The following is a 72,089-nucleotide window of genomic DNA, read 5'->3' on the forward strand; positions in this document are numbered from 1 at the left end:
GGTCTCTTGCTCTCAAGTGGCATCCTTTGGAGTCCTCCTGTTGTGAAAGCCGACAAAAGGTTCTTCTGGTTCCCCACCAAGTGAGCTTGCTAATATATGATGCTAGTCAGTTTATTCTAAATAGTACCCAATTTTCATCCTTAATGAATTACTTTGGCCCTCTGTGTATCAATTTTCACCATATTTCTTTTTTATCCCAGGATCCTCTTGGGATACATAAAAATTCAGTATTTCAGGGTAGTATCTTCAGCTTGCACATGTCCAATCTGGAACAGCCCTTGTGACTGCAGAACAGGTTGAGTCAAAAGGGCCATGACATTTTGGTTTCATGACTATATGGACATCCGGAGCCCTAGTGCATTGGAAGGGGTCCAGCCGAGAAGTGTTTGTGTGGAGGCTGGGCCAGAGCCACACATGTGGTTTGTTAACAAGCCACACATGTTCTCTTCCACTATTAAGAGGCCTTGTCTCGAGCTGCCCTGGACTTGTCCATGGGTGGTGTCAGCAGTCAGACTGCATCTCTGACTGTAGTGTGACTCCTGGTGCTGTAGTTGCAGGGACCCCAGTCCATCTGCTGGCATCAATTGGCAGGGTATACTTTCTCTGCTGCCAGATCTAAAGATCAAGCGCTGGAACTGTGTGTCCTCTGGTGTGTGTGGTTATCTTCCCTTCTTCTTGGTGGCAGTAGTCACTGTGGATTGGCTCAGCTCCATGCCAGGGCTGTGTGAAGGGTGTATTGGGAAAGGAGAAACATTAAAGGGATTCCTGATGAGTGGAAGGGATTTGATGGGGCCAGTCTTTAGGAGAATGTGGGTCAGGGTGCTCAGTGCTAACAAGACATGTGGAGAGTGGTTCCAGCTTATTCCTGCCAGTGTTCTAGTACCTAGGCCTAGGAGGGAAAGAGAAATGGTGCTAGCCAGCTCCTTTGTTCTTGGAGAAGTCTCCTTAAGATCTCTTCCCCTCCAGTACATGTTCTGAGATTAGTAAATAAATCTTATATACCACAGGGACTTTTCAAACTGCTACTTGTCTCTCTAGGCCAGGTTGTTTGTTAGGCTGGCTTTTTAAGGGTGGTGACACAGTTTCCTGTTGCCCTCTCGTTCTCAAAGAGTGAATCCCACTGATTTTTAAAGTACTTGGAATTAAGCTACATTGATTGTAAAAATTTGAGAAGTTAAGCCCCACTCATTTTGAAAGTCAAATGTTATGGAGACTCATCTTCCCAGTGCAAGTTCTCCATTCCTGGGGGGGCTGGTGTGGAGACTCCTTTTGCTTCTTTGTGCTTGTGGTGCTCTCCACCCCTGCCACGTATGTGGATATTTTTGCTAATGGTTTGGCTCCCAACCATGTTATTACCCTTACTACCCTTTATGATGTGGCCTCCTTTCTGTGATTAACTGTAGAAAGCATGTTCCATCAGTCTCCATGTAGTTTTCAGAGTTAGTTTCACAGATGTAGGTGTTACCTCAGTGTGTCCATAGGATGAGATGAAATCAGGATTTTCCTTCTCCACTATCTTCCCAGCAACCCTTGTTACTTTTTACAAATTTACTGCCGCATCCCAAAATCTGTTTAGAGTCCCTTATTAATTGAGGCTCACAAGTTAAGTTTTCTTATTCTGTAAATTCCTCACCAATTTATTGTTTCCCTGCCAAAAAGTATAAAAACTGCCTTGCTTGGCCATTTCTTTATTTTGAGTCAAAATTTCTTTATTTTGTATCTGGGTGCACATAATAAACCTTTGGATATTTTATCCTGCTAATCTGTCTCATGTCAGTTTAATACTTAGTCCAGCTGGAAGACCTTAATAAATAGAGACATTTTTCTTCTCTTCAAAGGCCTAAGTCTTCTCACCCTGCCACCAGGGAAGAGTGGTTTTGGCCCTACTATGCCTCAGCAGAGGAGGTTTCAGCACAGCCTTGACACATAAGCAGAGTCAGACAAATGTGGATTTATACAGGACTGGTTGCATAAACCTGTTAACCTCCATACGCAGTCATCTGGAGGATTGATGGAGTCCTCTTGGACTGGCTGGATCCTTTGTCCCATTCTAACGGGCAGCAGTAGACAGTAGGGTTTTAGACAGTACAGCCCTTGGCCTCTGACTATGCTGGCAGGTGTCCATAGTCCTCCAGCTCAGACTAACATGGGTACTGTCAAGCCCCATGACCAGTTACTTAGCTGACCATACCACTGGGCAATTTAACAGCTACCTGGGAAGCATAGACAGTCCCTTGGGATGTTTCAATTCCCAACATCTGTGATTGAGATAGGTGCTTCTTTTCTCATAGCCTTTTAGCCTGCCAAGAGAAGTCATAACCCTCTAAACATTAAATCTGACCCTGGCCATGGCAATCATACAGAATACTGTGGCCCTCTAATCCTTTGGCCTTCCAGTTGTAATAAACCTTTGACATTTATGCTTGTTAAGAATCAAACATACAGAGTGACTGCATCTTTGGGGTGCCTGGGTAGCTCAGTTGGTTAATCATCTGACTTCAGCTCAGGTCATGATCTCACAGTTTGTGGGTTTGAGCCCTGTGTTGGGCTCTGTGCTGACAACTCAGAGCCTGGAGCCTGCTTCAGGTTCTATGTCTCCCTCTCTTTCTCTGCTCCTCCCCTGCTTGTATTGTCTCTTAAAAATAAACATTTTAAAAAAAGTCAGTCTTTTAGAGTGACTACATCTCCAAATAGGAAGTTTCTCACTGAGACTTCATGGTCTTGGAGAGCCATAAGCCCAGCCTTAGTGGTCTAAGAAACCCAGATAACTGTGGATTCTATGGTATGGAATAATCCTTGAGCCTCATCCTGTTTCATTGAGTAATATTTTCATCACCACCTTAGCTTTTCATCTCTCTTCTTGTAAAGGAGAAAGAAGAGACTGAAACATGAATTAATTTGTTCTTTAGTAATGGGTGTCCAGAGGCCAGATATTTCTCCTGGGCTCCTTTTCCCAGGGAAATAAATGAGATTTCTTTGCCTCCCAGCCTCTAAGATTCGAGAACCTGATGCCAAAGGCAGGAGAAGCCTTGACCACCAACAGCAAAGTTACTTTTTCAGAAATTAAAAATAGCTTCTTGCCATCATGGCAAGAGTACTGGATGGAGGGCTGCCATGCCACCAAGAGTACTGGATGGAGGGCTGCATCCCCTGACCTGATGTGAACCCCTTCCTTCCTTGGGTTTCAGATTCCACAGCTGGGTGGTCAGCCATCAGTGATGTGGAATCTGCTGCTTTCCCAACCTGGCATCTATTCTCATGCCCAAGTCCAGCACTTCAGCTTTCCTTTGGGAAATATATCTCATTTGCATCCCATCCCAACAGTTCCAGAGGACAGACCCCACATTCTACCTACCTTTAAGATGAATGTATGATCTAGCCAAGTCTTGCCAACTCCATCCTTAGGATGCTCTAATGGTTCCAAGGATGAGAATGTGACCCAAGCCAGGCCAAAGAAATATAAAGCCATGACTTTTCATGGAACTTGAGTGAAGGAGAAACCCTTCCCAGTAGAATTGCATTGAGTGGGTTTCAGCCTGGAGTTGTTGGAGGCCCCAGATGCAGTGAGAGATATTATGCCTAAGAATGGGGCCACCTCAAAAGCACTTAGCAAGACGGAGGGTGGAGAGAATCCAGGTCACATTGTGAGATTGTGAGCCCCTGGACTTGTCAGATCCAAACCCACTCTTAAACTTGCCACTTGGAAGCATTAATTTACTTCCACCATTTCAAAATTATTTAAGTAAGAATTTATTTATTTATTTATTTATTTATGACACAGAATCCATAATCCCTGAGATTTCTTGCATGGTGTCCTCACTGGGTGGGACATAGCTGGGGGAGACAGTAGGTATGGTCAAGTCTTGGTGGAGCTGAGGATCAACACTGTCCGTGTCTATTCCCTGTCCCTGGAGAGGGAAACACCAGCACAATGAGAGGAGAAGCATCAGGGAAAGAGATCCCTTGGCAGCTAGTTAACCTCTTTATATTTTCCTTATTTTAGGACCTGTTTAGTTAAGGTGTATTTTTACTAAGAAATCACCCAACTCCTTTAGGTTTCTAGTGTGATGCAGTGGGTTTCTCTTACTTGACTTGGAATTTCTCTTCTCTGTTTTTCTTCAGAATTGTCACAGCTAATGAACAAATATTGATACATTATTTTTTAAAGTTTATTTGGAGAGAGAGAGAATGAGCATGCACAAGCGTGAGTGGGGGAGAGGCAGAGAAGGAGAGAGAGAATTCTTAGCAGGCTCTGCACTGTCAGCACAGAGCCAGACATGGGGCTGGGACTTCCAAACCGTGAGATTATGATCTGAGCTGAAATCAGGAGGACACTTAACTTACTGAATCACCCAGGCACCCTGATACATTATTTTTAACTAAGTCCATATTTTATTCAGGTTTACTTCATTCTACCTTTTCCAACTCCAGTATCCCATGCAGGGCATCATGTTACATTTAGTCATGTCTCCTTAGGCTTTGGCTTTGACAGTTTGTCAGACTTGCCTCCTTTCAATGACCTTGGTAGTTTTCAGGAGGACTGGTCAGATATTTGTAGAAAGTCCTGAGTTGGGCTTTGCTTGGTGTTTTCCTCATTTATATTGGGATTTGGGAATTTGAGGAAGCAGATCATGGAGGTAATGTGCTCTCTCATCACTTTTTTTTAAGGGAACATGTTCTGGAGACCCCTTACCACTGCTAGTGTTAACTTTGGTCTCCTGGTTATCATAGTGTTTGTCGGGTTTCCCCACAGTAAAGTTACTTTTTCCCCATGTCCATACAGTGTATCTTTAGGATGAAGACATATGCAGACCAACACTTTAGGAGAGGGGAGTTAGCTCCATTTCCTTGATGGGTAGCTGAGTGTTTACATCAATTATTTGGAATTCTTCTGCATTGGAGAGGGGTATTTAACCCCATTCATAAAAAAATTAATAATTTACTTTTTACCAGTGTAAATATCTGGGTAGTTATTTCAATCTTTTGGTTATAGTCCAACACTCTTGTATTTGGTTGCTCAGTTCTTTCCTGCTTTGACTATTGAAAGCATTATCCATTGACTCTTATTTTCCTTTGACATATTTGCATCTCTGTGGATTTTTTCCCCCTTGGTTCTGCCTTATTTTCTGATACTTCAAGATCATCCTGGCTTTTTATTTACTGTCTCAGTCCTAGTGTCAACAAGTTCTTCAAAGAACCCTGGCTCCTCGTATTAGAGAATGGTATTAAAATCTTACATGTGTGAACTAAATGTGTTTAATAGACTGTGCAAGCAAGTATATGCATGTATTCCAACTATGTATATATACCTAATTGTCAAGATTTCTGTGGGGGCTTTAAGATGGCAGCATAGGAGGATGCTGGGCTCACCACGTCCTGTTGATCACTTAGATTCCACCCACATCTGCCTAAATAAATAACCCAGAAAACTTCCAGAAGGCTAGCAGAATGGACTCTCTGGAGCCAAGCATAGACAAAAGGTCTACGGAAGAGGGTAGGAAGGGTGGAGAGGTGGTGTGCACTACATGGATTGGTGGGAAGGAGGTGGGGTGATGGAGGGGCAGCTGGCCCGGCAAGGCAGAGCCCCCAAGACTGACTTGCAAAAGCAGAGGGGCAGGACTGCATGAGTTCTGACAGCCAGCAGGACTTATCTGGAATGTTATAAGTCAACAGCTCTGCTCGGAGAGTGGGAGGGCGAGTGGACACCGGGAGGGAGAGGTGTTGAGCCCCAGAAGACAGAGGTCAGCTTGGAGGCCAGCAGCATCTCCCTCTCCCATCCCCCAGTCAAAATCCCAAAGGGAACCAGTTTCCATCACCAAAATTGCTTCCACCGCACAAACACCCAACGTTGTGTTTTTGTGGATCCATCCCTCCAATGGGCCTGCCTCCCTCCCAGTGCTTCAGAGCCCCTCCTGCAGGGGACCACCATCAGCAAAGCAAGCTGAGCCTGCCCCTCCCGCCCCTGTGCACCTTGCAGATCCACCCCAGGTAATACACCAGATCCCATCCAGGCTACACCACAAGCCTGGCAGTGTGCAAGTAGCCCAGACAGGGGCCACACCACGCCACAGTGAGTCCTGTCCTGGGAGAGGGGAAGATAAGGTACACACCAGTCTGACTGTGGCCCCAGCAGTGGGCTAGGGGCAGACATCAGGTCTGACTGCACCCCACCCACCAACACAAGTTACTCCAGACAGCACAGGGGAAGTACCCTGCAGTTCCGTGGCACTCCAGGGACTATCCAAAATGATGAAATGGAAGAATCCTCCTCAAAAGAAACTCCAGGAAGTAGCGACAGCTAACGAATTGATCAAAAACGATTTAAGCCATATAATGGAACAAGAATTTAAAATAGTGGTCATAAAATTAATAGCAGGGCTTGAAGAAAGAATACAGGACAGCAGAGAATCTATTGCTACAGAGATCAAGAGAATAAGAAACAGTCATGAGGAGTTAAAAAATGCTGTAAATAAGGTGCAAAATAAAATGGAGGTGACCACAGCTCAGATTGAAGAGACAGAGGAAAGAATAGGTGAATTAGAAGATAAAATGATGAAAAAGAGGAAGCTGAGAAAAAGAGAGATAAAAAATCCAGGAGTATGAGGGGAGAATTAGAAAACTAAGTGATGCAATCAAAGAGAACACTATCGGTATCATAGGAATTCCACAAGAAGAGAGAGAGAAAGGGGCTGAAGGTGTACTTGAACAAATCATAGCTGAGAGCTTCCCTGATCAGGGGAAGGAAAAAGGCAGTGAAATCCAAGAGAAACAGAGAACTCCCTTCAGAAGTAACTTGAATTGATCTTCTGCATGGCATATCATAGTGAAACTGGCAAAATACAAGGATAAAGAGAAAATTCTGAAAGCCGCTAGGGATAAACAGGCTCTAACTTACGAAGGTAGACACATAAGAATAGTAGCAGACTTTTCTACTGAAACTTGGCAGGCCAGAAAGGAATGGCAGGAAATCTTCAATGTGATGAACTGAAAAATTATGCAGCCAAGAATCCTTTATCCAGCAAGTCTGTCATTCAGAATACAAGGAGAAATAAAGGTTTTCCCAAACAAACAAAAACTGCAGGAATTCATCACCACTAAGCCAGTCCTACAAGAGATCCTAAGGGAGATTCTGTGAGTGAAATGTTGCAAGGACCACAAAGTACCAGAGACACCACTACAAGCATGAAACCTACAGACATCACAATGACTCTAAACCCATATCTTTCTATACTAACACTGAATGTAAATGGACTAAATGCGCCAACCGAAAGACATAGGGTATCAGAATAGATTAAAAAAAAAAAAAAGACCCATCTATTTGCTGTCTACAAGAGACTCATTTTAGACCTGAGGACACCTTCAGATTGAAAGTGAGGGGATGGAGAACCATCTATCATGCTACTGGAAGCCAAAAGAAAGCTGGAGTAGCCATACTTATATCAGACAAACTAGACTTTATTTTTTTTAATATTTATTTTTTTCAACGTTTATTTATTTTTGGGACAGAGAGAGACAGAGCATGAACGGGGGAGGGGCAGAGAGAGAGGGAGACACAGAATCGGAAACAGGCTCCAGGCTCTGAGCCATCAGCCCAGACAGAGCCTGATGCGGGGCTCGAACTCCCGGACCGCGAGATCGTGACCTGGCTGAAGTCGGACGCTTAACCGACTGCGCCACCCAGGCGCCCCCAGACAAACTAGACTTTAAATTAAAGGCTGTAACAAGAGATGAAGAAGGATATTTCATAATAATTACAGGGTCTATCCATCAGGAAGAGCTAGCAATTATAAATGTCTATGTGTCGAATATGGGAGCCCACAAATATATAAAACAATCACAAACATAAGCAACCTTATTGATAAGAATGTGGTAATTGCAGGGGACTTTAATACTCCACTTACAACAATGGATAGATCATCTAGACACAGGATCAATAAAGAAACAAGGGCCCTGAATAATACATTGGATCAGATGGACTTGACAGATATATTTAGAACTCTGCATCCCAAAGCAACAGAATATACTTTCTTCTCGAGTGCACATGGAACATTCTCCAAGATAAATCACATACTGGGTCACAAAATAGCCCTTCATAAGGATAAAAGAATTGGATCATACCATGCATACTTCCAGACCACAATGCTATGAAGCTTGAAATCAACCCCAGAAAAAAGTCTGGAAAACCTCCAAAAGCATGGAGGTTAAAGAACACCCTACTAAAGAATTAATGGGTCAACCAGGCAATTAGAGAAGAAATTAAAAAATATATGGAAACAAATGAAAATGAAAATACAACAATCCAAATGCTTTGGGTTGCAGCAAAGGCAGTCCTGAGAGGAAAATACGTTGCAATCCAGGCCTATTTCAAGAAACAAGAAAAATCTGGAATACACAGTCTAATAGCATACCTAAAGGAAATATAAGCAGAGCAGCAAAGACACCTCCAACCTAGCAGAAGAGAAATAATAAAGATCAGGGCAGAAATAATACAGAATCCAAAAAACAGTAGAACAGATCAATGAAACCAAGAGTTGGTTTTTTGAAAAAATAAACAAAATTGATGAACCGCTAGCCAGGCTTCTCAAAAAGAAAGGGAGATGACTGAAATAGATAAAATCACGAATGAAAATGGAATGATTACAACCAGTCCCTCAGAAATACAAGCAATTGTCAGGGAATACTATGAAAAATTATATGCCAACAAACTGGACAACCTGGAAGAAATGGACAAATTCCTAAACACCCACACGCGTCCAAAACTCAAACAGGAAGAGAGAGAAATTTTGAACAGACCCAAAACCAGTGAAGAAATCGAATCAGTTATCAAAAATCTCCCAACAAATAAGAGTCCAGGACCAGATGGCTTCCCTGGGGAATTCTACCAAGCCATTTAAAACAGAGATAATACCTATCCTTTTCAAGCTGTTCCAAAAAATAGAAAGGGAAGGAAAACTTCCAGACTCATTCTATGAAGCCAGCATTACTTTGATTCCCAAACCAGATAGAGACCCAGCAAAAAAGAACTACAGGCCAATATCCTTGATGAATATGGATGCAAAAATTCCCAATAAGATACTAGCAAATCGAACGCAAGAGCATATAAAAAGAATTATTCACCACGACCATGTGGGATTCATTCCTGGGCTGCAGGGCTAGTTCAACATTCGCAAATCAATCAATGTGATACATGACATTAATACAAGAAAAGATAAGAACCATATGATCCTGTCAATAGATGCAGAAAAAGCATTTGACAAAATTCAGCATCCTTTCTTAATAAAAGCCATCGAGAAAGTCAGTATCGAAGAAACATACCTAAACATCATAAAAGCCACGTATGAAAAGTGAAAGTCTGCAAAAAGTGAAAGTTTGACTTCATCTTTGTCAAGTTTGATGCCTTTGATTTCCTTTTGTTGTCTGCTGATGCTAGGACTTCCAACACTACGTTAAACAACAGTAGTGAGAGTGAATATCCCTGGCATGTTCCTGATCTCAGAGGGAATACTCTCAGTGTTTCCCCATTGAGGATATTAGCTGTGGGCTTTTTATAAATGGTTTTTATGATGTCGAAGTATGTTCCTCCTATCCCGACTTTCTTGAGGATTTTAATCAAGAAAGGATGCTGTATTTTGTCAAATGCTTTTTCTGCATCTATTGACAGGATCATATGGTTCTTATCTTTTCTTGTATTAATGTGATGTATCACATTGATTGATTTGCAAATGTTGAACTAGCCCTGCAGCCCAGGAATGAATCCCACTTGATCGTGGTGAATAATTCTTTTTATGTGCTCTTGCGTTCGATTTGCTACTATCTTATTGAGAATTCTTGCATCCATATTCATCAGGGATATTGGCCTGCAGTTCTCTTTTTTTGGTGGGTCTCTGTCTGGTTTGGGAATCTAATGCTGGCTTCATAGAATGAGTCTGGAAGTTTTCCTTCCCTTTCTATTTTTTGGAACAGCTTGAGAAGGCTAGGTATTATCTCTGCCTTCAAATGTCTGGTAGGATTCCTCAAAGAAGCTGTCTGGTCCTGGACTCTTATTTGTTGGGAGATTTTTGATAACTGATTCAATTTCTTCACTGGTTATGGGTCTGTTCAAGTTTTCTATTTCTGCCCATTTGAGTTTTGGACGCGTGTGGGTGTTTAGGAATTTGTCCATTACTTCCAAGTTGTCCAGTTCATTGACATATAATTTTTCATAGTATTCCCTGACAATTGCTTGTATTTCTGAGGGACTGGTTGTAATCATTCCATTTTCATTCGTGATTTTATCTATTTGGTTCATCTCTCTTTTCCTTTTGAGAAGCCTGGCTAGAGGTTTATTAATTTTGTTTAATTTTTTTTTCAAAGAACCAACTCTTTCATTGATCTGCTCTACTGTGTTTTTTTTTTTGATTGTGTATTATTTCTGCCCTGATCTTTATTATTTCTCTTCTTCTGTTGAGTTTTGTGATGTATTTGATGTTCTGCTTCTATTTCCTTTAGGTGTGCTGTTAGATTTTGTATTTTTCTTGGGATTTTTCTTGTTTCTTGAGATAGGCTTGGATTGCAATGTGTTTTCCTCAGGACTGCCTTTGCTGCATCCCAAAGCATTTGGATTGTTGTATTTTCATTTTCTTTTGTTTCCATATATTTTTAAATTCCTTCTGTAATTACCTGATTTACGATTCATTCTTTAGTAAGATGTTCTTTCAACTCCATGCTTTTGGAGGTTTTCCAGACTTTTTCCTGTGGTTGATTTCAACTTTAATAGCATTATTATCTGAAAGTGTGCTTGATATGTTCTCATTTCTTTTGTATTTATTAAGGGCTATTTTGTGACCCAGTATATGATCTATCTTGGAGAATATTCCATGTGAACTCAAGAAGAAAGTATATTGTGTTGCTTTGGGATGCTGAGATCTAAATATATCTGTCAAGTCTATCTGGTCCAATGTATCATTCAGGGCCATTGTTTCTTGACTGATTCTCTGTCTAGATGATATATACATTACTTTAAGTGGATTACTAAAGTCCCTTGCAATTACCATATTCTTATCAATAAGGTTGCTTATGTTTGTGATTGTTTTATACATTTGCATGCTACCAAATTCAGTGCATAGACATTTATAATTGTTAGCACTTCCTGATGGATAGAACCTATATTTATTATGAAATATCCTTCTTCATCTCTTTTTACAGTCTTTAATTTAAAGTCTAGTTTGTCTGATATAATTATGGCTACTCCAGCTATCTTTTGACTTCCAGTAGCATGATAGATAGTTCTCCATCCCTTCAATTTCAATCTGAAGCTGTCCTCGGGTCTAAAATGAGTCTCTTGTAGACAGCATATGGATGGGTCTAGTTTTTCATCTATTCTCATACCCTATATCTTTTGATTCGAGCATTTAGTCCATTTACATTCAGTGTTATTATTGAAAGATATGGATGGGTATTGAGGAGGGCACCTGTTGGGATGACCACTAGGTGTTGTATGGAAACCAATTCGACAATAAATTTCATATTAAAAAAATACAAATCAATGATAATTATTTAAAACAAAAGAGAAAGATATGGGTTTAGAATCATTGTGATATCTGTAGGGTTTCATGCTTGTAGTGATGTCTCTGGTACTTTGTGGTCCTTGCAACATTTCACTCACAGAATCCCCCTTAGGATCTTTTGTAGGGCTGGTTTAGTGGTGATGAATTCCTGCAGTTTTTGTTTGTTTGGGAAAACCTTCATCTCTCCTTCTATTCTGAATGCCAGACTAGGATAAAGGATTGCTGGATAAAGGATTCTTGGCTGCATAATTTTTCTGTTCATCACATTGAAGATTTCCTGCCACTCCTTTCTGGCCTGCCAAGTGTCAGTCAGTAGATAGGTCTGCTACTACAGTTATGTGTCTATCTTTGTATGTTAGGACCCATTTATCCCTAGCTGTTTTCAGAATTCTCTTTATCTTTGTATTTTGCCAGTTTCATTATGATATGTCTTGTAGAAGATCGATTCATGTTACGTCTGAAGGGAGGTCTCTGTTCCTCTTGGATTTCACTGCCTTTTTCCTTCCCCTGATCAGGGAAGCTCTCAGCTATGATTTGTTCAAGTACACCTTCAGCCCCTTTCTCTCTCTCTTCTTGTGGAATTCCTATGATACCGATAGTGTTCTCTTTGATTGCATCACTTAGTTTTCTAATTCTCCCCTCATACTCCTGGATTCTTTTTAATCTCTCTTTTTCTCAGCTTCCTCTTTTTTCATAATTTTGTCTTCTAATTCACCTATTCTCCCCTCTACCCCTTCAATCCACGTTGTGGCCACCTCCACTTTATTTTGCACGTCACTTATAGCATTTTAAAATTCATCGTCACTATTTTTTAGTCCCTTGATCTCTGTAGCAATAGATTCTCTGCTGTCCTGTATGCTTTTTTCAAGCCCAGCGATTAATTTTATGAGTATTATTCTAAATTCATATTCAGTTATATTGCTTAAATTGGTTTTGATAAATTCCTTAGCTGTCGCTACTTCCTGGAGTTTCTTTTGAGGATAATTCTTTTGTTTTGTCATTTTGGCTAGTTTTTTTTTTTTGTTGTTCCTTATGCATTTTAAAAGCTTGTGTGTTCTCTGCACCTGTGAGCACTGCAATATTAAATGGAAGGTCACACACTGTCCAGGGTCTGGCCCTTCAGGAGGTGTGTTTTTTTTTTTTTTTGGAGATTTTTACTTGCTCTCTGTTGTGATGTTGGTTATTTTATTTCCCTACTCTAGTGATATTTTCACCCTCCACCAGGTGCGCTTTGATTTGTTACTTGGAGTAGCCCTGAAAAGGAAAACAGATAGACAAACCGGAGACAAAAACATGCAAGCAAACAAATAACAGAAACAAAGAAAGCTAAAAAACTGAAAACTAAAACAAAAAACCCACAAACACCAACTACAAGTAAAGAACATGGTGGAGGCAGTCCTGATGGGAGAGCACAGACAAGGAGAAGTGACAGGAGCAGGGATGAAGAAAACATAAACATTGACTAGGCAGAGAAACTAAAAGGCTTAATCTAGAGGGAGAGAAAGGAAAATAAAGAAGGATGCAGGGAAAAAAAACCAAAATAAAGTTACCTAGACAGAGAAACTATATGGCTTGATTATTCCAGAGAGAGAGGAAGGAATGTAAAGAAGGAGGTGTAGAACATGTATCAAGATAATGTATTAAATATATCCATTTAGACAAACCATAAACAAGACTAACCAGCCTAGAGGAGGGAAGATATAAGGAGGAGAGATGGGGGGAGAATATATCTATATATCCAGAGGTGACCTAGAGTTAATCCAGGCAGTGCTGCAGCACTGGTCTGGGGGAGCTGTCCACAGTGTCTGTCCAGCTCCATTAGATACTCAGTTACCTAGTGTGAAGGGGTGTCATTTGGTGTAGTCTGGACCCACCTCCACTATGGGCCCTGGGACTGATCCCTGAGGCCCCACCTTGGTGGTGGTGGTGGAGGGGGAATGGTGATCCCCCACTGTCTTCCTCACGGAGTTAGACCCAGTGGACTGTGTCATTCTCTCTGTGCCGTGGGTGCAGACAGGATGGTCCTTCTCACTCTGCCAACTCCCCTGACTCTGTGCTTGGCTAGGATTCAAAGTCCCACTCTGTACACTCTGGCACTGGGGAAGCACCTCTTAGTGCAGCCCGATATGTGGTCCCGGCTGTCTTTGTCTGTGCTGGCACACCTCAGGGAGGACTGCCTTCTCCTACTGCAGACTGCACTGCCAACCTCGCTGCTGAGACCTGGGGGTGGTGGGTGCAGGCAGCAGGCGGGCTTTGTCTATTCCCGCAGCACTCCAGGGAGGGGGATGCTTTCTCCAACTGTGTACTGCACCTTAGGCCAAGCCACTGAGCCCAGGGGTGGCAGACACAGGCTTTGTACTATCGCACAGCCCTCCAGGGAGAGGACCACTTTCTCCCACTGTGGACTGCATGCACCCTGACCTACTACCACACCCAGGGCTGGCTCCCCTCCTCCCCAGGTGCAAGAACAGGGAGCCGGCCCCAGTCTGAAGAAAGCCCTGCAGTTAGAGATAGGATCCCTCTCAGTCTAAGTCTGAGGTCTTTCTCCTGCCCAGATATGGTCCTACACTTCCCAAGCTGCTCTTTCTCTTCCCTTTGTCTCTCCGCAGAAGGGGGTCCCTACCTTCCATACTCACATGGACTTTTTTTATCTCCCCCAGTTTGCAATCACCCACCTATCTTTTCTCCGGTTTTCCCATTTTCTTCTTGGTAGATTCAGTCTCTTCATACCAGACTCTGGAGTTAAAGTCCTTTGGCTTCAGCACCTCTGTTTGAGAGAGGTGGGAAGTATGGATCCCCCTACTTCTCTGCCATGTTGGCCCAAAGACTCATTTCAGATCAGAGGACATGTGCAGATTGAAAGTGAGAGGATAGAGAACATATATCATGGTAACAGACATCAAAAGAAAGCTGGAGTACCCATACTTATATCAGACAAACTAGATTTTAAGACAACGCTTGTAACAAGACATTAATGAAGGCATCATATTATAATTAAGGGGTCTATCCATCACAAAGAGCTAACAGTTGTAAATATTTATGCCTCCAAAGTGGAGCACCCAAATATATAATTCAATCAATCACAGACATAAGCAAACTTACTGATAATAATACTGTTATTGTGACTTTAGTACTCCAGTTACAACAATGGACAGATCATCTAGGCAGAAAATCAATAAGGAAAAAATGACACGTTGGACAAGATGGACTTAAAAGATATACTCAGAACTTTATATCCTAAAGTAGCAGAACGCACATTCTTCTTGATTGTACGTGGAACATTCTCCAAAATAGATCACATACTGAGTCACAAAACAGCCCTCACCAGGTACAAAAAGATTGAGATAATACCATGCATATTTTCAGATCACAACACTATGAACCTTGAAACCAACCACAAGAAAAAATTTGGAAAACCGAAAGTACATGGAGGTTAAAGAACATCCTACTAAAGAATGAATGGATCAACCAAGAAATTAAAGAAGATATTTTTTAAAATGTAAGCAAATGAAAACGAAAACAGGACAGTCCAAATCCTTTGGGATGCAGCAAAGGTAGTCCTAAAAGGAAAATACATTGCAATTCAGGCCTATCTCAAGAAGGAAGAAAGGTCCCAAATATACAACCTAACCTTACACATAAAGGAGCTAGAAAAACAGCAGCAAATAGAACCCAACACCAGCAGATAAGGGGAAATAGTAAAGATTAGAGCAGAAATAAACACTATAGAATAAAAAAAAAAAACCAGTAGAACAGATCAATGAAACTAAGATCTGTTGTGGTTTTTTTTAAGAAGAAACAAAATTGATAAATCCCTAGCCAGGATTCTCAAAAAGAAAAAAGAGAAGACCCCAATAGATAAAATCATGAATGAAAGAGGAGAGATCACAACTAACACCACAGAAATGCAAACAATTATTAGACAACACCATGAAAAATTATATGCCAGCAAACTGACAATTTGGAGGAAATGGAAAAGTTCCTAGACACCCACATACTACAAAAACCCAAATGGGAAGAAAAGAACATTTGAACAGACCCATAACCAATGAAGATGTTGAATCAGTTATCAAAAATCTCCAAACAAATAAGAATCCTGGGCCCAATGGATTCCCAGGGGAATTCTCCCAGGCATTTAAAAAGAGTTAATCCTATTGTTTTCAAACTGTTCCAAAAAATAGAAATGGAATGAAAGCTTCCAAATGCATTCTATAAAGCTAGCATTACCTTGATTCCAAAAACAAAGACCCCACTAAAAAGGGGAATTATAGCCCAATATCCATGATGAACCTGGATACAAAAATTATCAACAAGATACTAGAAAATTGATTTCAACAGTATATTAAATGAATTATTCACCATGATCAACTAGGATTCATTCTTGGGCTGCAGGGCTGGTTCAATATTTGCAAATCAATCAACGTGATACACCACACTAATAGAAGGAAGGATAAGTCATATGATCCTGACAATAGATGCAGAAAAAGCACTTGACAAAATATGGCATTCTTCATTGATAAAAATCCGCAAAGTAGGGATAGAAGGAATATACCTGAAGATAGTAAAGGCCATATATGAAAGGCCCACAACTAATATCATCGTCAATGGGGAAAAACTGAGAGCTTTCCCCCTGAGATCAGGAACATGACAGAGATGTCCACTCTCATCATTGTTGTTCAACATAGTGTTGGAAGTTCTAGCCTAAGCAATCAGGCAACATAATGAAATAGAAGGCATCCAATTGACAAAGAATAAGTCAAACTTTCGCTCTTCACAGATATGATACTGTACATGGATGACCCAAAATATGCCACACACACACACACACACAACCTGTTAGAGCTGGTACATGAATTCAGCAAAGACACAGTGTATGAAATCAATGTACAGAAATGGGTTGCATTTGTATATACCAAAAATGAAACAATAGAAGGGTATATTAAGGAATCAATCCCATTTACAATTTCCAAAAAACCATAAGATATCTAGGAATCAATGTAATGGAAGAGGTAAAAGATCTGTATGCTGAAAAGTATAGAAGGTTTATGTAAGAAATTGAAGACAGAAGAAATGAAAAAAAAAATTCCATGCTCATGGGTTGTAAGAACAAATATTGTTAAAATGTCACAACTACCCAAAGCAATTTACACATTCAATACAATCCCTATCAAAATAGCATCAGCAATCCTCACAAGCTAGAAAAATCCTAAAATTTGTGTGAACCCCAAATGCCCCCTGAATAGCTGAAGTAATGTTAAAAAAGAAAACCAAAGCTGGAAGCATCAAAATCCTGGACTTTAACTTGTATTACAAAGCTGTAATCATAAGACAGTATCATACTGACACAAAACAGGCACATAGATCAATAGAATAGAATAGAGAACCCATAAATGGACCCACAGTATATGGCCAACTAATTTGCAACAAAGCAGGAAAGAGCATCCAATGGAAAAAAGACGGTATCTTTATAAAGTGGTGCTGGGAGAACTGGACATCAAAATGCAGAAGAATGAACCCAAACCACTTCCAATTTACACAAAAATAAATTCAAAGTGCATGTGAGACATTAAACCATCAAAATTGTACAGGAGAAAACAGGCAGCAACCTCTTTGACCTCAGTTGCAGCAACTTCTTACTTGACATGTCTCCAAAGGCAAGAGAAACAAAACAAAAAGTAACTATTGGGACCTCATCAAGCAAGATAGAAAGCTTCTGCACAGCAAAGTAAATAATCAACAAAACTAAAAGGCAAATGAGGGATGGGAGAAAGATATTTTCAAATGAAATATAAGATAAACGATTAGTATCCAAAATCTATAAAACACCTACCAAACTCAACACCCAAAAAACAAATAATCCGGTGAAGAAATGGGCAGAAAACATGAATAGACACTTTTCCAAAAGGCATCCAGATGGCAAACAGACACATGAATAGATGCTCAACATCATTCCTCATCAGGGAAATACAAATCAAAACCACAATGAGATACAACCTCACACGTGTCATAATGGCAAAAATTGACGACTCAGGAAACAACATATTTGGCAAAGATGTGGAGAATGGGGAACCCTATTGCACTGTTGGTGGGAATGAAAACTGGTGCAGTCACTCTGTAAAACAGTATGAAGATTCTTCAAAAAATTAAAAATAGAACTACCCTACAACTCAGCAATTTCACTATTAGGAAGTTATCCAAAGGATACAGGAGTGCTGATTTGAAAGGGCACAGGCACCCTGATGTTTATAGCAAAGCCATGAACAATATTCAAATTATGGAAAAAATCCAAATGTCCATGAACTCATCAACTGATGAATGGATTAAGAAGATGTACTAATGTTGGGGCGCCTGGGTGGCACAGTCGGTTAAGCGTCCGACTTCAGCCAGGTCACGATCACACGGTCCAGGAGTTCGAGCCCCGCGTCAGGCTCTGGGCTGATGGCTCAGAGCCTGGAGCCTGTTTCCGATTCCGTGTCTCCCTCTCTCTCTGCCCCTCCCCCGTTCATGCTCTGTCTCTCTCTGTCCCAAAAATAAACATTGAAAAAAAAAATTAAAAAAAAAAAAGATGTACTAGTGTAAGATGGGCGCCTGGGTGGGGCAGTTGGTGAAACTCCCACTTTTGGCTCAGATCATGATCTCATGGTTTGTAAGTTGGAGCTCCACATCGGGCTCTGTCCTGACAATTCAGAGCCTGGGGTCTGCTTCATGTTCTGTGTCTCCCTCTCTCTCTGCCCTTCCCCCACTCACACTCTGTCTCTCAAAAATAAACATTAAAACAAAAAGATGTGGGACACACACACACACACACATACAGACACACACAATAGAATTCTACTTGGCAATAAAAAAGAATGAAATATTGTCATTTGCAACAATATAGATGGAAATGGAGGGTATTATGTTAAGCAAAATAAGTCAGTCAGAGAAAGACAGATATTATATGATTTCACTCATATGTGGAATTTGAGAAACTTAACAGATGAACATAGGGGAAGGGAACGAAAAATAAGATAAAAACAGAGAGGTAGGCAAACCATAAGAGACTCTTAAATACAAAGAACAAACTGAGGGTTAAGGGTGACAGTGGGTTTGAAGGTGAGCTAAATCAGTGATGGGCATTAAGGCAGGCACTTTTCAGGATGAGCACTGGGTATCAAATGTAAGAGATGATTCACTGGGTTTTACTCCTGAAACCAAGACTACACTGTATGTTAACTAATGTAAAAAAAAAAGCTGCATCAGGAAATGCAGGAATGCTAGACATCCTAGCTCTTAGCATAGATGTTTATGGGACCATGTTCAGCAGCTGTGGCCATAAAAGTACATCACACATCTTTTCCCCAAATACGAAACAAGCAGGGGAGGGGATTCAGAGGTCATTGAAAAGGATCCCTGGACGATTTAAATCTAGGTAAAGTGTTAACATGGAGCGCCTAGAGGAAGAATGATAATGGAAAGTCCTGCCTGCCCTTAGTCAATTTGCAAATTACCTTCTCCTGTCCTTATCCTTTCCACATGTAGGGTTTGACCTCTTTACATGTTTTTTGCTAATGCAACTCCAGAGTTTGAACTAGAAAACTTAAAGTTTCAAATATTTGGTAAAAAAAACCCTCCAAAACAGAAAACAACACCTCCATAAAAGAAGCAGGAAACAAACCTTTTCCTTTAAAGTGTAGAAAGCAGCCACTGTCCTGGGGCAGGTAGTAGTCCTGGAAATTGTTACACTTAAGGACATCCAATTTCAATGGTTGCTGCCATTCCTGTGAAAGTAACTACAACCTCTAAATCTCAGTAATTCTGAGGGGCTGTCTCTTCTTTTTACCCAAATTCATTATACTGAAATTAAGCTGTTCTCTGAGTAAGAGGAATTTGGGAGGAGGGCTGGCTCTTCTCCTTCCTCCCACATACAATAGCTGATGACTCTGTAAGATTTCTTAGTTCAAGAAAGACTATGAGAGTCTGTACACCATTTAAATTGCTGTAAGAAGTAATAGAACCAAACCAAACTCCTGGGCTATAAAAGAAGGCTTTAATATAATATTCAAATCTAGCTTTTACTATTTAAGATAAATATTGCCACTCCAATAAATAGGTAAATAGATGGGAGGAAGAAGTGTCAAGGAGATGGGGTTCATCACAGCAAGTGTCCAGCCTGCTGAGGAAAGGTTGCACTATCACTGGACATTCACTCAGTCCTGAGCTTGATTGTGGCCAATTCTTCTTGTTCTTGAGTTTCACTGGTCAGCTAGGATTGGGGCTCCAGCTGGCAGGACAGGATGTAGCTAAAGAGAGAATGACACCTGTGAGTCGACCAGGAGCTACAATTCAGGTGTCTCTCCCAGGGTTTTCCCAGTAGCTGGAGTCTGGTGTTCCAGTGATCATAAGGAAACAAGGCTTGAGGCTGCCCAGGGAGCCATGGATGCAGGATCCCTAGAGTGGCCACCAGAAAGAGTCCACGCCTTTGCCCAGCTCCTCATGGGCCTCACCTCTCATCCTCACTGAGTCGCTCCACAGCCTGGAACCAGGCTCTAAACTCCTCCTTCGGTTCTAGAGTGTAGTTATCTGCAGCCACCTGGAGGAGCATGATCTCTTTCATTACTTTGTATTCCTAGGCCAAGAGAAGAACAGGATGCACACAGAGCCTGGGTGGGTTGAGCAGTGGGATAGGGGACCAGTCCTAGGTCTTTGCACATGTGGCAGCCTTCCTTCCCTGAAAATTCATCCAGTCTCAACCTGTTCTCAGAGGTGAGTATAAATAGCCCCTCCTCCTGCAGGAAGTTATCCCTGATGCCACTCCCCTGACTTCACTTACCAGATGGATGGGTCTTACACTTTTTCATTATCAAACTATTCCAGTAAATGTGTGATGGAGGGGATGCAGCCAAGAAATATTCTTCCCAGGGGCATCTCTGGTATCCACTCCCCTACACTTCCCTAATAGGAAGTGCCACAAGTGCTCACCTTAGTTTTCTTCTTATGGTTGATCTCATCTCCCTAGAAAGCAAATAGCCAAAGTCCATCAGAAAGAGCCCCTTGGTATTGCTTGTTCCTTAAACCCATCCTTTCTCATGTTGTTCTCGTGCCAGGACACATTAGAAGACTGTCCATACACAGATAACAGGACTGGGATATAAGCCACGCTCTGGGGTCCAGAGAAAGGACGACATGGGGTAGACAGTCAAGCACCTTATGGCACAACCCTCTCTGATGACAGAAGGGGAGGCTGAAGCCTCTGGGGGGAGGGGGCTGTTAGGCTATGTAAGTGCTTGCCGATGTGGAGGTGCCTGACTTTGCTCTCCCCCCATAAGCAGCCTGAGAGGGAGAGGCTGAGGTCAACTCAGACAAACTTCATGCAGCTTTGCATTCAGACAGTCTTGGGCACCACGACCAGTGTCATAAGTGCAAACTCCCTTCACTCATCATTGAGATGAGAAACTCTAGCTCACAGGGGTAGCTGTGAAGCTCTCATGAGGGGAGGTTTGCCAAGTCCTGAGGTCTCAGGACTCATTACAGGGGTTCTCCACTCCCAAACCTCAGGATTCTGGGCCCTCCTACACAATCTAGAGGTTCACTCACCTTCAGATAGTCCTCCATTGCAGTGTCCAGCATCACCATGTCAGTGAGGAAAGTGCCAAGGAAGGGGACAACACCCTGTGTCATTGGGGTAGGGGTGGGATGAGTCCCTGCTCTCAGGTGCACACAGGGACCCTCCCTTGAAAATGCTTTAGCCTCCTGGTCCACCCCAGGTTCTCACATGGAGCAACCTAGGGTCCCTAGCAGCCGCCTCTCAATTCCCCCTTACCCTCACCCTCCAAGGATATCAGACTTCTCCTAATCACCACCAGGGCCTGCTTTTAGAAAATCAAATTGTATGTAGTCCTAGGCCCCTCCCCACTCACAAATCCATTCTGCATCCAGCTGGATAGACCCTCCTCCTAGTCACTTTAAAATAAGAGTTTTGGAAGCTGTGGCAACAAGAGGAGGAGCTGGAGTAGAAAGGTCCACCTGTCTTGATATGGAGGCCTCCAGCTGTCAGAGAGGAGCCCTTCTCCTCTCACCCTGGAGGCTCTATTCCCCAGGAACACTCACCTTCTTCTGCAGCCTTTTCTGGGCTCTCTGGAGGCTCATCATCAGGGTGGCCCATTTAGATGGCCGCTCCTGCAGGGTCAAGGACAAGTTCATTGAGACCATAATATCCTCAGTCCACTCCCCCCGCCCCCACCATCTTTGACTTGAGACCCTGGACATCTGACCCAAGTCAGCTGGTACCAATGCTACATTATCCTTAAGCATGCTGTGAGTGATTCTAGCACAATCTCAGCTCCAACATTCACTCCATGTGTGACCTTGAACTTGCAGCCTGGCCTTCCTGAGCTTGTTTTCTCATTGAGAAAAGTGAGAACACCACTTATGTCACATGGTCTTCTGAGGACTCAGTGTCCTATTACTATCATTATTGTTTCCCTCCATCCATCCCAACCCCACTACTGAGCAGAGGGCTGTCCTCTGGGCTCTCAAGCTGTATACAGGTCCCCATCTGGACTAGCTGTTAATATGGAGAGACAGGGTGTCTATAGCATCTGGTTGAACAGCACCTACTTGCTCCACGCCCAATGGAATCTTCACCCCAAACTGTAACCATATTCATACCAAAGGCTTCACCTCCCCAAGGAATGCTTCATGTCATTCCCCTACACAGCAGTCTTTCTTCATCCACTCAGGACCCTGTTCCCTCAGGCCCCACCCTCTCTCTTCCCAAACCTCCTCCTCCCATGATACCTTCAGAAGCAGTTCCCTTCTCTGTGGGTTATCTTCAGTGCACAGCTTTTTAAATTTTTGAAAGCTCTTCCTGAATAGAGGAAAAAATGGCAGAAAAAATTATAGGAATAATGTGGCTTGAATGTAAGTCCCTCTTATTTGAGTACTCCAAAAAGTCAAACTGCCAGTATTAGGGTTTTCTCTGGATTCCTCTGAGAACTAAGGTGTTTGTAGGACATGGAGGGAGCTCTCACGTGGGTCATCCAGTGCCACCATTTCCATATTAATTGAGCAACTCCGTTTCAGTCAGTTGTGGTTTCAATTGGGCAGAGAGTTTTGTGGCTGTAAAGTAAGCACTTGATAATATTTAAGTTGGGTCAACTCAGTGCATGATATTTAAGAAAAACTATTTCTATAGCTGGAGTCAGGGTGGACTATTCTCCAGGGTGGGTTATAGACCTGTACACCAGCCCAGGTTCTATTGCCAGGGTTTGCTGCCTCCCAGGAGGGTCCCAGTTACTGAGGGGGAAAAAATGTGCATATGGGAAATCCCTCATCCACCCTGATCCTTCTATGGAGAGAGGCATACTCACCTGGAAACTTTCTCCCATGTCTTCTTCAGACGGTAAATTGAGGCACTCTGCAGAGCAGAGAGGATGGCATGCAGTGAAGAGTAGTTCCTCATGATTTGACAGGCCTGGGGAGGGAAGAGAATGAGTGGTCATGTGGGTAGCAGGAGTCCTATTTGCTGTAAAGTATCAGCCTCCCTCAGTTTAAATTTTCCCTCCAAGATGACAGATATCCAGATGCCTGCAGAAGGGCACATATAAGACCCGAAGAGTAACACTGCTGGGGAGAGGGAAGATTTTAGCTCATTCCAAGGAAGGAGCCAGGTAGGAACTGAGCGTTCCACCATTGGGACATGCAAGTAAAGGTCAGCATGTCCCTGGAGGGAAGAGCCTAGGGACTGTGCAGACCCTAGGGCTTAGACTAGGGACTCCAACCCTGAGAATTGATAAAGGAAATATCAGTTTCCAAGGCTCAGAAGAGTGACTCATCTTGGCCTCCCATAAAATACCTTGGCCACCTTTATCCAGTGCTCCACCATCATGGCCCTGTCCTGGGCTATCATTCTTGGGTTTCCAAGGCAGGTGGTGATGACACAGTTGACCACACTGTTAAATTGGGTGACGGTAGCACAGACTGTGGGTGCCAGGTGCTCATTACCAGGCTTATTCCGCTTGGACCAGATGGAGCCCAGGCACTGATGAGGCAGCACCTTCTTGAACAGCTCCTAGAGAATGGGGTGGGGAGGGGAGGGGTGTTCAGGCAGCCATTTCACATTCAGGATTAATGTCCTAGGTAGGAGGTTACCAGGTCAGAGCTTTAGTTCCTGAAGCTGAGAATGTGGCCTGAGCCTGATTGGAATCCCTGGATTTCATTCCATTCTATTTTCGCTGAGGGAGTCAAGTACAGGAAGACCTAGGAGTGAATACTGGCAGGGAAGGAAGGAGAGAATTTGGACCCTGGTCATCCTTGCTAACCCCAGCCTCTAGATGACAGTTCAATGTGACTCCTCACAAGGGGGCCTTTTCCACTCCACCTGTTTTTCCCTTTGGTCCTACTCTCCTTTTGATGCACATTCCCCCATGACAGTTACAACCACAGGTTTCTCTGTTTCCCCTGGTAGTTATGTACATGTCAGATGCCTAATAAGTGCACAGGGTGTTAAGCCTCCAAGGAAGATGGGTGGGTGACCCATGGACTTGGCCGCACCCAGTGAGCTGTCTTCCTCCACCGGAAGGACCAGGGCCTACCCATTTTTCTAGCTGTTCTAAGCTCATTTAATCTACACAGTAACTCTGCATCAATTCTTATCAGTGCCTATCTCTACAGTTTGCAGCTGGACAGTGAAAGCTTGATTTAAGGACCTTGGCAGGGTAACATGGTTGATAAGTGGTCGAGCTGAAATTTGGACCCGGACTATAGTAGTCCACATCAGGGAAAGGCAGGTCTGGGTTCGCTGACGGCAAAAATGTAGAAAGTGCCCTGCCCTGTCCTGCCCTGAGAGCCCAGCTTCTTACCGCATCTATGTACGTTAGCTGCTCTGCCACCAGCTTGGGAGGGAAGTCCATGAGGCTGGGCTTCTCCTCATTCAGCTGGTTCTTTGGGGTTACATGCCAGTGGCAGGAAGGCTCTGGCGCTGGAGTTGGCTCTGTCTCTATTTTTAGAGCTGGAGTTAAAATTCTAAGTAAAGCTGATGATTGAGCTGATTGTAGCTGTGGACCTGGCACATATGCTGAAGAAGATGTTAACACTTGTTCCAGTTCTGGAACAGCTGATGGAGGTGATGCTGGCTCTGACACTTGAGATGATGGTTGAAACACAACTGGTGCTGTCTCTAGTTCCATAGTAGACCCCTTTTCTGGCTCTGCAACTGGAAGGAGCCCTGGGGCTGGCACTGGATCAGGATAAAGAGAAAGGTTCATCCACATAACTGACTTTCCAGGTGACTTCCCAAAAACAGGACAGGTACCATTGCTTTCAAAACAATATTCAGCCCATGAACCCCACCCCAGTTAGTCTTCCCAGATTTTAATCCCCTTTACCATCTGACTGTGCCTCAGTGGGCTCCAGAGTTTCCTGATGCACCAGGATAAGGGCGGTGTGGTTCTTCAGGTCCCAGTCATGCAGCTTCATATCCACATAGGCTGTCTTTACTTTGAAACTGGTAAAATTCAGAGACTGCCAGGTATCCTGCAATTTCTGGTCAGGCCATGTACTCAAGATGGGAGAGAGGGTGCTGGGAAGAGTCATGTGTGGAGAAGCATCAGAGGCCTGGCCTTTTATTCCACACTGTACTCCCACAGCATCATTATTTCTCTATGGATCCCAGAGGATGGCCCAGCCCACTTCCAACCCCGCCTTTGCAGTGGAAGGCCTAGTCATCCAGAAAACCTGTGTGAGTCTGGTTTTTTCACTGATACTCTTCTCACCACGGCCTTGGGCATAGTCAACGCCATCCTCAGTACAGACCAGTAATAGGGCTTACGTTTGAGGCCGATTTATGAGCAGTCTTCTCACTACACCTTCTGTTCTTGGCCCTAGTTGCTGTGGTTAGCAGAGGTAGATATGGAGAGAAGCAGGCAGAGCCAGATGGAACAGTGGAAGGGATGGGTCTCTTAGGCACCAACTGAACCCAGACTGTGCTCTGCTTCCCAGAAGTTTTGGGGCCCCATCCACAGCTCTCTTTGACTCATTTGCTTCTTCACAGGAAGCGCCCAAACATAAGCCCTCCTATGGAAATCACGAGATCTGTGAGTTCCATGGTTCTGAAAGTCCTCCTCCAGCCACAACCCCTATAGTCTCTTATGCTGCTCTGTGGATGCAGGAGGCCCTCCTTCTGAACCTGAAGACCCACTCATGTTTACTTGGTCTTGTAGTCTGTCATAATGGTCAAATAAGGGACAATCCTTTCATACCCAGAGGACGCCATGAAAATGTCACATATAATGAACCAAGGACATGAGTGGTTATGATGTGTACAGTGATTGCCTACCCTCTGACTAGAATTGACACCAAGGCATTGTGTCTACTTTATTCACTGAATTATCTTAGTGACTAGAAAAGTGCCTGCATTACTAGGTGATTAACATATATTGTTGATTGAATTAACCCAACCAGTACTTTCCAGATAACTGGGTGGGCCATGGGTGCCTCTGCCTGTCCCCCAGCAAGCCCTAGTCTGGCCATATAAAGGAAAAATACCAAGCCCAGCTAGATAGAATCTCAGAAGTCCTTTGCAAACAGGACAACTTCTGCTTTCCATGTGCTTTTCTAAATTCAGAAGTGCCACAGGCCTGTGAGGGTTGAGGTTGAGAGCTTCTTCACTGGAGAGAGAGAGAACTATTAAACCTAAAGATACCCAGCATGTCCAGCAGCCCTTTCTACAGAGCCAGGCACCAGATAAGCCCATGCCATGTTTTCTCCCATAATTTCCTACAGTTAACACTGTGAGGTTCATCCTCTTACCACCCCACTTCCAGAAGAGGAAAGTGAAGCTCATAGAGGTGCAGTAACATTCCCAAGATACACAAGTAGTAAATGGGAGGCTCACCCCTGTGCTGTGTATGAGGCAGGCACTCACCTTTTGAACTGCTGTCCCAGGACTAATTGGGCCATGGGGAACACCTGGTATATGCAGAAAATGGTTGTGATGTTTGAGGTGTTTCTATCCTGGAAAGGTGATTGTAGCAGGGACTGTAAACAATTTTCCATTGTGCCTTCCTTGAGCTTCAGCATTGTACAGGCCTCATCCAGGGACAGAGTTGATTCCTTTTAACACCAGGTAGACAAGGAGGGGCATGTAGTCAGCTTCAATGCCATGAACTACCAGGAAGATCAGGGTCTGGTTCTCAGACCAGAGACCCCCATCCCTTTGGGAACTTGTGAAAGAGAAGGGACTTGAGTGCCCACACAGAATAAGGTTCTAGGCTTAAAATTGCAATTGGTTTTAGGAGGGAAATGATAAACCATTGGTAACTTCCAGGCATTCTCTTAGCTGAGCAACAATAGCACTTCTTTTAATAGCCTATATTAAGAGAATTATGCCAGTGAGTCATCAGCAAACACCCCTACTGTAGATATGAGAAAACAGAGGGTTAGAATTTCAAATGCTGCTCAAGATCATATAGGTTAGTCCTGAGAATTGTCAAAAGCATGGGCTGCATTTCCTCTAAGCTAATGAGGCTTGGTCTGTTCCTGATAGGGAGAAAGTTTCTGGGGGAAACCACCTTCTTCAGCAGGCCCCAGGGAGCCAGTCAATTGTAGTCTGGGTTCCGGGCTTACCCTGATCATCTCTGGGTCCCGAGAAAGGACATGAATCTGGACCTGTTCTGACCCTATACCAGCACTTGATGTTGTTGCTGGACTGATGCACCTGCTGCTTGTCAAGGGAGATGGAGTTTAATCCTTAGAGCAGCTCATCAAAGATTTCCTGGGTGAAACTCTTAAAAGACAGAGGCAGGTATCTCAGCCAGGAGGCATCAAAGTCCTTCCACCCAATTTGTGCTCCCATGTTATGGCAGATCTAGCAACCTAAAACATTCTTTTAGGACACTTAAGATTTTCCCTGCATCACTGTTGAAATGAAAACAGAATTGAATCCTGTCAAGTTCCAACAGACTTGAAAGGCTGAAACAGTGGCACACAACCTCCTTTATGGAATATTACGAAGACATATAAGAACACAGCTCATGACTTGGTGGGCCTACAATAATTTAATGTGTTCTGAGAGACAGGACATTACAGAAACATATAGAATGGCTTCATCCCACCCTTAATTTTGTGTTAAATCACCCTGTTTTGTGTGATGATATGTAAGGGCTTGGAGAAGTTCTGCAAGGACAGTGGAGCTGAGTGCTACCCAGGATATCTGGGGCAAGTAGGTAAAATAATAAAACAGCAGTAAAATGCAAAGATACTCATGGCCTCATGAAAAGTAAAAACAACAACAAAAATAAATAAATAAAAATGATTAATTAAAAACATTAAATATGTTCTCTATCAAAATATAAAAAATAAAATACATACACAATACATGCATTCTCTACCATTCCAACATATGTAAAGAGTGTCCTCCTACCTTACCACATAGCTGGTGGCAGAGGTTTGGATATTCAGATTATTTTGTGGTTGGGCCTGTGGGACACTCATGTGGAAATATGATGTGAGGGCCTCAGGTTTGGCCCCATATTTATGTGCAGGCCCTGGGTGTGAAAAACCCTCTTCCCATTCTTACCTCAGAGCAGCGCTGATTCTTGGTATCCTTCTGCACCTGACACTTATCTAGGGTGCTGCAGTAGTTGAAGCCATGGACCAGCTCCTCAAAGATATCCTGGGTGAAGCTCTGCAAGTACAGTGCCCCGTAGTCGGGCCAAGAGACCTTAGGGTCCTCCCTGGACATTGCCACAAGGGGACATCCCCATTAGAAATTGTGTTCTCTACAGTACAGGCTAAGAGGGGAAGCTGTAAAGACACCCAGCAAGCAGGAAACCAGAAGAAACTCTAGGGCTCGTAATTAACATATAGGTAGTTGAACTTGGTCCCCAGAAATCATCTTCTCCTGCCTGTCAAGACCTGGGGTATGAACATGAGAGATGTGCTAGGCTTTCAACACCTGACATCTTGCTTCTGCTCATGAAGGGCATAGCCCTCGTCCTCTGTCCCCTCTGCCCCCCCTCCCTCTCTCTCTCTCTCTCTCTCTCTCACATACACACACAATGAGGGGCAAGAGGTGTGGGCCTGCTCTGGGCAGGATCAGAGTTGTGGCATGCTCTGTCCAGTGGGCTGCCCTGAGCTGCCTTGTGTTACCTGTGAGCGCCTCCTGCCAAATGACCAACAGCTTCGGAGATGAGGGCTGAGCTGATGTCTACAGTGACATAAAGGTTTCTCACTCTGGGCTTTCTTAAGCCCACATATCCTGAAAATGGGGATACAGCAACAGAACATCTTGTTCTCTAGAATGACTCTGGGCAAGTGAGCTGGAAAGCAGGCCATCTCTAGAATCTGGGCACCTGGTTACCAGAGTTCTAAGTTCTGTTGAAGCCTATCACCAAGGAAGTGAAGTCACTTTTTCAAGATTCCAGTACCTGAGGCCCTCCTTTAAATGAGACCTATCTAGAACCCCTTATTGGTAGTTGACTGCTTATCTTTCTCGTCCAATGTCATCTCCTTAACTGTAAACAATGAGTCAAAAATGCCATAGCCACAACTCCCTGGAAATGCAAGTAGGGTCCTAATTTTGAGGATACAGAACGGAATTCAGCTTTTTTTCTTTGTTTGTTTTACCAGTTATATGTCCTAACTCAATGTGTCTCTCAAGTATTCCATAGTTTCCTAACGTGCACGTTGGGATCAGGCTAGAATATACTTCCTAGGAGCCTCATCGGGTGTAAATGGATAAGATTTATAATATGTGTGGGCTGTTATCCAGTGTATCTGAGGCCCAAAATTAAGTATGGAAGAATTAAAAAAAAAGGTGTGGGATGTGGCATGGAGTACTATTCAAAAGAGACATCAGTGTAGTAATGGAACAGTCACTCTTCCTCTTGGCCTTATTTTAATACGGGTTCTTGATGGGGTAGAATGGTAGTAAAACCAATTGTTTCCTGTTGTATTTAGAATGAGACTCAGTTGTCTCATTTCAATCTATGAAGGGGCAGCCTTCAAAATGGCTCCCCATGCTGACTTGTGGTATATTGTTTTGTAACTGCTAAGTGGCTAGCGACTGGTTTCTGACCAATAGGATACAGCCAATGTGATGGAAACTCATGTCTAAGTTTCAATTTCAAATATTCTTTCACTTCCTAGTTACTTCCTCTCATGTACCATTTCTCTCCTCTTTCCCTTTACCTTTTTCTTTATCCCTGAACCAAAAATCAAGTAGTGTTTTGAGCAGCCATTATATAGAGGCCCACATGGCAGAGAACTGAGGCAGTGTCCAGGCTGAAAGATTCATAGGAACCCAGGCTCTGAGTCCAAATGGCATCCTGAATCATATGAGTCAACTTGGGAGAAAATCTTCTTCCAATGTAGCCTCATTTGAGGCCACAGCTGCACCTTCTGACATACCCTGAGGCTGGGGAACCAAGTTAATATGTGCCTGGTTTCCTCATCCACAAAAAAAATTGTGAGGTATTAAATATATGTGTTTTACAGTGCAAGGTATTGGGACAATGCAGTAACAGAAGAGCAACAGATAACTTTCTACCAGGCCCCAGCACTTCTCCCTGCCCCTCCTCCCTCCCCTTTGCTCTCCTCCTAGTTTCCCTCCAGCCACACTGGCTGCCTTTTTCACCTCCTCTGGACAAACTGGCTTCTGTTAGTGAGTGAAGCAGTGGTAGCTTCTTTCTGACACACTGCACGATGACTTGTTCAAGTCTAGTTCCCTTTTGTCATTCTTTTCCCAGCAATGTCATCCCCAGTGAGGCCTTTCATACCTTCCTATCCAATGACTCTCCAGCTTTCATTCATAGCACACATCATTTGCTCTTTTCTTTCACATGCCTTTGCTTTTGTGCTATTGCCTATCTCTAGACTGTGAGTTCCTGGAAGGCAGGTGGCTCTTGGTATTTTCAGCTCCACACATGGGCCCAACAAGGTACTGGCATCAGGTTAAAAGCTTAGTGCATAGTTAATAAATAAATGACAAGGTCTTGGAGCCCATCTCCCCTTTTAACCACATACACTGAAGAGAGAAATGCTGCTAACAGTTTCAAGTTGTTTCTGGGCAGGAGGACAACCACAATGGCCTGTACATGACTTTTCATGCTCCAGTTCCTCCAGCAGAACACCCTGGGTATCATGGAAGAAGATTCTTGAATTCTGTTCTCCAGCTCTAGCATTATAGCCCCAAGCAGGCATACCACCAAAAAAAGGGATACCTTTATTTGGGTATCCTCAAGGCAGTGGCTTTCCAGAGTCACGTGGGCAAAAGAACAGGACCTTCAGCTTCCAAAGCAAAGGATTTCAGATGCCTCCTTTTACTCTTTTTTCTGTCCACTCCCATGGTGTCCTCTTTACTAATACATCACCCTCACCTCAGCCAGAAGAGTGATTCTGCACCCACCATTGTATATCCAATTAGGACCCTGAAGGTTCAGTGCAGACTGGTCTTGTCCATGGACCCCAGATGCAGTGTACAGTGCTCTGGCATTTTCCCAGAGAGTATAAACAAAGACAAACAGGTGCATAAAAAGGTGCCTGATGTAGCTAACCATCAGAAAGATGCAAACCAAGGTCACATTGATATATCACATCACATCAATTGGAATAGCTATCGTAAAAAAGATAAGAGATAAATGCTAGTGAAGATGTGGAGAAAAGGGGACTTTTGTCCACTATTGGGGGGATAGAAAGTTGGTACACTCACTATGGAAAATAGTATGGAGATTTCTCAAAAAATTAAAAATAGAACATAATCTAGCAATTCCACTTCTGGGAACATATCCATTGCAAACAAAACAATATGTCCAAGAAATCTCTGCATCTCCATGTTCAGAAGGCATTATTTTCAACAGTCAAGACACAGAAAAGTTTTTGAAGTTTGAAGCCAAATGACTTTGAGTCTGGGAGGAAAAGAGACTAAGCTGCTACCAGGGAGACACTGGGACAACCTGAGGGGCCATAGGTGGGTGACTGTGAACTGGGAGAGATACAATGGGCCACGTTGGCACAGAGGGAAGGGATCCCCTTCCGTGGAGAGACAAAGGGAAGAGAAAGAGAGTCTGGGGAAGCTTAAGGCTGTATGTGGACAAGAGATAAACCTCCGATTGGGACAGAGAGGGATCCCATCTCTAACTGTGGGACTTTCTCCAGACTGGAGCTGGCTGCCCTGTTCACACACCTGGGGAGGAGGGGAGCCAACCCCAGGCTTGGTGGCTAGGTCAGGGCGCTGTCTGCAGTAGGAGAAAACGATCCCCTTCCTGAAGGGCTGCAGGATAAGACAAAACCAGCTGGGACCACATATTGGGTGGCATGGAGAGACACTTCCCCAGTATCAGGGTGCACAGAGAGGGGGGTTTGAATCCTAGCCAAGCACTGGGGCACGGGAGTTGGTGGAATGAGGCAGACTGCGTCCTCTGCACCCGTAGCACAGTGAGAACAGCTTGAACAGAGTGATTTGGGACACCAGGTCTGTGGAGAAGAGACTGCGGGGTGGTCGTCATTTTTCTTCCCACCACCAGCAACGTGGGGCCTCAGGGATCAGTTCACAGAGTCCACAGTGGAAGTGGGACCCATCTACACCAAACCACACTCCTCTGTGCCAGGTAACTGTATCTACTGGAGTGCGATAGACACTGAGGAACCAGACAGCCCCCTTCTCCAGACCAGCACTGCTGCATTGCCTGGATTAATTCTCAGACAATTCTTGTTATTTATATTCTTCCTTCCTTTTCTCTTTCAAATCTCTTCCCTCCTCTAGTCTGGTTACTCTGTTTGTTGGTTTGTTTAAGCAGACATTTTTAATCCATTCTCTTGATATATGTTCTACACCTACTTCTTTACTTTCCTTTCTCTGTCTGGAATAATCAAGCCCTTTAATTTCTCTGTCTGGGTAACTTTATCTTTGTTTCTGTTTCCACACCTCCTTCTTTATTCTCAATAAGATACTAGCAAATCGAATTCAATAGCACATAAAAAGAGTTATTCACCATGATCAAGTGGGATTCATTCCTGGGATGCAGTGCTGGTTCAATATTCACAAATCAATCAATGTGATACATCACATTAATACAAGAAAAGATAAGAACCATATGATCCTGTCAATAGATGCAGAAAAAGCATTTGACAAAATACAGCATCCTTTCTTGATTAAAACCCTCAAGAAAGTCGGGAAAGGAGGAACATACTTCAACATCATAAAAGCCATTTATAAAAAGCCCACGGCTAATATCATCTTCAATGGGGAAATACTGAGAGTATTCCCCCTGAGACCAGGAACACGCCAGGGGTGTTCACTCTCACCAGTGTTGTTTAACATAGTGTTGGAAGGCCTAGCATCAGCATTCAGACAACAAAAGGAAATCAAAGGCATCAAAATGGGCAAAGATGAAGTCAAACTTTCACTTTTTGCAGATGACATGATATTATACATGGAAAACCTGATAGGCTCCACCAAAACTCTGCAAAATTGATATACGAATTCAGCAAAGTTGCAGGATACAAAATTAACGTACATAAATCAGTTGCATTCTTATACACTAATAATGAAGCAACAGAAAGACAAATAAAGAAACTGATCCCATTCACAACTGCACCAGGAAGCATAAAACACCTAGGAATAAACCTAACCAAAGATGTAAAAGATGTTTTCAGATGTATGCTGAAAACTATAGAAAGCTTATGAAGGAAAGTGAAGAAGACACACACAGAAAAACATCCCGTGCTCATGAACTGGGAGAATAAATATTGTTAAAATGCCAATACTACCCAAAGCGATCTACACATTCGATGCAATCCCAATCAAAATTGCACCAGCATTCTTCTTGAAGCTAGAACAAACAATCCTAAAATTTGTATGGAACCACCAAAGATTCCAAATAGCCAAAGTAATATTGAAGAAGAAAACCAAAATGGGAGGCATCACAATCCCAGTCTTTAGCCTTTACTACAAAGCTGTAATCATCAAGACAGCATGGTATTGGCACAAAAACAGACACATAGACCAATGGAATAGAATGGAGACTCCAGAATTGGACCCACAAAAGTATGGCCAACTAATCTTTGACAAAGCAAGAAAGAATATCCAATGGAAAAAAGACAGTCTCTTTAACAAATGGTGCTGGGAGAACTGGACGGCAACATGCAGAAGGATGAAACTAGACCACTTTCTTACACCATTCACAAAAATAAACTCAAAATAGATAAAGGACCTGAATGTGAGACAAGAAACCATCAAAACCCTAGAGGAGAAAGCAGGAAAAAACCTCTCTGACCTCAGCCGCAGCAATTTCTTACTAGGCACATCTCCAGAAACAAGGGAACTAAAAGCAAAAATGAACTATTGGGACTTCATGAAGATAAAAACTTCTACATTGCAAAGGAAACAATCAACAAAACTAAAGGGCAAGTGATGGAGTGGGAGAAGATATTTGCAAATGACATATCGGATAAAGGGCTAGTGTCCAAAATCTATAAAGAACTCACCGGGGCGCCTGGGTGGCTCAGTCAGTTATGCAACTGACTTCGGCTCAGGTCATGATCTCACGGTTCGTGGGTTCAAGCCCCGCATCAGGCTCTGTGCTGACAGCTCGGAGCCTGGAGCCTGCTTCAGATTCTGTGTCTCCCTCTCTCTCGGCCCCTCCCCCACTTGTGCTCTGTCTCTCTCTCTCTCTCTCTCAAAAATAAATAAAATGTAAAAAAAAAAAAAAAAAAGAACTCACCAAACTCCACACCTGAAAAACAGGTGCTTTCCAAAGAAAGCATCCCAATGTCCAATAGACACATGAAATGATGCTCGACATCACTCCTCATGAGGGAAATACAAATAAAAACCGCACTGAGATACCACTTCATGCTGGTCAGAGTGGCTAAAATGACCAAATCAGGAGACTATAGATGCTGGTGAGGATGTAGAGAAACGGGAACCCTCTTGCACTGTTGATTGGAATGACAACTGGTGCAGCTGCCCTGGAAAACAGCGTGGAGGTTCCTCAAAAAATTAAAAATAGACTTACCCTATGACCCAGCAATAGCACTGCTAGGAATTTACCCAAGGGATACAGGAGTGCTGGCGCATAGGGGCACATGTACCTCAGTGTTTATAGCAAAACTTTCAACAATAACTAAATTATGGTAAGAGCCTAAATGCCCATCAACTGATGAATGGATAAAGAAGATGTGGTTTTTGTATACAGTGGAATACTACTTGACAATGAAAAAGAATGAAATCTGGCCACTTGCAACAACATAGATGGAACTGGAGGGTATTATACTAAGTGAAATAAGTCAGTCAAAGACAGATACCATATAATTTCACTCATATGTGGATATTGAGAAACTTATCAGAAGACCATGGGGGAGGGGAAAGGGGAAAACGTTACAGAGAGGGAGGGAGGAAAACCATAAGAAACTCTTAAATACTGAGAACAAACTGAGGGTTGATGGTGAGTGGGGGGTAGGGGAAAGTGGGTGATAGCATTGAAGAGAGCACTTCTTGGGATGAGCACTGGGTGTTGTATGGAAACCAATTTGACAATAAATTATATTAAAAAATAAAGAAACAAAACAAGCAAAGCAGAAAGAAACCCACAAAAAACAGATTTTTAAATACAAAAAACAACAGAGGGGAGGTTGGTGGGAGGATGGGTGAAGTTGATAAAGGGATCAAGAGCTCCAGATTTCCAGTTACAAAATAAATAAATCACAGACATGAAAAGTATAGCACAGGCAAGATAGTCAATAAGATAGTTGTAACGTTGTTTGGTGACAGATGGTGACTGCACTTATCGTGGTGATCACCAAGTATATAATTATACAGACTTGTTGAACCTGAAACTAATATAACACTGTATGCTCATTATACCACAATGTATAGTGAATATCACACTAAAACAATCTTAGTTTACTCACTGTTATTTTTAATTGATTGAATCTTTTACCGCCCTGTTAATATAGGTTACGCAAATGGATTGATTTTTAATGTTTTTTTTAAATTTATTTTTGAGTGAGAGAACATGAGTGGGATAAGGGCAGAGAGAGTTGGAGGGGGGGGTACAGAGGTTCTAAAGTGGGTTCCTCACTGACAGCAACAAGCCCAATGCAGGGCTCTAACTCATGAAGCATGAGATCATGACCTGAGCTAAAGTTGTATGCTCAACTGACTGAGCCATCCAGGCACCACTGGATTGATTTTTTAATACACATGATCATGTACTGACTGCAGATCTACAGATTCTCCTATTTTAAGTTTTGTTTAGGTGTTGTTACTTCAACCAAGTCAACCTCTCTGACTTTTATAATTCCTATCAAAACACATCCAGATACATTTTTAATTCCATCAATGTTTAGTTAATTATAACATTTGACTATTTACCATTTGATTATTCTGTTTTGTGAAGATTATCATAACTAATAATATGCACCAGGTAGGTTCTAAGTATATATTATTGGAAAATAAAAAGTGTCAAAACATTGTATTATTTTGAATTATAGAAACCTAATTTGATTCAGCTCTTTAGGAACACGGTGTCTACCTAACAGGCGCTACAACCTTAGAATCATCCCACTCCTTGTATGAAATAGAAAGGATTTGCTTAGAACTACTTACAAGTAACAGTCAGATGGAAGCCATTTAGTGCCTCTGGTCATTCGGGTGGGAACAGAAAGCAGGGATTCCACTCAAATTTCTGCTTTCAAAGCAAGACTTTTGTTATTTCTGTGGCTGGATAAAGAAATAGAAAAGAGAGGCTATGGAAAGTGAACAAAAGCCCAGTTTGTGTGACGATAACATCCTCTTCTCCTCTTCAACTTCTGGTAGTTTCCACCTTTCCATTATCTCTTAATCTATACAGAGAAAGATTTCTTTTCAGGCAGCCATTCAGAAAATTACAAGGCAATGTTCCCAATGTCTACTGAAGCCAGGAGTGACCAGATGAAATTCAGGTCAGTTTTTTGTGGTCAGAAGCATGTTGTGGGACTTTGGGGAGGCTGCTCAAACAGAAATGACACAGCTGGGAGGGCCTGCTTTGCTCTCCTTCTACTCTCCTGCCTGATGTCTGAAATGAAGACAGGGTGGTTGATCCAGCCTGAAGCTCCAACTGCCATCCTGGTCCGTGGACAGCCCTGATGATAGGGACCACATGCTAAGATGTTGGAGCAAAAAGACAGATAATGTAAGAACTGCCATAGTGGTAATTTCAAGATTAAGTTGCATAACCTTCCTTTAGGATTTTGTTGTTGTTGTTTCCTAATGAAAAAGGAGTATCTCTCTCCTGGGTGACCTTGGACAAGAGAGGTCACTTCTCTGGGACATATTCCCCTGTGCATAGTGGCAGAGATAAGAGTGAAGGCAGATTGGATAATTCTCATATCTGATGCTTTTACATGGCCAACATCTATGTTATTTTCTAATAGAAAGAGAAAGAATGTCATTGGACGAGGAGGGGGCAAGGGCACTGAGACTTACTTCATGACCAAAGGGATGGATATGCTGTCTATGCATGCACAACATGCCTAATCTCTCCTCAGAAGGGCACCTGGCTTTTGTTGTCTACCAGTCTTGAAATGAGGCCTTGTTGACTAGTGGCTTGTCCCCTAATGCACCCCTGTGATAATAAGCATTCTGTACCTATGCTTACCTGAGCAGCGCCCCACACTCACACCCCATTCAGTACTAATTGAGCATGAAAACTTACCCTGGCTGATCACTTGCTTATGCTGTTCCACATCTTAAATCCTGATGTACAATTGGGAAATTGTGGCCCAGAAAGAAGTAGGTACTGACTCATCCCACAGGAGGTTATCTGAAGATTAGGCCAAGCTCCAGCTTCCTTGGTCAAGTCTCAACCCTTCCCTTCAGGTTTATTTTAGAAATGAGAGACCCTAAGATCCTAGGAACCCTGCCCACTGCCTCCCCATATGGGGTTATTTTCATCCCTGCATCCTCACATGTACACAGGCACAAGAGCTCATATTGACTTCTCAAGTGAGGACCATGAAGGTACAAAGAAGAGTAGAAACCAGGTAAGTGACATGAGGCAGAGGATAAGGAGCATGAAAGCAGCTCTTCCATGGAACAGAGGTATCCATTCTCCTGGCTTCATGCTTGGGAGCTCAAAAATGGGGAGGGGATCCCTACACTTCTAGATTTCTACCTAGTTCAGGGCTGTCCCTGGCGCAGCCTGAAGAAGTCAGGACTGGGGTCTTGTCTTCCACATCTGTGGATACCTGGAGCTAAGATGAGACCATCTTGCCTTGGGTAGACTGGGTATATGATAAAAAGTTCAGTGTCCTCCTATATAAAGTAACTTCCTGTTGGTGACTGTAAGGATTTCATATGCTCATAAAGTTCCTAATGGCCTTGGATCTCCAGTGATGACTCACTGTGCACTGAGAACCTGAGAAAATGATTTACGCTCCCTGACCATCCTTTAGAACTGACAGAGGCTTCAGGGATTGTGTGGATAAGAGCTTGGGATAAAGAAGAATATGCCAGAGTACTGTGCACTCATACCAGTGTCTAAGGACAAGATCAGTGCTTGTTGTACCCTCAGAGTTCTCATCTGGAAGTTAGGATGTCTCACAAGTAAAGAGGGCATTGTGGGGGTGGATAGGAATCAGAGAGCAAGGGAGGTTCTTGATGTCCCTCTCACAGCCCTGGAAGTTTTCAGGTCCTGCTCCTTTACCCTAGGGGTCTGAATAGTCTCTGTTATGCAGACACTCAAATAAAGATGCCTGTTTTTGGTTGCGTTTCTGCCTGGGATGCAGTGCTGGTGCTGACCTCCAGGAGGAAGGCAGGCTCATGTCTTTTATGTCCACTGAGTTTTGGGGCAGTTTTTTCCTTTATTGTTTTCTGTGGTGTTTTTTTTTTTGTTGTTGTTGTTCAGTTTTGTGGAGATATATAACATACAACATTCTATAAGTTATTAATGCTATGTGATATATTTGAAAGGTGCTAAGGTACTAAATCCTAAAATATAACAAAGGAAAATGTATATATTTATTTTTGGTGGTGGATGTTAACTAAAGTTATTGTGGTAGCCATTACACAATATGTATATGCCAAGTCATTATGTTATACACCTTAAACTTCTAGAGCCCACTGTGCCTTTAGGCAGAGGTCTTTTTGGCTGTCTCTCCCCACCCCCTGCCTCAGAAACAACTTGCATCTCCCTTTATCAGCAGTGTTCACCTCCACTATTTGAGTTTGTTAAAAGTAGAAAGAGGGGCACAAGATCTTCCCATATGTTCATTCAACAACTCTGTGCCAAACCCTCACCCTGTGCCAGGAATCCTAGTGGGCCCAAGTGAGGGGTTGAACGTAACCCAGTTGTCCCTGCTTGCCAGGAGGTCACAGTCTGAAGTGGAGATAGATAAGAGCACAAAAGCAAAGATATGTGAAGGAAAAGAGAAAGTGGTGTAGTGCAAACACTGCAGGGTGCAATGAAGGAGGGTTGGGGAGGGCAGTCTTAAAGTGTCACTAGGAGAATCTTGCTAGAACCAGAATGACAAGAGGGAGCCACCCTGAAGAAGTCTCGGAGCAGTGTGTCAGAGAGAAGCCACAATGGGTGCTGAGACTCACAGCCAGAAGTTGGTTTGACCAAAGGAGTGTAGAAAGTTGGCCAGGAGAGAACCTGGCAGGAGAGAGGAGGGAAAGGAAAGCATGGCAGGACCTCATTCTGGGCCTGGTAGGCTGTTATAGTCTCCTTTCTGACTACATTGCCCCAAAACATTGCATTTTAAGACTACATATATTTTAATAACTCACAATTTGTGCGGACCAGTGATCTAGGTATGGCTTAGCTCAGTGTCTCTGCCTCGATGTAGCTCACAGGCTGGCGCTTCAGCCTCAGCTGAGGCTCCACTGGTGGAGGATTTGTTCTCAGTATCACTCAAAGGATATAGGATGCAGTTTGGACAGACAGTCCAAGTTCCTTTCTGTCTGTTGGCCTTGGCACTCTGTTGGTTCCCTCCTATGTGGGCCTCTACACAGAGCAGCTCCAAACATTGGGTTTGATTCCCCAACTTGAGGGAAATGACGGCGAGATAGTGATAAAAACATAGATAGAGATGAAGAGGAAGAACACATGGGAGGGAGTAAGAAGGGAGATAATTTTTTGTAATTAAAATTTAGAATGACCTCCCATCACTCTGGCTGTATTTTGTTAATCAGAAGCCTATTTCTAAACACTCAAGGGATGTGTATACCATGGGTGGGGATCACTGAAAGCCATTGTGGAGGCAGCTCACCTCATAGGCTAAGATGATATGCGTGGGTCTCATCCTAAGTATAACAGGAAACAATTCAACAGGTTTATACCAGAGGATGACAATATCTGAATTTGCATTATTTAAAACCCCTCATGGTGCTCATTTGAAAAATGAGCCAAGTGGGAATTTATCCCAATGTCACATTGCTATAACCAAGGACTGTTTTGAGTAATAGTACAAACCCTTCTTGTAATTCTTCAATGGCTCAGTTTGTGCCTTAATACACGTGGCACCATCCCATAGGTGTTCTAGATATTACTTCAGATACACCTGATGAGGTCCCTAGAAAGTAAACTCTAGCCTGATCCCCACTGTGCAAGCTTGGACACGTAGAAAGGACCTAAGAAACACAGAGATTTTCCCAGGAAACAGAACTGGTAAGAAAAAGGTCTGAATGTAGCTCTGGCTCCTCAAAGCTAGGACCCTCATTACATTTTCAGAAAGCTGTGAAAGGGATGATTAGGCTAATTTTTTTTTTATTTATATGAAGTTTATTGACAAATTGGTTTCCATACAACACCCAGTGCTCATTCCAAAAGGTGCCCTCCTCAATTCCCATCACCCACCCGCCCCTCCCTCCCACCCCCCATCAACCCTCAGTTTGTTCTCAGTTTTTAACAGTCTCTTATGCTTTGGCTCTCTCCCACTCTAACGTCCTTTTTTTTTTTTTTCCTTCCCCTCCCCCATGGGTTCCTGTTAAGTTTCTCAGGATCCACATAAGAGTGAAACCATATGGTATCTGTCGTTCTCTGTATGGCTTATTTCACTTAGCATCACACTCTCCAGTTCCATCCACGTTGCTACAAAAGGCCATATTTCATTTTTTCTCATTGATTAGGCTAATTTTGAATGGTCAAGGTGTTAACATGGGGGAGGAGGGTGAGTCGTCAACAGCCCACAGGTGAATTTGAAGGAAGGTGATTGAAGGAAGGGGCATTGGTAATGGCATCTTTAAAAGGTGACCCTACTACCTTTCATAGACCTGAACAGAAGTCAGAATTGTGGTAACCAAACACTCACAATCTACAGACAACCCCCCTATCCACCTTACTTGAGCGGAAACACTGAGAAAAGCAAGACGCTGCAATGTCTTATCCCTAGTTTCAGAGGGTCTGGGCTCAGGGAAGCCCTGAGGGAGAATCTTTTTTTCACTGTAGACCTTGGTTCAGCCATCATCCCTGATGCCTCTAGGCATTTGGAAGGAAGCGCCAAAAGGTAACACAGAATATTAGCCCAAGACAGAATTGTGATCTCAGGCCAGAACAGAATTGTGATCTCATCTGGGCTTCCCCACACCCCTTTCCCCACATCACATATGTCTGTTGAGGAGAGAGAAGGCAGGCGATGAGAGGAGGGAACTTCCTGGACAGGAGGAAGCGGTTAGGTATTGGAAGCCTGCTGCATTTGTCATTCATAGTCATAGCTGGTGCATGAGAAGGTGAGTTCCTCTACCCATACATTAATCATGAACCCTAGAGGTTTCATCTTGTTCCCTCCCTGACTAGAGATTTTTGTGGATGCATGATTGTGCCTGAACTGGGGAACAGATTTTCTCTTGGGGGTATCCCCACAGTGGTATAGTCCAGACATGTCCTTGATTCCTGGCCCAGCTACCATGCACCGTCTTTGCAGACTTCACTAGGAGAGCACTGAGGTGCTACCTGATAGGTTCCACTAGTATATCTCCTTAGAGATAGGTCAACAACACTATCAGAGCTGGTCTGTGGTGAAAAAAAAAGCAGAATGGCTTTGACACACAGGATTCCAAGATGATTGGGGCAGGATCAGAGCTCAGATTCAAATCTGGAGACTTTCCTGGGACTCTCCCAGGGCTTTCCCACTGAGCATCTCACACGCCCACTGCCAAAGCAATCTGGACCTCCCCAAGTAAACCACCAGCTGTGTGGTAGAGTAGAAATACATTTTTCACATATTTGTTGCAAAAGTAGGAAAAATTATGTTATCTTTGTGTTTTGTTACTGTTTCCATTGTTTTAATTGCCCACCAAAGTATCCAGGCCATCAAATGTCCTTGTAGGCTTTGTTCAAGTCTTACAAATTCTCACGCATGATATGATATTTTATATAAAATAGAAGGTTAGGATAATTGTATTTTATACATTTCTCTACAACTCATCATCTCACAGAACAAATCAAATCATTGTAGGCCCACCAGGTCAGGAGCTATGGTCTTACTCATTTTCATAATATCCTTCAAGGGAGTTCATTTGCCAGTGATTCAGCATTTCAGTGTTCTTGGACCTTGACACAATTCAGTTCTGCTGCCATTTCAGCAGTGCTGCAGGGTCCATCTTCACAGTGTCCTAACAGACTGTATTAGTTTGCTAACTTAAAACCACAGATTGAGTGGAAGGCCTCTGATACCTGCTGGCTAGATTCTAGGCTATGTTTTTTGCAGAGCTCCACTCAGGACACTGTCAAGGAGCTAGACAATGTGTTTAACTACTCCATCTCCCTAGACAAGAGGCACTTGCATCAGGACACCAACAATGGCCAACAGTGGTATGGGTAACTCAACACAGAGTGGTCCCCACACCCAGGGCCCCAAGATTACTGAGATGGACCCAGAATGAAAACTCAAAACTAAGAAATTGTAGGGCCTTCGAGGAATGTGGATTCTGTGTATCATTCCAATCCATTTCAGGAGTTGATAAAGATGCAGTCATTTAGTAGGAATATCATGCAGCTTATTCTTTGGAAATGTCTCAGTTCTGACCTGCATTATCTTGAGCAGCCATTTAAAATCCCTACGCCTCTGTTTCTCAATTTCTAAGGTGAAGTTTGTTGATAACTCACTGGAATACGTCACTTAATACAAGGAGGTGCTATGGTTTTCAGCAAAAAAATGCCTTGAATGTACCAATTTTTTATCATTCCCACAAAATAAAAATGTAGTTTCAGAGCCTAGAACCTTTCCTGGCATAGGCACTCAGATTCCTCCTCTTGCACAAGTTCATGAGGTGATGGGAGTTTACGGTCTGAGCTCCAAAGATCTTTCCAGTGGCTCTTGGTGAAACCACTGACCATATTTTCCTCATGTCTACTTGTTGTGAAAAGGAGTCAACCCTGTGCCTAAATGAGGCATGATGTGGACATTACAGGCAGGCACAGTGGTGTTTGAATACCTGGCTCCAGTTTAACCATGCAGAAACATCTCCTACATCACCACATTCCTGGACCCCTGTCATTACTCCAACACCATCTAACATATCCTGGACCATCTATTTAACAGGTGAGTGTGTGGTTCCGAGATAGAATTACAGTGAGTCTTCTGCTTACTGTGGTTCTGGGAAATGTCACTGCACCTCTCTGAGTTTCACTTCCTTCTTTTGAAAAGTGAGGTGGGAAGAGAATGAACATCATAGGGTTAGTGTAGGAAATCATGGGATAAGTCATAAGGGGTCCTTACCTGGCTCCTGGGTATGCAGAAGGGTCTTCTTCATGTTTATTATTTATTTCTCCCCAATGAAGAAGCTCCGTTTCACCCCTTGGTGTCCTGTGGCTTTTCTGAAATCAGAAAAGTACATGGAGAGACACCTGTTTTCCCATTTGCAAAGAAGTTTTTAGATTCCATCCAGCTAGTACTGGATCTTGACCTTGTGTTGGTCAGATTAGGCATCTCTGGGGATAGGAAAAGGAATGCCAGCCCACTGAGATATCTAGGAAGGTTGTGGTTTGGGCTCATTTTTTACATAATATATGTAAAACAGCTACTACATGCAGGCACTTCCACAGACGTTCAAACAATTCAATAAATGGAGCAGACTCCATTTCTAGTCTGAAAGTCAGTCCAATTCTAGTCTGAAAGTCAGTCACAATATACATCATAAGCAGTCATGACCATCGTGTATTAGATGTGATGCCTCCATGGCCTTCTCTAGATATGAGTGCATCTTCCCATCTTCAAACTGGGATGGCGAAACATAGGACCAACTAAAAAGGGACTGCTCTTTCAACTTAGAAAGATGACCTAATGTCTCCACAAGACACAGTGGAATGGTATACGGTCTGTGCTTGGGGAGTAACTGACAGTACTCTGATCTAACATGTTTGATTACCATGGTGGCTGAGATATTAGGGATGCTGCTGCATGAGCAAGTAAGTCAGCTGTTAATGGGGTCCTTGGCCCCTGGGAAGCAGAGGGGAGGCTTAGTTGAGTCAGGCCCTGACAGACCCTGACAGACCCGTCCTTTCCATAGCCCCATCTTGCTCTGCCTGCTCCTCTCCATATCCACTTCTCCTCACTACCACAACTGTGACCCAGAATAGTAGGTGTGGTGAGCAGCCATCTCACAAATAGGCCTCAAACTTCAATCCTGATGCTCATTTGCATAGAGGATGTGGTACGTTATGCCCAGGCCCTTCAGGAGATGACTGTCAGTGGGAAGACAAGACTCAAATAGGATCAACATTAGACCCGCTCCATGACTAGGACTTTCATGGCAAGGACTCCCACAAAGTGGTTGGGAGTGGGGTTGGGGACATCTTTTCGTCCCCAGACACAAAGTAGAGGGCTGTGGAAGTATGGTGTGAAATGAAAATACAAGCCTCAGACTCTACACATGACTCCCCCTAGCACCATCTCTCCCTTCTTGGGTACCTGGTCACATCAACACTTCCAGGATGACTGGTGACTCCTGCCACTGTCCTTGGTTAAAACTAAAGGTGGCATATTCACAAGTCAATCTGACTTGCTTAGATCTGAAGTACCACGACTCCCTCTTCATGGTACAATTGGACCACCTAGTGCCTATTGAGACAAACCAACAGGGTAGGGGGAACGGCCGTCTGGTAAAACTATGTATTGTGCAGTTCATGTGCTGGGTCTTGTTTAAGAGAAAGTGAGATTTTTTTCCCCCTGTTGTTGGAAAGACACATGGAAAGTCAGTTATATGTTAGAACCTTCCTCTTTGTCCTGCTCCAGTGCCAGATCCAGAGTTACAGCAAGCTGCAGAGCTAGAACAAGGGCTGACTCTGAGTTTAGAGCTTGCTCCAGCTCTATTTCTACTACCAGCCCTAGTGCTTGAGCCAGAATTTACACCATCAACCATTCCAGTGCTGGTGCAAAAATATCTCCAGGATGAATGCCTGGTACTGAGCTGAAGTCACCTAGACTATCAGCTATAGTCAAAATTCCATCTCTGCCTCCTAAAGGTAGAATCAGCTCTAACCCCAGAGGCCTCCTGGCCCTGGTTTGTGTCCAGAAAGAACTGACCAATTAAGGAGAAGCCTGACCTCATGGCCTTCCCTCCCCAGCTGGTGGCAGAGCAGTTAAGGATGCGGTGAACAGCTAGGTTCTCAGGGAGAGGCGGAGAAGGCCTTCCCTCTGCCTTCAGCTATCCCAGATATTCCTGGCTTTAATCTGCATTCTGATGAACGGGGTTCAAATCCCAGCTCCACCACTGGCCCTTTATATGACAAACGTAACTTTCTTAACCTCCAAGCCTTTGCTGTCTACTTCTATCAGTAGAGATGGAAACTAATAGCACCTGTTGCACAGAGTGGCTGTGAAGATTAAATGAGGTAGAACACATAGAAATCCAGGCAGGACCTGTCCCAACTGGTGGCCACCCATCTGCCCAGTAGGCTCAGCAGCCTTACTACTTCTTAGATACCTGATATACACATAATTACAAGGAAGTACAGGCCATGGTTCTAGCTGTCACAGGGGAATGTGCAGACCAATAAAGAGTGCAGAGGGTGATCAGATTGGGTGAAAGATGCCCCCTTGGGAAGAGTCAACATGAGCCACCTTCTTAGGTCTTGGAGTTAGTGAAGATGGGGTGAGTGCAAATGCCTTCTTTCCCCACCAGTATTGGGTCCTGGGTCATCCCATGCTGTGTGCCCTCAGTGGGCAGAGAAAAAAAACTAGGACTTCCACAGGACTTAGGCAATATCCTCAACTCCCTGAGGATCCAAAGTTCCAATTATGACCAGAGACCTGTGTCAGGGACAGTTGATGACCACAGCTGCTGAGCTGTGCTATGGCTGCACCAGATGACATTCTCCTTGCTCTAGGAGCTTTTTAAAAAGGTCATGCCCAGTCATCTTCCCCAGAGCAACAAGCTTGTCCATGAGTACCTGACACCCACTGTCTGGGCCACTCACAGCCATTTCTAAAGTGTGACCAACTGCGTCATCACCACCAGCTTTGAGGACCTAAGATGACAGTCCAGGCCAGTGGACCATTGGATCCAGGTGGCCCAGGAAAATAATTTAAGGCTTAGTGGAGTCCCTCCATAGAGTTGTGGGAACTTCCCCTTCACACTTCAGTTCTCAGGATTGAAGTCTATGGTTTGAGCTCCTACAGTACCTCGTCACTTCCTACCAGGGCACACTGACCTTGACTCACATGTCCTAGTGGTGGGATGCTCACTTCCTACCTAGCTCCTTTCTTAGGTCGAACTAAAATTCTCCTCCCTAGAAGTATTACTCTTTGGGCCCTAAATGTGCACTTCTAGGCTCCCTGACCATTTGGCTCATTCAGGAGCAGAGATTTAAACTGACAGGACTGAAGTTAGAGCAACTAGGGCTTCAGCACCCCATCTGGAAGCCCATTCTCTTCCCTCCTGAGGAGTGTCAAATCCTGCATAACTCTTTACTGCATGCCATTCTCTCTTCTCTGCAGAGTGGTGTAACTCATGGGTGTAAGTTTTCAGGTGTGGAGGCCTTTCCCCAAGGAAGACCAGTGTTAATTAGGGATCTTCCATATGTCTGCTATTGGCACCTCAGTCAGCTGGGACCTCCTGGGAGACAACAACTCTTGGAACAGTACCTGGGCTAGTAGGCAGGGTCTCTACATCTCCATGGGTCCTTAGCTCACCACTTTTGCTTCAGAAATCAGTTTCATTAAATGTCACCTTGGGTTAGGCCAACTGGAGATTTTCAAGTGTTTACAGCAACAGAACTCCATGCCCAGTTGGAACACAAACTGGTCAAAACTGAGATTCTCAATAGAAATTCGAATACAGGCCCCAGGTGGCCACCATGACAGCTCCCTCCCCAGGCCCATGGAGACTTCCATTCTCAGAAGAAGCCAGTGGGAAATAAATAAATTTAAATTCCCCATATTATTATTAAATTTGTCCTTCTTTCTTTCTCCTCCTCTCCCAGGGAGAATTGCCAAAAACTTCAGGAGCTGTATATCCAAGACTATTCACTGAGCAGGGAACTGATGATCAAGGTAGACTGGAGGATGGAGATCTGGAGAGAGAGGAGGGCTGAGAGGGAAGGGGGACTGGGCAGGATGTGGTTTGTTCATTTCTCACTTAACATTTCTTTGAAAAATTAGGCTTTCTGGGTTAATAGGAAGATGGATGTTTGGCCTATGGGCAGGTGGGGTCAGTCTATGGGCAGAAAACACTGGTCATGGAATATAATGGTGGTGGATGGGCTGTTCAGGGTGGTGGGATGCTGAGATGGCAGAATTAGTAAGTGTGTGGCTTCCATGCAACTATATCCTGCTGGCACTTACCTTCCTCTAAACCACTAGGTGGTTGGGGTATCTGGGGTTACCTTTCTTCCTTAAACCAGCCCAATCTGTCCATAGGAAGTCAGGTCCCTTCTCATCCTTCTGTCTTCACCACATCTCCAGTGGAGGGCACCATGCTTGCCCTAGGATTGGGCACTTCAGGGGAATACCATGTGCCAGGTGGACAAACAGTGTACCAGAATACCTGGACTAGGGACAGATGTGAGTGCATTCTGCAACTCCTCACTGTGCCTCTATAACCATCATTTCTCATCTACCACAGTCAGGTTTCTCACCTGAGTGCCTAGTTGGCAAAGACGTATCCTCCAAATGTCTTATGAAAACTGTCTGGAGAACTGATAGGTTCTTTCTTAGTGGACCTTTCCTGAATGGATATCAGAAGCATTATGTAAATGAGGAAGCAAGTGTCCTCTCACCTCCTACCCTGTTAATCGGGGATGGCACCTCTGATTGAGTGAAGAAAAAATTCTGTGCATGGGGATGTTTTGAGGGGCTCCTTATGGAGGTGAAGCCTTTAGCATACCTTGGTTCCAGCCTGGGTGTCAGAGACTCCAGTGGAGCTGGGACAGGGAGGTGCTAAACAAACAAGTTCCTAAGACACCCCATCACCTCAATCAGTGGCTTGGCTTAGGACAGGATGCAAGTCAGTGGTGGGGTTGGGGGTGGGATGAAGGTTGCTGGCTCATGGCCTCTAACTGGGAAAGGCAAGTGGCTTTTCCTCCGTAGGCCCCTGAGCAAGTCACTGCCCTTCACTGGGCCTCTGTCTCATCTGGGAAATTGAGGGATGATGATTCTATGGCAAAGGCCTCATGGAGTGTAAGGTTCAAGGAAGCAATATGTGGAGATTTCTGCCCTGCTCCAACTGGAGGTGTAAAGACCAGAACACTAATGACAGAAACATGACACTGAGTCCTCAGGAAACTCTGTGATATAGGTGTAGTTCTTCTCAGACCCTCCAGATAAGGAAGCATGTCAGGGAAGCCAATCTGCTGACCCAAAGTTAACAAAGTGAATGTTGGAACTGGGATTGATTGAGACTCAGACCATACTGGAGGACTGAGTAGCACTGGGACCAGGTGACTTGGATCAGATGTCCAGGGTTTAAGGTCGGGGGTGTAGGGGGGAAATGGGGTAATGGTGGCTTCAATGAACTTGTCTTTAACCCTGGCAGGAAAGGCTCTTCACATTTGCTGCCCAGGTGGTAACCCCCCCAGACAGACTGGAGAGGCAGCAGCAGCAGGTGAGTGTGCTTGTAAGGAGGGGCTCCAGGGTCACAGAGTAGGGGGTTCTCCCTACCAGCTGAAGGCCTCCAAATAAACAGAGGAAGGGGCTGGACAATGGAGGACACTCTGGAAATGGGTGAGCCTATGAGCTGATCAAAGAGGACCAGGATTTTGAAGTTTGGGAACCAAGAACCCCTATACTGATCCCTGAGCCCTCAGTACTTGGCAAACCTCCCCTCATGAAAGGCCACCTTTATGAGCTGGAATTTCATGACCATCTTAGGGATGAGGGAGGGAAAGTCCCTGTGAAACACTGGTCCTCGTTCCTCAGGATGCTGAAGCAGCAGAATTGCCTGACTGCAAAGCTGTAGGAGGTTTTGACTGAGCAGGGGTTAGCCTCTCCACTCAGATGGTGCCCATCTGGGGAGAGTGAAGTCAGGCCTCTCCTCCTCTAGATGCCCACAAGTAGTGGAGCAGTCCTCAGTAGTGGAGCATGAGGCCTCAGCCTTCCTCTCTGTCATCAGAAAGGGCTGGGCTACTAGGTGCCTGAGCCTGCCCCAGTGTTTTGACTTCTTTTGAGCCCAGAGCCCAGCTTAGGGCCAACTTCTGTTTTCTGTGTGTTTGACCCCTTTATGGGACCTGACCTTAGTGCAATATGATGACCAGTGGGCACAAGGGGGTAGTAACTGTTGGGGGCAAGGATGGAGAGTGTCTTTCTGGTCGACTCTGGCTGTCCGTCTCCCAGGGGAATGAGATCAACCTTCAGAAAAGGAACAGAGGTGAGCAATTGTACTCACTGTGGGAGTGGGTAAGGGAGTGGAAATAAGAAATGACCTTGGGCAGCACACTCTCTGCCTCCACCCCCTTCTTCTTACATTTACTTGGAGAATTTGAGGACAGAGAAGTGGGAAACCCATCCATTTTGTGGGTGGGGGTAGGGCAATGGCATCAAGGAAAACTTCCTGGAGGAGGGACTCTTTATAATGCATCTATGAGGACAGGCAAGACCTGCATGTGATTCAAGGAAATGAGGGTTCTAGTGTATGCAAAGACCCAAGACTGGTTCCTTGCCCTACTCCTCACCTCCCACAAGTCCCCTGCAGCATCCCCTGCCCAGGCCCTCTCTGCATCCTGTCCTTCCCTCTGGCATCCCAGGAATACAAAATAATGATGGAGATCTTGCTGCTCCAGGTAGCTGCAAATCCTTACAACTTTGAGCCAGAGGAACAATCCAGGGTCTGGTTCAGGGATATGAAGTGGCTCAGCACTCCCAAGGCAGAAACAAATGAAGTGCTGTTGGCTGACTGAGCACTCAGAACAGGACATGGAGCACAGAGTGAAGGGGGATGGTGATCTTATGGCAGCCACCAGGTCCTGAACACAAAGCCCAGTACCCGTAACCAGCCACTCTACTGAGACCAAGTAAGGCCTTTTCCTCAGCAACGGGGTACACCTGGGACATTCAGCGTTCCTTGGGACTCTTACTTCCATTCTGATAAGAAGGACTTTGTGAGCCTTGTTTTTTTTTTTTCCCCTGAAGGCCACTAGGAAGGGGCTGACACCCTCTCCCACCACCAGTCTCTCTCACTCAGCCCTCTTCCCCAGTGCCTATTAACCTATTGGGAGGGGGAATATTTTTTTTGTTGTTACAAATAGTAAATAGGTTTGAATATTATATAAAATCCTGTTCCTGTTACAACTTGGGGGTTGCGGTTTGGTTCTTTCATTTCCTGTGCTCTTTTAAATGACAGATTCTCACATTCCTCCCTGAATTAAGAGTCATCAGCTTATTGTATGGGGGAGAATAGAGAATGGCTAGCCCCCCTCCCTGGAAACTGAAGGAGATCCCCAAGCACCCCTTATTCAGAAATTATATTTATTTCAGTATCAGAAAGGAGGATAGACAGCTTCTTGGAACTGATGGGATTGAGAGATTCAAGATACTTTCACAGGTATAGCAATGGCCATTGATATTTGACTGTCTTTAACACTTGGCAGGACCATGTCTTAGGCCAGGAGAATTGCTGTCTTTATACCTTTGTGGGGAGAAAGAGGAACACTTTTAGCTTGTCTTGACATTTCTTTTGACCAAATATTAGGAACTTGTACTTTTCTAGTTCAATCTCTGGAAATTCATTAGCTCTAAGGGTAATGTAAAAGAGCTTAAAATGGGAGTGGCTTAGTGGTTCAGTCAGTTAAGGTTCCCACTTTGGCTCAGGTCATGATTTTATGGTTAGTGAGTTCAAGCCCTGCATTAGGCTCTGCACTGATATCCCAGAGCCTGGAGCCTGCTTTGGATTCTGTGTCTCCCTCTCTCTCTGCCCCTCTTCTGTTTGCTCTATCTCTCTCTCAAAGGTAAATAAGCAGTTTTTAAAAATCTTTTTTTTAATTTTTTTATGTTCATTTTTGAGAGAGAGAGAGAGACAGAGTGCAAGTGGGGGAGGGGCGGAGAGAGGGAGACAGAACCCAAAGCAGGCTCCAGGCTCTGAGCTGTCAGCACAGAGCCCGATGCGGGGCTGGAACCCATGAACCATGAGATCATGACCTGAGCCGAAGTCGGACGCTTAACCAATTGAGCCACTAAGGCACCCCTAAAAAATCTTTTTTTTTTGAAAGCTCAAAATGTGCATATGGAAAGGACAAGCCCAAGAGAAGAATTTACAAATGGAATGAGGGCATGCAAGACTTTCCATCCTCAGGGCTCCTTTAGAGGCTCTGTGATCAACTTGAATCATCCTGGGATCCTTGTTCACAACCTCTGATTTCCTTTTCCTGCTTTCATCTCCAGGGGGAAAAGATTTGTGCAGCTTTTAAGGCTACAGCTATACATCTTCTCTTGAGCATTACTGCTTTTTGTGAACTAGGATTTCCTTTACTTCCATATAAAATTTTTTTAGTGCAAAAATTCCCTAGAAGGCCCCCAGCCTCTCAATCAAGTATGTCTCCACCTCCCTGGATAGTCCTGACTAATCAAGTGAGATCTGGTTTGTGAGGATAATAGATCACCATCTTGGCTGGTGAGGACCCGCACTCTCATTTGCTGTCCAAGGAGTCTCTGGGGCCATGTGGTTTGGAGTTCCATGGTCTAAGACAGTCACCAGTTACACACTCAGTCATGTCATTAATGGCTTATCCTAAACGGGCAATGAGGCTTGAGCCCACAAAGTTTGGTGCCCTTGGGTATCTGTGTTCTTTTCCATTTTTATGTTTTGGCTATGTCATGGAGTGTCAAACTTTCTTGTTGGTAGCTCTGAGACATGAGGTGAAGTCAGGTGGTGTGGAGGGGTCCAGCAGGAAAATGCCATCAAACTGATAGTCTGTAGTCATGCATGGGCACAACCTTGCCAATTGTTCTTCATTGTGGATGGTAAACAACACTGCTCTGAGCTCACCCTGAGTACCCAACCCATGATTAGAAGCTAAAGAATTACCAGCTGGCATTTTGAACATCATCCTCTGAGAAACACACTGCAAGAGCAAGTGACAGATAAATTGTTTGGAATTTATGATTTATCCTTTCCTTTGTAATGGCTGCAAGTGTCATCAAGACTCACAGAAGGCTAGATTCTGTGAAGGAGCCTTTTTCAGAATAGCCAGCAACTGAGTATAAATCCTGGTTCTTAGCAGCACAGATCCTTCCTGATATAGCAAAATCATTCACAAAATGACTGATGAAGGAAAGTTAGTAAGCCAGTATGTCTCCTTCAAAGAGAAAGAGAAGTGCCAGATCTCAGGTCTACTAGAAGGCCAGGAGGAAGGCACTGGTGTCTCAAGGCATACTCCTGCAGGACTGTGAGGCTCCTGAGACCTGATCAAGTGTATAGTAACATTTAATAAATCCTTAACTTCTTATATGGCAGAAAAGGAACACTTTATTGCATCTTTGGGCATCCCCTGGGCAAAATTACAGTGAGAGTCACCCAGAAAAGACCCATGTTTGCAGCAAGGGTCACATATCACTCAAACTGTTTTGTTCTGTTTTGGCATTCTTCTACTCCAAAAGTTTCAGTTATGTTTTTTTGTTTGCTCATTGTTGAACTTCTCATTTTATTTTTTCACTTTCTTCCTCGTTTTCTTAAATTGTTAACCTGTGTTCATTTGTAGTTTTGTGAGCTGCTTCTGAATGATTATTTTTCTCCTTTTAAAGAGTACCAGAGCAGTTCAGTTTCATTTTGTGTACTCCACCTTTTGGTCCACCTTAGAGACAACCAACTGATGCAACTAGTCCAACTGATCCAAGGGTCTCTTTGTACCCTCTGGAGATGCATCACTGAGTAGAGAATTTCTGTTCAATAGGTCCAACTCAATACATTCCACCTAATTCAGCTGCATGTTACTTCCACAATCATCCCAAACCCTTAATGTCCATTTCTTCAGAGTTTTTCTAGACTTCTCTTTATGAACTGGAAAAAGAAGGCAGTTATTTTGGCGTGTAGCACAATTCTTCATGGGTTACACTGATTATCTCATGGTTTTGGACTTGCTGGTAGTTGAGTCTGCCTCAGGTGAGTTTTGGTATAGAAGCCAACAAGGCTGGTGGGTACTTGTCCGATCAAGATCAGCAGTGTCTTGCAAGGCAGCTATCTCAGGGGAGACCATTACAGGATCCTCAGGAAATCAGAGTTAACCTCCTCAGACAGGGGTTGGAGGGATTCTTCTACTGACAGAGCAGACTCTGCATAATTGTGGAGCTGAATATACCAGCTCAATCAAAAGCTGCCCTCATGTCCCTGTACTGATTTTCTGATCCCCATCCCATCTAAACCAATGTAATTTCATTCACTGATATGTGATGGGAATTCAATGTGTGTTGTATTTTATTCAGTGGCATAGATGAGACTCTGTGTGAAGTTTTCAAAAAGCTAAGCTCTGGAAATACAGGATTTACTTAAAGAAACATATAGAAATTTCAGCTCAATTATGGGGTAATTGAGCTGGGAATTTGACCCCCCTGAGTTAATTTGTTTCTTTCTACATTTAAATTAAGTGCAGTTTGAAGCGAGATATTAATTTCTTACATGTGTTTGTCAAAACTGATCTAAAATATTAAATACATGGTTGCCAAGAACCTTGCCTATTATTAATAATTGATTAGAAATACCTAATAGTTAAATGGTGGAGATATAAGGGCATCCTGGGTTTACCTCACCCCTCAAAAATAGCTGTATTGAGGTCAAATTACTTGGAACACCTAGGAAATAAATCTACAGAGCAGCAGAAGGATCTCTAAAGTTGGAGGGAGACAGCTTGGCTGATACGAGGTGATATATATAAATTGGGGGAGAGAAAACAGCAGAGCTGCAGAGGGGAGGGAACCATTTCTGTGGAGAGACAAAAGGGAGAGAAAGAGAGAGGGGTTGAGAAAGTGGGGATTGAATTAGCACAAGAGGAAAACTCCTCTGGACCATGGACTGGGGAGCAAGAAGCACTGAGTGTCCCAGTTCTTTTTTGCAAACAGCTTTGGAGCTCAAACCCTGAGGTTGTGGAAGCATGCAACTTTCTCTGGAGTGGAGCCGTGGTATGCACTCCTGCAAAGGAGGGAACTGGCTGTAGAGTGCATAGCATGTTGTAGCAACCTCTGGAGCACACTGGAATACTTTTGGAAGAGGGTTTACTGCCTCCCCAAGGACAAAAGACCCTGCAGGTGACAGCCAAAGGCTTTCATCAGCAGGGTGGAGAGACTCTGCTCTGGAGGAGGGGAGAAGAACCATACTATTCCTTTAAGACTTTGGATTTTGAATCCCAACCATGTGCCAGAGAAAATACGTGAGTTTTTGGTATAAGGCGAGCTGGCTTCCCTCGCTAATCTGAAAGGCCTGCCTGAACAGTAGGGATTGGGATTCCTCAGTCCAAAGAGTAGAGATTGGGGTGACACCACTTTCTCCTCAATACCAATATTGTGAGATTTCTGAGAGCAACACAGCAGCCCCCAGTGGAGGCAAAACCCACTTACACCAAACCCTGCCCCTCTTTGCCTAGAAACTGCTTATTTACTGGGGAAAGATTGACACTGGGCCAACACAGCCAACTTCTCCTTCAGACCCACACAGCTACCCCCTCCCCAAGGCATCAACAGAAAACTATTGTTTTTTCCTTTTTATTTTGTTTTTTTTCCTTTTAGAATCAGGCTCATAGTTTCTGATTTGTTTTTTGTCATATCCTTTTATCTTCTCTTTTTTTTTGATCAGGCTTTTTATTATTTTCTTTTCTATTTTCTTCTGTTATTTTTTCTTTATTTTTTTTAACCTTTCTTTTTCCTTGGACTCGGCCTTATACTTTTTTGATTCTCTTTTTATGGGCTAATGCTCCTCTCCCCTTTTGTCCAGGATCATATCAAGAAGAAAATCAAAACACAACTAGTTAAAGGTCCAACACTTCACCACTGCAAGCAAAGAGGAGCTCTGAAGAGTACTGACCAGTGGAAGGAGCAGCCAAACACAATAGCAAGGTGCACACAGCATACATCAGAAACACTTTCTGGAGTACCAGGCCCAAGACAGTGTATGACCCCTTTTTAATATAATAGTACTCTCAGGCGCAAGACACATAACAAGTTTTTAAAATACACAAAAGTCAGAAACAGCCCAAATGACAAATGGAGGAATTCTCCCAGAAAGAAAGGTCAAGAAGAAATCACAGTCAGTGACTTGGTCAAAACAGATATAAACATATATCGGAAAAAGAATTTAGAACAACAGTCATTAAGACTACCGGCTGAGCTTGCAAAAAGCATAGAAGACAACAGAGAAACAATTGCTGCAGAGATCAAAGACCTAAGAACCAGTCAGAATGATTTTTAAAATGCTATAACTGAGATTCAAAATAAACTAGCCACAGTGACAGTGAGAACGGAGGAGGAGAAGAGAGAATAGGTGAAATAGAAGATAAAACAATAAAAAATAATTAAGCTGAGAAAGAGGGAAAGGAAGTTACTAGATCATGAGGGAAGATGTAGAGAACTAAGTGATTCAATGAAATGAAACAATATCTGTATCATAAGAATCCCAGAAGAAGAGATAGAAAAGGGGCATTAGGTTTATTTGAATTATAGCTAAATTATAGCTAAAAAGCTTCCCTAATCTGGGGAAGGAAACAAGCTTCTATGTCCAAAAGGCACAGAGAAACCTCTTCAAAATAAAAACAGTTCAACACCATGACATATCATAGTGAAAGTGGAAAAATACAAACATAGAGAATTCTGAAAGCAGCTAGGGGCAAACAGTCTTAAACTCCAAGAGTGGACACATGAGGTTAGTAGCAGACCTGCCCACTGAAACTTGGCAGGCCAGAAAGGAGAGGCAGGAAATAGTCAGTCTGTTGCATAGGAAAAATATGTAGCCAAGAATCCTTTATCCAGCAAGGTTGTCATTCAGAATAGGAGAGATAAAGACTTTCCCAAACAAAACCAAGGAATTCATGACCACGACACCAGCCCTACAAGAAATTATAAGGGGGAATCTCTAAGTGGAGGGGGGAAAAAACCATCAAAGATTACAAAGGACCAGAGAACATCACCAGAAACATCAAATCTACAAATAACAAAATGGCACTAAATTCATATCTTTCAATAAACACTCTGAATGTAAATGGACTAAATGCTCTAGTCAAAGACATAGGGTATCAGAATGGATGGAAAAAGAAGAAATGGATAAAAAAGAAAGATGAAGTAGTCATATTTATGTCAAACTAGATATTAAAACAAAGACTGTAATAAGAGATGAAGAAGGGCATTATATCATAATTAAGGGGTCTATCCATCAAGAAGTTCTAACAATTGTAAATATTTATACCTCCAATGTGGAGGACAATACATAAATCAATTAATCACAAACATAAAGAAACTCATTGATAATAATACCATAATGGTAGGAGACTTTAATTCCCCATTTATAGCAATGGACAGATCATTTAAGGACAAAATCAACAAGGAAATAATGGCTTTGAATGGCACACTGCACCTGATGGATTTCACAGATATATTCAGAACATTTCATCCAGAGCAGCAGAATTCTCATTCTTCTCAAGTGCATATGGAACATTCTCCAGAATACATGACATTTTGGATCACAAATCAGCCCTCAATAGGAACAAAAAGATTGAGATCATACCATGCATATTTTCAGCGCAAAACATCATGAAACTTGAAATCAACAAGAACAAAGTTTGGAAAGCCCTCAAATATATGAAGGTTAAAGAACATCCTACTAAAAATGAATGGGTCAACCAGGAAATTAAAAGAAAAATTAAAAAAAAATACATGGAAGCAAATGAAAATGAAAACATGGCAGTCTAAACCCTTTGAGATACAGCAAAGGCAGTCGTAAGATGAAAGTACAATGCAATTCAGGCCTATCTCAAGAAGCAAGAAAGGTCCCCAGTATACAACCTAACCTTACATCTAAAGGAGCTAGCAAAGGAGCAGCAAATAAATCCCAAAGCCACCAGAAGAAGGGAAATAATAAATATTAGACAGAAATAAATGATAAAGGAACAAACAAGCAAAAAATCACAGTAGAACACATCAGTTAAACTAAAAGCTGTTTTTTTGTAAGAATAAACAAAAGTGATAAACCCACAACCAGACTTATCAAAAAGAAGAGAGTACCCAAATAGATAAAATCACAAATGAAAGAGGAGAGATCACAACCAACACTACAGAAATACAAACTATTATAAAAGAATACTATGAAAAATTATATTCCAACAAAGTGGACAATCGGAAGAAATGGATAAATTCCTAGAAAGTCATGCACTACCAAAACTGAAACAGAATGGAAAAGAAAAATTGGAGAGTGCCAATACCAGCAAATAAGTTTAATCAGTTATCAAAAATCTCCCAACAAATAAGAGTCCTGGACCAGATGGCTTACCAGGGGAATTCTACCAGACATTTAAAGAAGAGTTAATACTTATTCTCCTCAAACTATTCAAAAAAAAAAAAAAAAAAAAGGAATGAAAGTTTCCAAACTCATTCTATGAGACCAGAATTACCTTGATTCCAATACCAATGAATCCACTAAAAAGGATAATTACAGGCCAATATCCCTGATAAACCTGGATGCAAAATTCTCAACAAGATACTAACAAATCAAATTCGACAGTACATCAAAAGAATTATTCACCATGATCAAGTTGGATTTATTCTTGGGCTTTAGGGCTTGTCAATATTCTCAAATCAATCAATGTGATACACCACATTAATAAATGAGAAGATAAGAGCCATATGTTACTCTCAATAGATGCAGAAAAAGCATTTGACAAAATACAGCATCCTTTCTTGATACAAATTCTCAATAAAGTAGGGATAAAAGGAACATACTTCAACATCAAGGCCATATATGAAAGGCCCACAACTAATATCATCCTCAATGGTGAAAAACTGAGAGCTTTCCCCCTCAGGTCAGGAACACAACAGGGATGTCCACTTTCACCAATGTTGTTCAACATAGTACTGGAAGCCCTATCCTCAGCAATCAAACAATAAAAAGAAGTAAAAGGCATATGGGTTGGTAAGGAAGAAGTCAAAATTTTCACTCTTCACAGATGACATGAGTCCCTACATGGAAAGTCCAAAAGACTTAAAAAAAAAACCCTGCTAGAACTGATACATGAATTCAGCAAAGTCACAGGATATAACATCAATGTACAGAAATGGGTTGCATGTCTATACACCAATAATGAAGCAGCAGAAAGAGAAATGAAGGAATTGTTCCCATTTACAATTGCACCAAAACCCAGAAGATACCTAGGAACAAACCTTACAAAAGAGGCAAAACTATCTGTACATTGAAAACTATAGAAAGCTGATGAAAGAAACGGAAGAAGACACAAAGGAATGGAAAAACACTCCACGCTCATGGATTGGAAGAAAAATATTGCTAAAATGTCTATACTACCCAAAGCAATCTACATATTCAATGCAATCCCTATCAAAATAACACCAGTATTCTTCACAGAATACTGCCGTAAAATTTGTATGGAATGAGAAAATACCCCGAATAGCCAAAGTAATGTTGATAAAGAAAACAAAGTTGGGGGCATCACAATTCTAGACTTTAAGGTGTTTACAAAGCTGTAATGATCAAGACAGTATGCTACTGGCACAAAAACAGACACACAGATCAATGGAACAGAATAGAGAACCCAAAAATGGAACCACAAACGTAAGACCAATTAATCTTTAACAGAACAGGAAAGGGTATAAAATGGAAAAAAAAAACAAAAAACCAACAGTCTCCTCAGCAAATGGTGCCGGGAAAAATGGACAGCGACATGCAGAAGAATAAAACTGGACAACTTTCTTACATTATACACAAGTATGAATTCAAAATGGATGAAAGATCTAAATTTGAGACAGAAAACATCAAAATCCTAAAATCCTACAGGAGAAAATAGGCAACAACTTCTTTGACTTGGGCTGCAGCAACTTCTTATTAAACATGTCTCAGGAGGCAAGGGAAACAAAAGTAAAAATGGACTATTGGGACCTCATCAAGATAAAAGTCTCCTGCACAGTGAAGGAAACAATCCACAAAGTTAAAAGGCAACTGATGAAATGGGAGAAGATATTTGCAAATGGTAAATCAGATAAAGTGTTACCATCCAAAATCTAAAAAGAACTTATCAAACTCAACACCCAAAAAACAAATAATCCAGTGAAGAAATGGGCAAAAGACATGAATAGACACTTTTCCAAAGAAGACATCCACATGGCTAACAGACACATGAAAAATGCTCAACATCACTCATCATCAGGGAAATGCAAATCAAAACCACAATGAGATACCACCTTATAACTGTCAGAATGGCTAAAATTGACCACGCAGGAAACAATTCAGATGTTGACAAGGATGCAGACAAAGGGGAACCCTCTTATACTGTTGGTGGAAATGCAAACTTGTACAACCACTCTGGAAGATACTATGGAGATTCCTCAGAAAGTTAAAAATAAATCTACCCTTTGACCCAGCAATTGCACTAGTAGGTATTTCCTCAAAGGATATAAAAATACAGATTCCAAGGGGCACATACACCTTAATGTTTATAGAAGCACTATCAAAAATAGCCAAATGATGGAAAGATCTCAAATGTCCATCGACTGATGAATGGATAAAGAAGATATATATATATCCAATGGAATATTACTCAGGTAACCAAAAGAATGAAATCTTGCCTTTTGCAACAATGTGGATGAAATTAGAGGTTATTATGCTAGGCGAAATACGTCAGTCGGGGAAAGACCAGTATCATATGATTTCACTAATATGTGGAATTTAAGAAACAAAACAGATGAACATATGGGAAAGGAAGGAAAAATAAGATAAAAATATAGAGGAAGGCAAACCATAAGAGACTCTTAAATACAGAAAACAAACTGAGGAATGCTAGAGGGGAAGTGTGGGGGTGGGTTAAATGGGTCATGGGCATTAAGGAGGGCACTTGTTGGGATGAGCATTCGGTGTTATACATAAGTGATAAATCACTAAATTCTACTCCTGAAACCAATAATCATAATTTAATAAAATCACTGGCAATTAAGTGGAAAAAAATTAGTGAAACTCTGCCTGCCCTGCCTCCAGCCATTCACCCCCAGGTGGCCTCCCATGGAGCCAGCCCCAGAAGAGTAGTTTCACTACCCAGGCCATATCCTGGGCCAGAGGGCACCCTGAAAAGTCTGGGGCTGCGACCTCAGTAGGCTCCACACCCTTCACCCTTGGGAGAGTACCTGCCAGTCCAGGAATTGCTTGTCTGGGCTCCTCTGTGGTGGAGGGCAGTGAAGAAGTGAGTGGCACCTTCGAGGCAGGCAGCCACAAGTCCCAACTCAGGCCCTTGTAGTCAGAGGAAGAGACGAGAACCCTCCCAGCCCTGGGGCAGCAGGAGGTGCAGGGTTAGGGCCCCTCCATGCCTGTTGAAACCCACCTAGCATGCATGTGGCCAGGGTGCTGGGGCAGCTGCCACAGAGGCCTAGGACCCAGAGTGGGGTGGCAAGCAGGCTGAGGACTGGCTGCACAGCCCCAAAGGCTGCTGCACCAAGGCCAGGAAGCCAGACATATCTTGGACTAGCTAGGGCCAAGCCTGGTCCCACTTCTGGGCTGCTGCCATGGCTTCCCCTGAACACCAGTCCCGGACCTCCTGGGACCGGGGCCCCTCCAGGCCACCTCGGCCCCTGCAGAGACTCCCTGCACTGGGCTGCTTTCCTAGGTCCAAGGCCAAGTAGAGTGGATGAAATTTTTTACAGGAATTGATTGATGGACTTATTTCTAACTTTGTGTATGGATCACTTCCTCACGTTTTCTTTACTTCTGTCATTCTGGAAGGATGAAAACACTTTCCTCAGAGATGGAACAATTGTGGAGAGATTACTTAGAAGGGGTAGGACTGAAGTTGGAAGAGGCACATGCACATCTCCTAACCTGGCTCTTATGATCGAAAAGACTGGAGTATTTAAACATTTCTGGTAAAAAATAAAATATACATCAATGAATAATTTAACTCAGTGAAATAGAAGTTCCCACATCTCTTATCAGCTGTCTGTGGTTTCCCTTTAAGACCTATGAGTCTATGTTGCCATGTGCCTTGTATTTTTTGAAATCCTAACTTGCCTTGGTTTTGTATTCTTTGGAATTTTTCTTGATTTTTTCATAGAAATTTATCTAGAATGGGAACTCATTCCTCCCAGTATGCCAAGGGATTTTCTGAGCAGATTTCCTAATTCTATTTTTTTCAACTGTCAGAACTATTTGCCTGATTTTTTGTTGTTTGTGGTTCTTTCTATAATTAATATTTATCTCATTTTCTACTTTTAAAAATTATAGTGTGTGACTAAATGTGGGATACTGATGAGGAGTATACATTTCTAGATAAATATTACATTCATGAAAGTACCAAACCACTCTGACAACAAATAACTATTTGTTTAATGGTTCTATTAGATAAAATGGAAACTGGTCAACGAGGGAAGGGTATCTTTAATGGTTTTAGAAACTATCCCAACCAAATATGTACTGGATTAAAATTTATTCAGAATTTATTTTTGACAAAGCTAAGCCTTTTGTAAGTCAGTGATATGGATGAGTGTAAAGGTTTTCTGTATTTGGGAAACTGAACCTGGACAAATTTATTTTTGGCATATTGCCTTTAGACAATGAACTGTGTTCAGTAGTTAATGACATAAATGGCATTCTAGAGCAGACAACTCAACAGGTAAAAACCTAAATCTCTCTAGAATCAAGTTAACATAACTAACACCTCACTTGTTGTCATCAGAATCACCATTTGCAAAAACAGGATGCAAATTAATATAAAGTTTAAAATGTATGTGATTTCATTTCTGTTTTCTTGTCCTATAGATCAGCATCCTAAAACCTTTTGGAGCAAGGAAGCTTACTTGTGATAATTTTTTCCAGCTTTACTGAGATTCAACTTACAAATAACATTTTTTAAGTTTAAGGTATGTAATATGATGATTTGATATATGTATATACTGTAAAATGATAACCACAGTAAGGTTACTTAACAAATCCACCACATTTGTGTGTGTATTTATATTTATATATAAAAACATGTTCTTTATTCATTTATCCATTGATGTACACTTAGTGTTTTCCACAGTATTTTCCTACTGCTTTCCACAGTGCCTACACAAATTTATATTCCCACCAACAATTCACCTGGGTTCCCTTTTCTCCACATCTTCACCATTTGTTATCTCTTGTCTTGCTAATAACAGCCTTTAGTTAAATTCCTTTAGAGTATAAAGTATTTTTTTATGTTTGTTTATTTTGAGAGTGAGTGCATTCACATTCATGGGCAGAGAGAGAGAGCAGGCATGTCCGCACGCGAGAGAATCCCAAGTAGGCTCCACCCTGTCAGCATAGAATCCTGTGCAGGGCTCAATATCACAAACTGTGAGAGCATGACCTGAGCTGAAATCAAGAGCTGGGCACTCAACCGACTGAGGCACCCAGGTGCTCCTTTTTATCGTAGTTTAAAAAGATACTGTTCCATTTATTATTTTTCCCTGTGGAGACTATTTGGACACACAGAAACAAAACATTTATGATATTCTATGATAAGTAGAACAGTATAATAAGAGCTGGCTGTAAGCCTGGTTTTCTTGCATATTTAACACTGGGGCCTGGGGAAATTACTGAACTTCTCTCTGCATTTCTTTCTTCCATTAACAAGGAAGCATAAAGATGAGCTCACTGGTTTAAACTTCCTATATCAGAAAGGGGTACTTTCAAGTCTTGTGGGGATGGGCATGAACCATGATTTTTTATCTTTGCTGTACATCAGAGCTGCAGTGCTGAAGCCTCTGACTTTGGCTGTTAAGAAGAACAGTACAGTTCTTGCATGGTTTCTCATGTGCTCCTTCTCCCCAATCAATAGACATCCCCCATTCACATGTGTATAATTTTTTAAAAATACTGTACATTTATGATCACCCCTGTTACCTAGCTCTGTGTTCTCAGATGACTCATTTAAACCAGTACCCTGGTGTGTTTCAATACCTCACACTGCAATTACATATCAACAAAATCTCCCTACTGAAAAAGGAAGACCTAAAACCCTTTGAAAATGTCCTTTATAAGACTTGCATGAGACATGGAACTTTCTAAAGTTTAAATATGTAAAGGTGTTGAATGACATATAGAACTGCCTCTAAAACATGTTCTAGTGTGATTAACTCAGAGTGAAAACTGTTCATGCACATGAATGTCTCCTCACATACTCACTGGCTCACACTTGATTAAGAAAAAGAACATTACAAAGGAGACGTTGCACACTTGGTACCTGATAAATTGGATAGACTTCCCATTTTATATACATTCTAACAGAATATTTAGGAAACTTCAGGTTACAGACAGGCAAACTATGTTTTTGTACGAAAAATAGAAAAATATTAAAAATAAAAATATCTTAGTGTTCTATAAAAATTTACATCTACAATTTAAATATTTTATTTAATGAATGTTTGCTTCTGCTTTTATACTGTAACTTGGACTTTTCTAAACCATGGTCACACTGAATTAAAGACACTTCTCTAGGCATATTGCTACTTGCCACAGAATTAATTATCTTTAAAGACCTTGGTTTGGAAGAATGATTGGAAAATAGTTTTAAAATACTATTCATCCTATATTGCATTTTTATGCATGAAGCCTTAATATACTGCCATAATTACATGTAATTAATTTTCCATATCTCTTATTAGCTTTTTAAATTTTTTTTTCTTTTAAAGTTTGTTTTTCTAATTTTTTTTTAATATGAAATTTATTGTCACATTGGTTTCCATACAACACCCAGTGCTCATCCCAGCAGGTGCCCTCCTCAATGCCCATCACCTACTTTCCCCTCCCTCCCACCCCCCCATCAACCTTCAGTTTTTAATTTAATTTTTTTTGCATTATTCTATGTCCTTACTTTATTTTTTCTTATTTAAATCCAAGTTAGTTGGGGCACCTGGTGGATCAGGCATCCAACTCATGATCTCACAGTTCATGAGTTTGAGCCCCATGTCAGGCTCTGTGCTGACAGCTCAGAGCCTGGAGCCTGCTTCAGATTATGTGTCTCCCTCTCTCTCTGCCCCTTCCCTGCTCTCTCTCTCAAAAACAAATAAACATTAAAAAAATTAAAATCCAAGTTAGTTAACATATACTGTAGTAACTATTTCAGGAGTAGAATTTAGTGATTCATCACTTACATATAACACCCAGTGCTCATCTCAACAAGGGTCCCCCTTTAATGCTCATGTCTCATTTAGCCCATCCCCCCCCCCACCTACTACCCCACCAGCAACCCTCAGTTTGTTCTTTGTGTTTAAGAATCTCTTATGAAGTGCCTAAATGCCCATCAACTGACAAATGGATAAAGAAGATGTGGTTTATATATACAATGGAATAATACTTGGCAATGAAAAAGAATGAAATCCTGCCATTTGCAGCAATGCAGATGGAACTGGAGGGTACTATGCTAAATGAAATAAGTCAGAGAAAGATATCATATGTTTTCACTCATATGTGGAATTTGAGAAACTTAACAGAAGACCATGGGGAAAGGGAAGGGGAAAAAATAGTTAACAGAGAGGGAGGGGGGCAAACCATAACAGACTCTTAAATACAGAAAACAAACTGAGGGTTGATGGGGAGGGCAGGGTAGAGGGGAAAATGGGTGATGGGCATTGAGAAGGGCACTTGTTGGGATGAGCACTGGGTGTTGTATGTAAGTGACGAGTGATGGGAATCTACCCCCAAAACCAAGAGCGCCCTATGTACACTAATGTTAGCCAACTTGACAATAAATTATATTAAAAAAAACCAAACTCTTATGGTTTGTCTACTTCCCTCTTTTTATCTTATTTTTGCTTCCCTTTCCCTATGTTCATTTGTTTTGTTTCTTAAATTCCACATGAGTGAAATCATATATTTGTCTTTCTCTCACTGACTTATTTCACTTAGCATAATACACTCTAGTTCCATCCACATTGTTGCAAATGACAAGATTTCATTATTTTTGTTCTCCAAGTAGTATTCCATTGTATGGAATGTCCATCAGTTGATGGACATTTGATATCTTTCCATAATTTGGCTCTTTTCACTACTGCTGCTATAAATATTGGGGTATATATGCTCTTTGGCATCCACATTTTTGTATCCTTTGGATAAATATCTAGCACTGCAATTGCTGGGTTGTAGGGCAGTTCTATTTTGGATTTTTTGAGGATCTTCCATACTGTTTTCCAGAATGGATGCACCAGTTTGCACTCCCACCAGCAGTGCAAAGAGTTCCTTTTTCTCCACATCCTCTCCAACATCTGTTGTCGCCTGAATTGTTCACTTTAGCCATTCCGACAGGTGTGAGGTGTTATCTCGCTATGGTTTTGATTTGTAATGTCCTGATGACAAATTATGTTGAGCATAATGAGTCTGTTAGCCATGTGGATATTTTCTTTGAAAAGTGTCTATTCATGTCTTCTTCCCATTTCTTCACTGGATTATTTGTTTTTTGGGTGTTGAGTTTGATAAGTTTTTTATAGATTTTGAGTACTAACCCTTGATCTGATATGCCATTTGTAAATATCATCTCCCATTCCATTGGGTGCCTTTTAGTTTTATCAATTGTTTCCTTCGCTGTGCAGAAGTTTTTTATCTTGATGAGGTCCCAATAGTTCATTTTTGCTTTTGTTTTCCTCTCGCCCAGAGACCTGTCAAGTAAGAAGTAGCTGTGATGAAGTCAAAGAGGTTGCTACCTTTTTTTTTTTTTTCTTTAGGATTTTGATGTCTTCCTGTCTTACATTTAGGTCTTTCACCAACTTTGAGTTTATTTTTGTGCATGGTGTAAGAAAGTGGTCCAGTTTCATACTTCTGCATGTCGCTGTCCTGTTTTCCCAACACTATTTGCTGAACAGACTGTCCTTTTCACATTGGATATTCTTTCCTGCTTTGTCAAAGATTAGTTGGTCATACATTTATGGGTCCATTTCTGAGTTCTCTATTCTATTCCATTGATTTGTGTGTCTGTTCTCGTGCCAATATCAAGCTGTCTTGATGATTACAGCTTTGTAATACAGCTTGAAGTCCAGAATTATGATGCTTCCAACTTTGGTTTCTTTTTTAACTTGACCTTGGCTATTTGGGGCCTTTTGCAGTTCATACAAATTTCAGAATTGTTTGCTCTAGCTCTGTGAAGAATGCTTGTGTTATTTTGATAGGGATTGAATTGAATGTGTAGATTGCTTTGGGCAATTTGACATTTTAACAATATTTGTTCTTCCAATCCAGGAGCATGAAATATTTTTCATTCTTTTTCTATCTTCTTCAATTGCTTTCAAATCTTCCTAGAGTTTTCAGGGTATAGATTTTTCACCTCTTTGGTTAGGTTTATTCCTAGTATCTTATGGGTTTTGGTGCAATTGTATATGGGATTGATGCTTGATGACTCTTTCTGCTGCTTCATTACTGGTGTAGAGAAATGCAAATGATTTCTGTACATTGATTTTATATCCTATGACTTTGCTGAATTCATGTATCAGTTCTAGTAGTTTTTTGGTGAAGTCTCTTGGGTTTGCTACATAGAGTATGATGTCATCTGTGATGAGTGAAAGTTTGATTTCCTCCTAACCAATTTGGATGTTTTTAAATTTCTTTTGGTTGTCTTATTGATGAGGCTAGGACTTCACACACTATGTTGAACAACAGTACTGAGAGTGGACATCCCTGTCGTGTTCCTGACCTTAGGACCTTAGGGGGAAAGCTCTAAGTTTTTCCCCAAATGAGAATGATATTAGCTGTGGGTTTTTTGTATAGAGCCTTTATCATGTTGAAGTATGTTCCTTCTAGCTCTACTTTCTTGAGGGTTTTTATCAAGAAAGGATGCTGTATTTTGCCAAATGCTTTTTCTGCATCTATTGAGAGGATAATGAGCTTCTTTTCTTTTATTTATGTAATGGATCACATTGATTGATTTGTGGATATTGAATTAGCCCTGCACGCCAGGAATAAATCTGATGACATGGGATCATGACCTGAGTCAAAATCAAGAGTCAGATGCTTAAACGACTGAACCACCTAGGCGCCCTAAAAAGAAACATTTTTTTAATGTTTATTTATTTTTGAGAGCTAGAGAGAGAGAGAGAGAGAGGGAGAGGGAATGCAAAAGGGGGAGGGGCAGGGGGGCAGAGGATCCCAAGCAGACTCCATGCTGACAGCATAGAGCCTGATGTGGGGCTCAAACTCACAAACTGTGAGATCATGACTTGAGCTGAAGTCAGACACTTAACATACTGAGCCATCTGGGCACTCTGAGAAAAAAAACACATTTAATCGATATCTCTTTCCATTGCATTTAATGAATGAATATACTTAGGGATTTCCCCAGTTTATAAAACTTCTTGTAATTAAAGTATTTGAAATAAAATGATTGATGTAATCTTAATTACTCATGTCTTTCCTTGTTATTATTCTCTTTTGCCAAATTACGAGCTAGAGAAGAAAGTCTGGGAAACAACCAAGGTGTGCCCTCCTTAAGGGGCGAAATGCCCTCAGGTCCTCTAAAAAGCAGAAGCAAAAGTTGTTTCACAAAGTTAAACTGCAAGTCCTTGAGACAATTTTTCCCTCAGTCTCAGAGGGACAGCCCACTGGGTATAGGTGAGTGACTCACAGGGTTAACCTCGCACCCAAAATGTATTAATTGAACAAGTTCTGAGCACACATGCCCTTCCCTGTTGGATCTGATGTGAAAGTGTCATTCCGTTCTGTCATACCAGCCCTGGTATACGCACTTATTTTCAGCATAAAAGTCGAACTTACTTTGTTTTTATTTCAACTACTTTTTCAGTGTCATGAATATTTCACACAAAATGGTTTTGATGGTAGAAATTTCTGGTTCATATCAGCTTCACTTATTGGGAATATTCTCAAGTGTGACATAGTATAGCTGCTGTGGCACATGGGCATGGGATTCCTGCTCAGCCTTTCCTATTTCTTAACCCTCTGCAAGCTAACATCTGGCCTGGAGAGAGGCATAGCATTTCCCAACCTTGATCCTTGTAGGGCTGACATCTGAGTAGTTTCAGGGTTTGGGCTGGTTGATGTGGCAGTGTGCAGAGGTAGCAGTAGGTAGAGGAGCACTGGAGAAGAGGGAGGAAAATGACCTGTAGTCCTGATGCAGGAAAGGGTCAAGTTTAGGCATTGAGAGAGACTGGGGAGGGAGTGGATCTAAGGAGAATGGCTTCTTGGTGCCTCCATGCTGGCTTTTCCCTTTTTTGATAGCCCTTGAAGTTACCAGCCCAGGCTCCTTTCTCCCCAGTCAGGCCATTGTGGCTCTATTATTTTCTGCCAGGGTTTTATTTTCCTTTTGTTTTTGCCCAAGATTTGAAGTCCGGAACACACACCATGAACATCCAATAGAAGGACTATGACTCTCCAGCTTACTTTCTGCCCCCACTTCTCGTTAGCATGCAAGAGAAGGAGGGGCGCTTGGGTGGCTCAGTTGGTTAAGCATCTGACTCTTGATTTCCACTCAGGTCATGATCTCATGGTTGTGGGATAAAGCCCCACATTAGGCTTGGCACGGACAGAGAGGAGCCTGCTTGGGATTCTCTCTCCCTCTCTTTCTGTCCCTCCCTCACTTGCATGCGCAGGCATGCACACATGAGCTCTCTCCCTCTCTCAAAATAAATAAACATTTATTTAAAAAAAAGAATGTGAGAGTTATGGGAAGATGGCAGCGTAGGAGGACGCTGGGCTCACCGCGCGTCCTGCTGATCACTTAGATTCCACCTACACCTGCCTAAATAACCCAGAAAACCGCCAGAGGATTAGCAGAACGGAGTCACCAGACCCAAGTGCAGACGAGAGGCCCACGGAAGAGGGTAGGGAGAGCGGCGAGGCGGTGCACGCTCCACGGACTGGCGGGAGGGAGCCGGGGCGGAGGGGTGGCTCGCCAGCCAAGCAGAGCCCCCGAGTCCGGCTTGCAAAAGCGGAGGGGACTGACGGACTGTGTTCCGACAGCAAGCGCGACTTAGCGTCTGGGAGGTCATAAGTTAACAGCTCTGCTCGGAAAGCGGGAAGGCTGGAGGACAAAGGGAGGGTGAGCTGCGGAGCCCCCGGACGACAGAGCTCAGTTTGGTGGGGAACAAAGGCTCTCGCCAGCGCCATCTCCCCCGCCCATCCCCCAGCCAAAATCCCAAAGGGAACCGGTTCCGGCCAGGGAAATTGCTCGCTCCGCGCAAACACCCACCTCTGTGCTTCTGCGGAGCCAAACCTCCGGCAGCGGATCTGACTCCCTCCCGCTGCCACAGGGCCCCTCCTGAAGTGGATCACCTAAGGAGAAGCGAGATAAGCCTGCCCCCCCTACCGCCGTGCACCTTGCCTTCCCACCCCAGCTAATACGCCAGAAGCAGATCCCCAGCATCACAAGCCTGGCAGTGTGCAAGTAGCCCAGACGGGCCACGCCACCCCACAGTGAATCCCGCCCCTAGGAGAGGGGAAGAGAAGGCACACACCAGTCTGACTGTGGCCCCAGCGGTGGCTGGGGGCAGACATCAGGACTGACTGCGGCCCCGCCCACCAACTCCAGTTATACACCACAGCACAGGGGAAGTGCCCTGCAGGTCCTCACCACACCAGGGACTATCCAAAATGACCAAGCGGAAGAATTCCCCTCAGAAGAATCTCCAGGAAATAACAACAGCTAATGAGCTGATCAAAAAGGATTTAAATAATATAACAGAAAGTGAATTTAGAATAATAGTCATAAAATTAATCGCTGGGCTTGAAAACAGTATACAGGACAGCAAGGAATCTCTTGCTACAGAGATCAAGGGACTAAGGAACAGTCACGAGGAGCTGAAAAACGCTTTAAAGGAAATGCAAAACAAAATGCAAACCACCACGGCTCGGATGGAAGAGGCAGAGGAGAGAATAGGTGAACTAGAAGATAAAGTTATGGAAAAAGAGGAAGCTGAGAAAAAGAGAGATAAAAAAATCCAGGAGTATGAGGGGAAAATTAGAGAACTAAGTGATACACTAAAAAGAAATAATATACGCATAATTGGTATCCCAGAGGAGGAAGAGAGAGGGAAAGGTGCTGAAGGGGTACTTGAAGAAATAATAGCTGAGAACTTCCCTGAACTGGGGAAGGAAAAAGGCATTGAAATCCAAGAGGCACAGGGGCGCCTGGGTGGCGCAGTCGGTTAAGCGGCCGACTTCAGCCAGGTCACGATCTCGCGGTCCGTGAGTTCGAGCCCCGCGTCGGGCTCTGGGCTGATGGCTCAGAGCCTGGAGCCTGTTTCCGGTTCTGTGTCTCCCTCTCTCTCTGCCCCTCCCCCGTTCATGCTCTGTCTCTCTCTGTCCCAAAAATAAATAAACGTTGAAAAAAAAAAAAAAAAAAAAAAAAGAAATCCAAGAGGCACAGAGAACTCCCTTCAGACGTAACTTGAATCGATCTGCACGACATAGCATAGTGAAACTGGCAAAATACAAGGATAAAGAGAAAATTCTGAAAGCAGCAAGGGGTAAACGTGCCCTCACATATAAAGGGAGACCTATAAGACTCGTGACTGATCTCTCTTTTGAAACTTGGCAGGCCAGAAAGAATTGGCACGAGATTTTCAGGGTGCTAGACAGAAAAAATATGCAGCCGAGAATCCTTTATCCAGCAAGTCTGTCATTTAGAATAGAAGGAGAGATAAAGGTCTTCCCAAACAAACAAAAACTGAAGGAATTTGTCACCACTAAACCAGCCCTACAAGAGATCCTAAGGGGGACCCTGTGAGACAAAGTACCAGAGACATCACTACAAGCATAAAACATACAGACATCACAATGACTCTAAACCCGTATCTTTCTATAATAACACTGAATGTAAATGGATTAAATGCGCCAACCAAAAGACATAGGGTATCAGAATGGATAAAAAAACAAGACCCATCTATTTGCTGTCTACAAGAGACTCATTTTACACCTGAGGACACCTTTAGATTCAGAGTGAGGGGATGGAGAACTATTTATCATGCTACTGGAAGCCAAAAGAAACCTGGAGTAGCCATACTTATATCAGACAAACTAGACTTTAAATTAAAGGCTGTAACAAGAGATGAAGAAGGACATTATATAATAGTTACAGGGTCTATCCATCAGGAAGAGCTAACAATTATAAATGTCTATGCGCCGAATACCGGAGCCCCCAAGTATATAAAACAATTACTCATAAACAGAAGCAACCTTATTGATAACAATGTGGTAATTGCAGGGGACTTTAACACCCCACTTACAGAAATGGATAGATCATCTAGACACACGGTCAATAAAGAAACAAGGGCTCTGAATGAGACATTAGATCAGATGGACTTGACAGATATATTTAGAACTCTGCATCCCAAAGCAACAGAATATACTTTCTTCTCGAGTGCACATGGAACATTCTCCAAGATAGATCATATACTGGGTCACAAAACAGCCCTTCATAAGTTTACAAGAATTGAAATTATACCATGCATACTTTCAGACCACAATGCTATGAAGCTTGAAATCAACCACAGGAAAAAGTCTGGAAAACCTCCAAAAGCATGGAGGTTACAGAACACCCTACTAACGAATGAGTGGGTCAACCAGGTAATTAGAGAAGAAATCAAAAAAATATATGGAAACAAACGACAATGAAAATACAACAATCCAAACGCTTTGGGACGCAGCGAAGGCAGTCCTGAGAGGAAAATACATTGCAATCCAGGCCTATCTCAAGAAACAAGAAAAATCCCAAATACAAAATCTAACAGCACACCTAAAGGAACTAGAAGCAGAACAGCAAAGGCAGCCTAAACCCAGCAGAAGAAGAGAAATAATAAAGATCAGAGCAGAAATAACCAATATAGAATCTAAAAAAACTGTAGAGCAGATCCACGAAACCAAGAGTTGGTTTTTTGAAAAAATAAACAAAATTGACAAACCTCTAGCCAGGCTTCTCAAAAAGAAAAGGGAGATGACTGAAATAGATAAAATCATGAATGAAAATGGAATTATTACAACCAATCCCTCAGAGATACAATTATCAG

This window comes from Lynx rufus, unplaced genomic scaffold (genome assembly GCF_022079265.1).
Source record: "Lynx rufus isolate CCGP_SWC_20201006 ecotype Redwood Valley unplaced genomic scaffold, mLynRuf1.p SCAF_8, whole genome shotgun sequence".
Lineage (NCBI taxonomy): Eukaryota > Metazoa > Chordata > Mammalia > Carnivora > Felidae > Lynx > Lynx rufus.